Source organism: Gouania willdenowi, chromosome 6 (assembly GCF_900634775.1).
Source record: "Gouania willdenowi chromosome 6, fGouWil2.1, whole genome shotgun sequence".
Taxonomy (NCBI): Eukaryota; Metazoa; Chordata; class Actinopteri; order Blenniiformes; family Gobiesocidae; genus Gouania; species Gouania willdenowi.
In genome coordinates this window covers 11,792,716-11,864,804 of record NC_041049.1, presented here as the reverse complement: position 1 = coordinate 11,864,804, position 72,089 = coordinate 11,792,716, and the positions used below count along the sequence as shown (strand labels likewise).

The following is a 72,089-nucleotide window of genomic DNA, read 5'->3' as shown; positions in this document are numbered from 1 at the left end:
CATTACAAAGTTTTGAGATGAACTTTTGTTATTGCCTAAAATACATTTTCCACCATAATTTTCAAATTCATTAAAAATCCTACAATGTCATTTTCTGGATTTTTTTTTCATTTTGTCAGTCATATTTGAGGTATACCATGATGAAAATTACAGGCCTCTCATATTTTTAAGTGGGAGAACTTGCACAATTGGTGGCTAACAACTAAATAGTTACCGTACTTTCTTTGAGAGAAATACGCCTGATGAGCAATTCTCTGGCCTTTCTCAAACCGGTTAGTTTGCTTTACATGAGTTTTCTTAAAATCCTTACACGTACCTTCATTTCTGTTCATTTTTTGGTTCAAAATCTTCAGCTGGTGATCAATAATATAAAGTATGACTCATATCATGGTGTATGATGCAAATTACCATTGTATGCCTGTCTGTTCCAATGGGTGAGCCCAGCTATCAGTTCTTATTATAATCATTTCTTCTGTATTGATTCATGATGTATGTCCCTCGTGTTTATGGCTTCCATGATTTGTTTTTAGGAATTACGTCTGTGTGATGTTGATATATTTTGTAAGGAACATGGAGAGATTTGGACCGAGTGCATTGATGTGCTGCTCGACTCTGAAATGTATCACGGCGGCGGTTATAACAAGCACCATGTATCGTTGTTATCAACGTCACCCCATCGTGTTGAGGTTTCTGCAAATTTTGTGCTAATCCTACTGTTTGTTGTCCAAGTGTCAGACAGGGTATTGCCATCTACTAGCATTTTAAATCAGAGATGTATCCTACTGTTATAACAAGGAACCTCAGTTTACAGTATGTGTAGATAGCCAGCAGGGAAATTTTACAATAACACCATAATTAATTACATTGCTTTTGTCCAAAAGGCAGTGTTTTCAGGTTTTCCCACCTACGTGTAGGTAAATGCCCATTAAATAACCCTTTTGTTGATAAAGAGTAAGTGAATACAAATGTAAGCTGTAGGAACAGTGAGTGATGATATGAATTAGAACACACGTGTCAAACTTAAGGGCCCTTTAGACTAGAGCATCAAATTCGGCCCACTCGAGAAAGTAAAAATGATAGAAAAAAACATGACGCTTTTTATAAATTACCAATTAATTCAGTTATAGATATCTCAGAACTTCCAAATACAGAAATTCAATTAAAATGCACAGTATTTGCAGAACTCAGTTTTCCACTTTTCACGACAGTCATTTTTAATTTCAAATTGTTGAAAGAACTCTCAAGTTTTCCATAATCTGCATCTGGCAAATTTTCCTCAAATTATTCCACGAAATTTCCTGAAATTCCCCAAATCAGGGAAATTTAGGTTAAGTTCCTGCAGGGACTGATATACTCACATACTTTATCATTTACATTATTTATACATGGAAATGCAAACCAGGGCACAGTAATGAATTTGTTCTTATTCCCACCTAAAATCTGTGGCTCACTTAAGGTCAAAATGGTCCATCTTTGGCCCCTGGACTAATATAGTTTGACACCCTGAATTAGAAATAACAACAACTGAGTAAAATAAGTCCAATCCGCATCATTCAAGCTTCATTAACAAGATAGATGACAAGACAAGTGTTATATAAAGGTCACAGTGAGCATTCCTAAGGTGTGTCTCAATCATGTATTCAAACAAACACGTAATTACCTCACGTTTTCGAGAGCCTAATAAGGCCTTGATAATGCAATAGCTCAACTCTCTGAATCTGGAATCTGAGTCTCCTCACCAACCCTGGTCTGCAGGTATTGTGTCGTTGGTAGCTAAGCATCTTAGCTAGATTGTTCCTGTTCTTATAACCTGTGTTTGTGTGTAAAGAATAAAAAATATATAGTTTGTTATATACACAAATATATACAACAGCCATGAGAACAGGGTGTGAGTAAGATTTAACAGTCTAAATATCTATGGTTTGTTGTGTTATGGCCATCGTGGGTATTGATAATGACATTATGAAGATGATATGAAGCGATTTCTGCTCTGTATGCATTCATTTGAATAATAAAAAAACAAAACATATCAGACTTATGTCTGATTTTTGCATAACTATGAGGAAATCCTGCGTGTACATTTAAAACGCAACCAATGAAAGCATCTCTGTGTAAAAAAAAAGGCTGGATTGTTTCTGATTTTTGTTTATAAAACAGAGGTTATAATAAATAGCATACATGGATGGATTGGACATAGTTAGGAAAGATGTATTACTATATAAAGTAATGCTTAAACTGATCACAAAAATAAATGCACTTTATCTTCATGTTGTCCTACACCAGACATTGGTAACCTAACCACGTGCAGATCTTTATTTAATTTTGTTCAGCCCCAAAAGAAAACTCAAAAGTGACAATAAAAATGGACAATATGACTCCAAAAAATGACAAAATGGCAACAAAAACACACGAAATGAATGCTTTGAGATGACTCATCGTTGTAATTAGCACTATATAAATAAAGTAGAACTGAATTGAATAAAATGGCAACAAAAACACACGAAATGAATGCTTTGAGATGACTCATCGTTGTAATTAGCACTACATAAATAAAGTAGAACTGAATTGAATAAAATGGCAATAAAAACACACCAACTGTAGAAAAATACACAAAATGATGATACAATAAGACAAAATGACTCTAAAAAGGAAAATAGCAACAAAAACAACTAATGAGAGAAAAACACACAAAACTAATAAAAAAACTGAAATGTCTTCAAGAACGCCCCAAAAATTCACAAAACCCGGACTTTTTTATTGTGTTAATGCTAAGATTGGTTATTATTCTAAATGCTATCATGAATGTTGATATTGTGGCCCTCGAATCAGGTGATCACATTTTTGTGGCCCTCTGCTGTGATAAAATTGCCCATGTCAATCCTAAACTCTTTATCACCAGAGTATTATTTCTTTCCTTTCTTGGTGATTTATTTGCCCCCTCTATTTCTATTTTCATTCTTAAATCTTGTTCATTCTCTATCCTCTTTCCTATGTATTGATTCTTTACCACTGCCTGTCCTCTGAACAATATAGGGTCAAACCAGCATGGGTGGGGGGACATAAAACTACTACAGTGCTAGTTTGACATCGGTGCCACTGGCACTAAAAAAGCAATCATTGTCTTGGCCCTATACCAGGAGCTACTTTGAGTGGCTAATCACAGTACTGACAGCTGCAAGGTCACCAACACATACAGTACATCTATATGATCAAAAAGTGTCAATCATGTTCTTTCAACCCATCTCAATCAATGTGTGTACCTGCCATGCCAAAGAGCTGCAAAGCTAATCTGATGTTGCAGTTACTAGTCATTCAGCGTCATAAACAAAGATAGAGAGCATGATGGTCAAACTGTCATCTTACGATTTAAGGTTTGCACAATCAATCAATCATCCAAATATGGTTCTATGTCTCACAAATCCTGAGTTTGTCCTCAACATGGCTCTTTGCCTGCCTTGCATTTGCTCTATTTACAGAAAGCCCTTTCATAGCTGCCACAGAGATAAACAAGACACTGCTAAAGCACAGAACAGTATAAACAGTGATTGTAAAAAGTCACTGAGGAAGGGTTTTAGATCAGCCTCTTACATACAAAACGCTGGGCCTTTCTCAACAGAGAGGATATGAAATATAGCCTGAAATGGACTTAGAAGCTCAACACACAATACATGTATTCAGTGCACAGATAAACAGCGACACTTAGGGGTTGTAAGTTGAACTGCATCTGTTTATTTATTTATTTTTTGCATCTACTTCTGTGAAAAATTGTAACAAATTTGCAGCTTTTAAAGTTTTTTTCAGATATCTACACAGAAAGTGAAGTAGGGTAATATATATTAATGAATGTTTTACTGTAATATGTTCAGGTAATATACAGTCACTGTGTTGTACCCTTGACATATTTTCTAAGCTATCGTTGGACTGTAATTCCATTATTACTATAAGCCAGAAACAGGCAACTGGCAGCCCCCAAAATTGTATTTCAAGAAGTTGGAAGGAATAGAAAGCCCAACATAATACACAAAATAACTCCCGAAACACACAAATCGACAGGGAAATACAAAAAATGACAAAGACAGACACATTACAGAATAGCTTCAAAGACACACAAACTGTCAACAAAATAACACAGGATGACAGGAAAATAATACCCAAAAACAACATCAAAAACACTGAAAGTGACACCAAAAACTCACAAATCGACAAAAATAAATACAGAAAATGACATAAAAATACACAAAATTACAACAAAAACATCTCTAATGACTCCAAAAACACACAAAATGACTAAAAACTGACAAAACAAAAGAAAACAGAGACAAAGAAACAAACAAAAAAAGACAAATAAAATACAATAAAAATGACTCCAGAAACACACATATTAACCCAGTAACACACAAATATACACAAATATGACCCCAAAATCCTTTGTTGTTTCCTGTATTAATGCTCATATCAGTCATTAATATAAATGTTGACATTAATCTTGATAATTTGGCCCTCGGATCAGATACAATCACATTTTTGTGGGCCCCGCAGTGATAGATTTGCCCATCCCTGCTATACGCTAACATGCACATGAATAGACAGACACTTGTGTAGTCATGCCAAAGGTGAGCAGAGGTGTGTGTGTGTGTGTGTGTGTGGGCCCTGCAGGGCAGCTCTTGAATATTTGATGTTCTCATGTTCTCGTGGTAAATGCCTCTTGACAAGAAAGGCTTCCATGTACTACAGTACAAAGGGAATGTAAAGAGGAAGGATAAAAGGTAGTGATGGGATAAAACAGACCTTTAGGACAGGAAAAAAGAAACGTAAAGTGAGGAAGATGAGACCAAAAGAGCTCATTTGGTTATGTGATGAAAGACAGGTGTGTCTGTGAGAGGCTGAGTGAAGGCAGATACTGTATATGACAGGGTTTAACAGGATCAAATGTTACAGCTCGGTTAAACATACCCAAAGAGGACAACATGAGTTTAATACAGTAGAACGGGCTTTTTTATGGAATTTCGTGGGAAAATCAACTGCTGCTTTCACTTACTGAGGAAGTCTTTGAGTTCGAATCCCCAAAATGCTCTTAATACAATTGTCAGTGAAATATCAATAACTAAAGCCAATTGTATTTGTATAAGGAACATGTGTCAAACTCAAGGCCATAAGAAAAAAGTAAAAATAGAAGAGAAAACATGAATTATTGCATGAATTACCAATTATTTAAGTTGTTGCATTATTTGTCCCTTCACACAAATTTAATGAAAATGACACAATATTTGCCCCTCCAGCATTTTTGCAGTGGAAAATGTTGTTGTGTGCCCATGTCAATTGCAAACTGTGGGGAAAACTTCAATTTTCAGAATTCTAGTATTTTCCCACCAAACTTTTCTAAATTACAAAAAAATGGTGAAAAAGTGGTGAAGTGTTGATCTTGCAGGGACCGATATACACATTAGATCACAAATAAGTAAATCAACAATGATTTATGACATAGATCAGAGGTTCCCAACCTTTTTCGCGTCATGCCACCATTTTCATATCACACATTTCTGGTGAACCCAGAGACTTATCTATACTGCATTTCATTTAAAGCAGATTTAGATTTTGAGAAAGTGAAAGTACGGGACACTTTTTTTTTTAGATCTCTTATAGTAAAGATTAATGATTAAATAATAATAATAACACACGGTTAGCACGTCCGCCCCACAGCAAGACGGTCCTGGGTTCAAGCCCTGGGGTGGACTTGGGTCCTTTCTGTGTGGAGTTTGCATGTTCTCCCCGTGCTGCGTGGGTTTCCTCCGGGTACTCCGGCTTCCTCCCACAATCCAAAAACATGACTGTGAGGTTGATTGGAGTCTCTAAATTGCCCATAGGAGTGAATGAGAGAGTAAATGGTTGTCTGTGTCTGTGTTGCCCTGTGATGGACTGGCGCCCTGTCCAGGGTGTACCCCCGCCCAGCGCCCTATGAGAGCCGGAGATTGGCACCACCCCCGCGACCCTGTTAAACTGGAATAAGCGGGTATGAAAATGGATGGATGGATGGATAATAACAATAATATTCTTTATTTTTTATTTTAATTAAATTTTGTATCAATTACTAGACATTTCAGGCAACTCCATTTTAATTCCAGGCGACCCCACATGGGGTAAAAAATACTGACTTAGATAATATGTCATATATCATAATTACAATTTTTTTGTGTGTGTGTGTCTATCTGTGTTGTGGGGGTATACTATATTAATTAATTAATTATACAGTATAATGTGTGATGTTCTAAAAATAACAAAAATTGTTATTTTATGAAGCCCAATAAAATAACAATTACAAAGCTATAGAAGCCAGTTGACATTCTATTTAATAAACTATTTAAATGACAAAGAAGGACAACATCCTGCAAACAATGAACAAAACATCTCAATCACAAAGCAAAGCTTTACCGCACCATCAGCTAAACTGTATCAAAGCTTTTAGTGCTATTGCAAGTGATCAGATCCAACAACAGAGTTTAGGTCACACACACAATCATCTGTTATGTTTACTTCAAGTCCAATCTGCTAAATGAAAACATTAAAAAAAAAGAGTAATAATAGAATTAGTTTAAAGTGCTCAGCAGGTAAAAGGGAGTAAAACATCGCAAAATCCATGCATGGATCAGTTGTAAGAAGGAGACAATTAGCAGAAGAAATACAGTGTGTGTGTGTGTGTGTGTGTGTGTGTGTGTGTGTGTGTGTGTGTGTGTGTGTGTGTGTGTGTGTGTGTGTGTGTGTGTGCATTTGAACAAAACTTGTGGTCCTACCTCCAGCGACGGCTGTTTTCTTCCCCACCGTCACAGTGACTGCAGTGGTTGCGATCACTATCCTCCCTGCTGGTAGATGAGAAACACATAGTAAGTGAATGTTTACTGTGTTCAAACATATACTGTATAAACAAGGTGTACATGCGTCTGTCTACAAACATACACTCATGCATGAGGTCACTGTGGATCCATGCAGTCAAATCCCTGGAATGCAATGCAATAACATCCTTAGACATTGTAATGTATTGATAAACTAGCGGGGGAACCACCTCTCCCTCTGCTGTGCATCATTTGCCAGCCGATCATGCCAGGCAACACATGTGGACAGTCGCCAAAGTCTCAGATTGCAGACAGATTACCATTTTAGGCATTACACAATTTACCGTAGATTATTGAAGCTAGTTACATATTTCATTCACGGCGTGCTGCAGATTATGCATGTTTTCTGTGTCCTGTATCAACCCTCAAAGCAGAGTTGGGGCAGTGGTGGTGGTATAACGGTTATGAAAGCAACTCTGTAACTGGAGGGTCGCAAGTTCAAATCAATTTAAGGACATTGAGCAAGTCTGTTAAACCTAGGACTCTCTTGATAAAAATAGATTCTTATAGAGTCTTTCCTAGTTAAATAAAGGTGAAAAAATATTGCAAAATCCTTTGTTCACCTGATGAATAATCAAATATTGAGAAAATCCCTCATGACGGAGAAATACTGAAGAAATAAAGGCGCAACATGAATAAATTAAATGGATTTAAGAAGGACTGGGGTCCCTAATGATCATCCAGAGAGACAAGAGGATAATCTATTTACTTTAAAGGCATGCAGCTCATGCAATGGAGAGGAGAGGTCTAAAAATATATATTTTTGTATCTAAAAACATCCATTTCAAATACAAAAAGAAGGAAAGTGGAAGCATAGGTCAAACTGTGGCGGCATGCCAAGTACAAGTAACAGTTTGCCTCTATCCTCCTCCTCCTCCTCCACTGCCTCTCTCCTCTTCCTCCCTGCCTGCTCCACTTGTCGTCCCACCTCTTCTGCACTGAAGAAGGCGCTATAGTCAGCCTCATAGTCCCTGAATAAATCTGAAAGCAGCACAGGGTGTTTACCAAAAACCCTGAATCAGAAAGAGAATGACTTTGTATGGCAACACGTGTGTCTGAAAATGTTGCAATAAACACAACAAAAAAGTCATTGTTTTCATGAAGCAACATTTAAACTAAGCTATATAATTTCTATCTCTTCTTAGTGGAGTTTTCTTGCTCTTCTTGCATGTTTGTGACAGTTTGGTATATTGAAGACAGGCACTTGTCACACTACAGCATCTGAGCACAGGGATATTTTATTCCCGGTATTCTCTATGTATATGTCACTACACTGGCACAGCAGATATCACTCCTCATAAAGTTTAGATAACACTTCCTCAGGCAAGGTCGTAGCTATGCAATATATTAGACACAAAATATAAATTTGTTTGCAATAAAAACATGCTTTTCATTAGAAAATTAAAATACATAGTGTTAATCTGCAGCAACAAATGTAGACATTCTCAGTCATGATTGTAGATATTTTTGCACAGGTCTAGTGTACACACCGGTAGTGTAACCAGCGAAGAAATATCAAAATATGTAGAAATTGAAGGTTACATTTGTTATGCATGGTTGAAAAAAAAATGCAACTGGACAGTCTGGGACGTGATCATATATACCTCTAGTCTCCTGCTGAGGAAAGTAGTATAGAAACTGTCCTGCTGGGTTTTCAGTTGCTCTACGGTACCACACTGGGAAATGGTCCAAGGTGAACATATTCTCACTGTCTGTGGGGGTCAGGAAAGATCTGGGGAGTGACACAAAAAACCAATAACAGCTTCAATATTAGCAACCTTTGACCTAAAAAAATGAAGACAGAAGATAATCAGCACAAAATGCACCAAAGAGAGAAAGAAAGAAACAATCTGCATAATATCAAGCCTAAATGTTGCAAACGTTGATATTGTTTAAAAAAACAACATTTAATTCATTTCATTTGTATTAGTTTTATCTGATAAAGAATACACTCACTTGCCAATTCTTTTCTCTATACCCGTATACCTCTGGAATCTCATTAAACCTGAACGGGTGCCGAGGAAAGCTGTTTCAATACCATCGTCCATACTGAAAAAGATTAATTAAGAGCTAAAACAGTGTGACGAAGAAGGTAAAAAAAAAACGAGACAGACAGTGGCTATATGATTTAAATAACCAATGCACAAAAAGTAAGAGTAAGTTACCCTGATGCGTTGAGCATTAGGGCGGTCCAATAAGCTTCCATTGGAGCTGTGACCACAGCATCAAACAGAGTCTGTTGCAACAACTGCACATCACCTGCAGAGAAAATTCAGAGAGCAAAAAGCAGATTTTTTCATTATTATCATTATTGTTGAGGGAAACTTAGAAGCAGGAGTGTAACAATGAAATTTAGTGATAAAATAATACCGTCTTAGCTTAGAAATCCTAAACTTGTCTTTCCAGGGCCCACCTGACTCTAAATTCTTCAAAATGTGATGAAATGATGTCTAAAACAAATATTCCTAATAAATATGGGTTGAATTTAGGCTGAAACAGGGTTCAGAGCAATAATACATCAAGATGACAAGAATTCAATGAAGTGTGTCTACATGTGCGGATTCGGATGGCAAACCTTCAATTGGGAAACCAACTTTAAGACAGAACAAGCTGAACATCAAATCATAGATTAGACAAGAGAAAAATGCCACGCAATTTAATCACTCTGTATTATCAGATTTTACATATTTTGTTTTCGTACTTATGTCTGTGTGCATTAGTTTTTCTACTCAACTGAAAAATTTACGACTATTATCATATCCCGCCTGCAGTAGCTGTATGACACACCAGGGGGCGCACCTCTATACAGCACAACTTTTGTAAACATACACTAATTTTTTTGGGCACTACGAGATTGAAGTCCTAATATTTCGAGAATAAATTTGTAATTTTATGAGAATAAAATTGTATCTTATTTTATGAGATTGAAGTCATAATATTTCAAGATCAAAGTTGTAATATTTCAAGAATTAATTTCAATTAGAATAAAATTGAATTACAAACAGGATCTTGTCTGAACTTCTCTTTAGGTTTCACACATGGTGAAATACTGAGCCTTTTGGCCATTTATCACCACACTGTTATCAGTTTAAGGACTTTAAAGTAACTTTGCAGACATTTGCGTTTGTTCCGACCAAAGAACCAGAATGATTTGGAGGAAGTGGCTGGAAGTGGTCGACTTCAGGGCAATCGGTGTTGGTTGCGTTCAATTCAACAGGGAATTATGAGTGCAATACCATAACAAGTTTTTTAAGACACGGCTTTATTCTTGTAAAATTACAACTTTTTTTCTGAAAATATTACAACTTTAATCTTGTAGTGCTCAGATTTCTAGTGTCTATTTGTACGTTTGCCGTACGGAGGGTTAGGATTAGGGTTAGGGTTAGGTTATAAGCCTATATCGCAACATTGTTTAGGGTTAGGTTTACGGTTAGGTTTAGTCTTAGTCACGTGACCTAAACTGGCCAATGACTGACCTTATCACGTGACCTAAACTAACCAAATAGGGGAGCTGTATACGGATAGAATGTCAGTATATTGATACGGGAACTGTACGTATAGCCACTGCCTTATTTTAATGTAGCCCTAATACACTGTTGTACATTATGACTAAAGGGACATTTTTAGTTTTCTATGTGGCTTGGGAACATGTTTGGTAGCATAGCTGCCTCAGAGCTAGAAGACTGTCATTTCTGTGTCAACTTACATTCTAGATCAGGCTCTTTGCCTGTGAGGTATCGTACCACCGCTTGCAACTGGGTCAGCTTGCGATGTGCCGGATCAATGTCTGTTTCACAGTACGTCCTACAAGTAGATGCATTCGTGAAATGGATTTTCCTCAAGTCAAAGGAGTTTTTTTTTACAATGCAATATCTGTGATGTTGTGTATATCATCCTCACCATTCGCTGGCAATGGTTAGATCTGGAGCCAGTAAGTCGTGAAGACCTGAAGAAGAAAAGGAGAAAAATAGGATTCAAGTGTGAGAATGAGCGAGAAACGCCAACATAAAACAGATTATAAATAAATCAGGTAGACTCACCTTCCTCAACAGACACATTTCCTATGAAGATATATTGTCCGTATCCACGACTTAACACGATACCCAGACTGTCAACACAGAGATTTAATTTGTGTTAACCTCTCTGTGAGTAATAAATCTTAAAAGCAGTCAAACCAACCTGAAAGGTGTCTCATTGATGACGGTGTAAAAGTAGTCATTTTTCAAAAACATCACTCTCCTCTACAAACGTGAAAAAACAACTTAGTTTAGAATACAATTCAATTGAAATTTCTAGTGTGTTTCTTCTTAAAAAATGCTACTTACTCCTTTATCCACAGATGTTCTCACGTCCAGAGATAATGTACCAGTTTCCCCTTTCACCATTGCTGTCCTTAACTACAGTAAAACCATGACAAATACAGTCTGTAGGGTTATAGTGTGCTTTGAATCTAGAAGTTACATTGGAAAGAACAGAGGGGTATTCCATAAAGGCGGGTTAACAAACTCTGAGTCTATCCATAAACTCTGGGTCAAAATACCCCGCGATGGGAAACTCTGGGTATCGGATTCCATTAAAGCTGGTATGAAGTGGGTCAATCAACCCTGAGTATGTAAACCTTGGGTTACTTACGTGCACGCACGCGATAAAAAGCCATCATCAATGGATCAAAGAATACTCAAACTGCCATGACAACCAAATGGAAGATAATGATTTATTCACCCTGATGGGTGAAATAAACTGTTGTTTGATGAATATGAGCCTGTTCTAACTGTGCGTTCAGTCTTCAGTGACTATAGTTGCTTAAATCACCCATAATTAGTCACACTTTTTGGTCACTTCATCACTTTATTGCTTCAGTGACGTGACGAGCGATGAATAATATGAATAAAATGTGTCTGAGGTGACGTGTCAGCAGCATAGGATGGCTGCATAGAGAGCCCTCCTGTTACACTGGATATAAAGACAGTGGCTGCTGCTTCATATCACATCATTTATATTGATTCTTAATGTATATTGTCGCCAGAGTCATCTCAACGTCCTAAAAAATGTCATAAAAAAACAGTGAAGCGGGATGCGAACCCATGACCCATCGCTTCCAAGAGCAGTGTCACACTTCACTGCGCCATCATACCTTCAAAAATGTACAATCTACAGATTTAACTGTATAACAATATAAAACAACAATCGAGCCTTAAAAGTTGATTTATTTAAATGATCATCTCCTCCTTTATATTATCCACAGGTTTTTATCCAGAGAACTTTACTCCAGACGTCAGTAGATGTTTTAATGCAGATCAACCTCTCAGTGACTTTCACTTAATGATCTACATCTACAATGTTATAAAGAAAATTACCTTTATCACAAAAAAAAAAAAAAAGACGTAAAGCAACACAACATTAGTAATGATGTGAACACGTCTGTGGTGTGTGATGTTACTACTGTGTTTCAGAGAAAAGTGTTAAGGTTTATTAAAGGGTTCAGAAACGGTGTTCAGGTGGGCGGAGCCAGGTAGAAACCCAGGGTTTCTTTGATAAAACCTGCCAGCGACCAGGTTTAGTTCACGGACAATGTTGCCCGGGTAACATACTCAGAGATGAACATACCTCGCTTTTTGGAATGGGATACTCAGAGTTTCCCTCATTTGAGCCTGAACATACTCAGAGTTTGAACATAACCCACTTTATGGAATACCCCTAAGGTGTGTGCATTTTAATATTGCTTACTTTCTCTTCGGTATCTTCCCATTCCACCTCGGCAAGATCCACGCTATTGTAGTTGGGTTTCGGCTTCATTTTCTTTCCTTCTTTGTACTGTGACAGAAAAAAAAATACAATCAGCTAAAGTGTTTCTGCTGCACCTAATGCTGTTGTTTTTCTATTGGGGTTTTTTTTTTTTTGTCAACAAATTGTTGTGTGATGTCAGGGTTTAATGTCTGTTTGTATTTCGTTATTCCAAATGCTGTCTCTACCAGGGGTCGCAGGTCAGGATGAGACAGGATGTATCCATTATTTGTGATGAGAAAGGCGTAACCATGGACACCAAGCTTTAAAAACAAAAACATAATAGCACATTTTCAGAAATCCAGCATGTGAAGCTAGCATACTTCAATCTATTTAGGTAAAGTGTAAAACAGTCCATGCCCACCTTGTATCTCGGAGCTAATCTCATCAGTTCTCTTAGGGCAACATCAGTTCCAACAACTCCCAAAAGAATCCCATGAGATAACTAGAGAATACATTTACAGTTAGAATCAGGATGAGCAAGTGATTCGAATATTAAAAAGATGCACTGGATTGTAGAAAAATGTGTTCTATAAATAGATGAACATGAATACACAAGTGACATGTTTTGCTTTGTTTGTACTTACAGTCTCTTTCTTCTTGCTGAAAACAGGCATGGCTACAGAGGTCATGAGCAGCAGGCTTTGGGCCTGACTGTTAAACAGCTGAGACACAAACAAGACAAAAATATGGTTAAATGTCCATTTGTTGTATTTAAAAACCTAAATATGTTTAACCAAGGATGAACTGAAAGTGATTATGAATACAGGAGGTTGTACAAAAATAATGCAAGAAAGAAACAGAGCTCTTCCATTGGGATAGCGATTAGTTTAGCTTAGCTTAGCTTTGAAGAAAAAAACTCATTACCAACATCTTTAACATGCTTCATTTTATGAAACGACACATTTACAGTAAGATCAGGTTTTAAATAAATAAATAAAAATAAATTCTAGGCTATGCTAATAACTGAAGCTAGAGAGGTGAATGTTAGCATGACTGAAACCAGATGCTAAACAACGTAACAACAACTAGTGTTGACTGTAGTTTCTAACTACACAACTTTTTCAGGATACTAAAAATAATGTTTGCTAACAACTCTAATATGCTACAGTTACCTCTTGAGTTTTTGGAAACTGATGATGGAGGCAAGGTGGGGGAAATAAACATGAAATGATGAAACCAACAATGATACTGAAGTAAAAAAAAAAATGAATAACATTTTTTTTACTGGTATAAACATGCTACACATCATTAAAAATGTATATAATCTCCTAGGTGTCTCAAGTATAAGCCTACATGTAAATATTTAAAAGGTGTAAATAAATAAATAAATGAAGTTGTAACAACTTGAAAACTGTCACACAAAATAATGCCATGCAATGCAGAAATTGCAATATTATCACAGCAATTTTAAGAAAAGGAAGTCACACACACACGCACACACACAACTACACATAAGGTTAATCATTATCACTAGTATGAATATTAGATTCTCAACTAGTCATTTAGAGCTAGAATAACCTCTTAAAATAAAGATGAAAGATTGAAGCGCTGTTGCCTTAAAAACACTTCCCATTGACACTTCCTTTTACAAATCATTGAGGATTTTTTTTTTTTTTTGATTGGATAACTGTGAGTAATATTCATCATGTTATCAAGCCTTAACTGAAAACAGCCATCAAGAGCCATTTCTAGTTTTGATTAATTCAGGGCACAACCCTTGATGCAAGCAAGGGCCGTATGTCATTAAATTATTAAGGAGATTAAGTTACTGACCACACTGTCCATATAGGCCTCGGTCCAGATGATGTCATGATCATGGTTAATGACCATTGGCCGGCTGAGAACATGCAGGTACTCCATCACATTTTCCTGGACGTCAGCGAGTGTAGAGATGTGTGTGTAATAACCTGTAGGATACACAAATAAACATTTATTTAACACTTAAAATAAATATTGAAGGTTATTTAGATTCCTGGATTTAGATGTAGATTATATGTCAACTTGCTGCTAAATGATGAAACAGCATTCTAGGATTCTGGCATTTTTTCATCTTTGAGACATTGACGTCAATGCGATATACCGCGTTCATTATCTCTGCCAAGCAAGAAGACTCTCCTTATGCTACATCGCACAAAATGCTGCTAAAAATAACAATCCCTAAATCTCCTGAGTATTTATTCACATAAAACTTGCAGCGTGTGTTGAGGATTTGTAAACAAATGTGTTGGGGAAAAATCCAACCAGCATTACAACATTGGTGTTTGATGGATATTTTTATTACTGGCAGAAGCAACAGTGAGTGTGAGCAACAGAAGAACATGCAGTAAACATATTACCATTTACAGACACGGGGATGGGATCTATAGGTTAGGTTTGAACTTCCTATGAGGCTGTTGTCTTTTTGTTCCCACCGTTTTTATAATGGGATTATAATCTAAAAGAGTGGCACCTCATGACACAATACAGGCCAAGAGTTCTTCCCTTTTCCCAATGTGTGACCCTATAATAAAACATTTGGTGTTTACCTTTGTTGTTGCAGGCAATCCACTTGACATTTTCTGCAAATGTCATCTCACGTCCAATTAGATACGTAAAAACTCGAACCTGGAGAGAAAAGCATGTTCAAATGTGTCAAAACCACATTTCCAACTCAAATGTTTGCAATCATTGAAATATCTTTATTTATCTCAAATTGTGTTTCCATATTTGTTTCCTGTGTGTCTTACCCGTCGTTCTGGCCAGTTGAACTCCTCAAAAACCTCTTGGAAATCCTCCATGGCACCGTCTGTTATCAGCATGATGGCCTGGTTGCACAGGCTGCCCTGTCCCTGTGCAGTAGCCTAACAGAAACACACACAAATCATGCATCGAGATTCATGTTCGTGTCAATGCACAGAAACAAAGAGAAAATGCAGCTCAAAACTACTGACAACTGCAGGAATACAGTAATGTGTATACTTAAAAATGTTATTTTAGTTTACAGTTCATAAAGGTAATACTTAGAATATGATTGGGTATACTGAAAACCAATTAAATCTGGTTTCAATTACAACAAGCCGCACTCTAGAGGCATGGCTGCCTTACAACTCTACGATCCAGGGTTGGAACGCTGTGGCAAAATTGTTCTGTGCAGTTTGCATGTTCTCCCCAAGATTGTTTCAAGAGTTTTAAGAATGATTGGATTTCATTGACCCCATTTGACCTGGAAATTGCGTGTTGTATGAATCTTTTTGGATAAATTCTACTTTTACACATTGTGCTTCTTGAAGATTATAAGCACCTAAAAAAATAAATGAGTTTAAAGGGATCCTCCACTGTTTTTACAAAGGTGACCTAAAACCTTTGAAATGTCCTTATTAGAAGATCTATGCCTAACAAAGTGCATTATTTTGCACCATATTAATTTTATTAACTTTTAAATATGGAACTAGTTTACCATTTGAGAGCCTGTGCGCCGCCATGTTGAAATGACGTCATTGATGACGTCATTCGCCCCTTTTAGTCCATAGAGTTGATAATTGCCAAATACATTGTTCTCGTAGGAGTTCTTATTTTTCTTCCGCAGCTCCTTTGTCCTGGGTCTCCTCCTAGGCTATTAATGCAGCACTAATGACACGTATGTCATCTCATAGGGGCAATATCAAGCAAAGATGTGCAGTCAACCTTTTTTGGAGCCAAAATGTTAAGGTCAAAGTCAAGGCCACATCAATTGTCAAAAAACAAACTTTTCCATATTTCTACGAATATTTATCGTACAAGTTTGATGCTTACATTTATGAAAAGCTAATCTCAAATGGAGTATTTTTATTTCATTGGACCGGAGCTGTACGACCTACCAGCGAAAAGATTGGTAGGGTTCAAAGTTCATGAAGCCACAAAAAAAAAAAAAAATCCCTACAACTTGGCCACTGGTACCATTGAACAACATTTCAATGTGTGACCTTGACCTTCGCTCAACGTCATATTAAAGGTCAAGGTCAGTCTTCTGTTTTTCCTGCATTATTACTTTCAATTTAATTAGTAAAAAGAACAAACTTGTCAACAAATCCAGATACAGGTTGTAATTTTTACCATTTTTTAAATGATCAATTGCCAAATATGCCTTGCGAATACAGGTCTTGTCTAGTGAACATTCCATTTACAGGTGAATCTAATCAAGGTTTTTTCTTACGAACCTCATTGAGGATCTTGAAAGACTCCTTCATTGCTTTTTTAACTTTTCCTTCCCCCTTCACATGAAGATCCTCCACCAAAAGCTTGAAATGCTGAGGAGAAATACACAAATAATGCACAAAGAATTTGGAGTCATTTAAGGCTTTGGGAGGTACGTCTGGGGTTCAAACAGTCACCAGAGTAAAAGAGAGAGAGAAAGAGAGCATTGGACTTTATATAGGACTTTATCATAGACACTAAAAGCGCTTTACAGAATTAAGGCATCATTATTTCACTCCACACATAGTGGTGGTAAGCTACTATTGTAGCCACAGCTGCCCTGGGGCAGCCAGATGGAAGTGAGGCTGCCATAGTGCACCATCGGTCCCTCCGACTACCACCAGCACTCACTCACACACTACATTCATACTAGGCAATGTGGGTGAAGTGTCTTTACCCAAGGACACAATGACAGATACCACTGGAGTGACTGTTCCCCAGTGTGGTACCTGGAATTCTCTGTGGTCTCCCATCCAACTACTAACCAGGCCCAGACCTGCTTAGCTTCTGAGATAGGCTGGTATGGTCACATGAGTAGTGGGATTATCCACCAACACCAGACGGTAATCAGGATTAATGATCACAGCTAACAAACAAGAAAAGGCCACATTTTGTGCTGTAACTAGTCACTTAGCTTTGCTCTACTAGACAGAAATTACACCTTACACTTAATAAAACCACTTAATACATGTTATGCCTTTAAAAAAGTGAACTGTAGATGGTGATTTAATGAAGTGGAGACTTGTAACAAACATTCCGTTGTGTGTTTCTGTCAACTATCATCTGCAACCAAGTCTGATTGGGTAAAGCCTAACGCCAGGTCATCTGACCAATCAAATCAAGCATGAACAGGTCACATGATCTACCAGCTGCTAGTTTGCCCCAGAGCCGTTTAGAGAGAGTTGTGACAACTTCAATGTTTTTTTTTTTTTTTTTTTTTTTACAGAAATGGCAGTTCATGGAGCAGTTGACTATTGCAGCCCAATAGAGCTAGAGTGGAGTAGACACTTTGTGATGCACTTTTGAACGGTAAGACGTTTATATAATTATATTGGATATTATTATTATTATCAGCACATCTAAACCCATTAAGCTGGGCGTTAAAGCATGTTAGTGGATTATTATAATATATATACAGTATATTATCATGATATACACATGCATATGACGGTGTACTGTATAAATATTGTAAATCAATGCAGTTATTGATGACAAATTACCAAAAATCCCAGTCACTCGGAGTCGGAATCAATGGATTTGAATTTTCCGAGGAACTATTTGAGTCTACATGAATCACGTGACGGTCAAGCATTTCAAACATCCGTTGTCGCAACTCTCGCTCTAAACGGCTCTGGTTTGCCCTTTGTAGTGACAGGTGAGGGAGGCCAAATAATCCGGCAGAAAAAAGTGATGAGATAAAGGAGGGAGGGTGCAATAAACAAATAGAAGTTGCAAAATAGTTTTGATATGACACAAATAAACAGTAATAGAGAAACAAGTATAGAGGATAAACTTAACACTACTATCCTGATAGCACATGCTCCATATAATGTATTGACTAGGATTTGATGACAGACTAATCTTTGTCTTTGGGGGATTTAAGCAGATAAGTTAGCTTATATAATTAATCGGTCAACAAAAGGTTAATTGCATTAATTATCTGTAAGCTCTTGACTGTATGTGTGTGTGCATGTATGTGCACCTTTTTATGTCTGTGCTTGTATGAGCGTTACCTCTCTGTTATCCAAATCAGCTTGCACTAGAGTGCCCTTGAAGCAGGGCTCCACGTAGTGAACATAGTCACTGTACTAGAAAGAGATGGAAAAAACAAAACCATTATGTTTATGGAAAAACCAGAAAACAAGAATGTGGTGTGTACGAACGTAAGAATTATGAGATAGGACGTCATAATCATGACTTTTTCTCTCTTAATTATGGCTTTCTATCTCATAAATAGGACTTTCCTTTCATAATTATGACTTTCTATCTCAGAATTATGACTTTCTGTCTCAGAATTATGATTTTCTGTCTCATAATTAGGACTTTTATCTCAGAATTATTATTTTCTTTGTCATAATTATTACTTTCTGTCTCAGAATATTGACTTTCTTTCTCATAATTATGACTTTCCATCTCATAATTATGACTTTTTTCTCATAATTATGACTTTTCTATCTAATGATTATGACATTCTTTTTCATCATTATGACTTTCTTCTTCATAATGATGACTTTACCATCTCATAATTATGACTTTCTATCTCATAATTAGGACTTTTTATCTCTTAATTGCCTTTCTATCTCAGAATTATGACTTTCTATCTCAGAATTATGACTTTCTATTTCAGAATTATGACTTTCTATCTCAGAATTATGACTTTCTATCTCATAATTAGGACTTTGCTATCTAATAATTATGACTTTACATCTCATAATTATGACTTAACATGATGATTTAATTTTTTTTTTAGTGATGAAAACGGGTTTATAGATCACAGATACAAATGTTGTACTCCCTTTAAAATTTGTATAATAATAATAATAATAATAATAATAATAATAATAATAATAATAACAATAATAATAGGTTGAAGTCAAGGATTTACCACTCACGTAATATTTTGTATATAAAAAGATGATTTAAATATGTGATTTCGTTGTTGTTGTTGCTTAGTCATTCAGACAAAGAGTGTAGCTTTGAATTCTATGCACAGCTTAAGGACAGAGGATTTGCAGGAGGCGTATGATTACACACACGGTAATACCAGGATAAACCGAGCTTATTACACAGATTTGTACATGTAGGGTCACACAGACAACATCTAAAAACTAAATTAAACTGAGGGCTCAGATTTTTACAAATGATTAGAGGTTTTTTGTCTGAACTAGTTTTTTTTTTTTTTCAATTGTGCATCTGTGCCTAAGTTGTGTTTTGATGTGTTTTGCATGGCTCAAATGTTATTTGGGATTTGGATGACTGCCCTGTATTGTGTGCTTACTTACTGCTATAATGTTGACAAAGTCATTTTCTCCCAGTGTGTCCAGGATAGTGTTAATGGTGTGTTTGGCTATGGTCAGTCTGAGTCCTTTCATGCTGCCACTGACATCTACCACAATCACCACGTCTTTTGGGGAAGTGGCTGCTTGGATGTACCTGAATACACAGATTAGAGACAAACACAGTGAAATCTAGTAGAAGGAAGGTTCACCGTTAGCCTCGGCCATTGTTTGCCAGGAGACGAGCAGACGGTCCGAACAGAGTTCAAGCTTCATCCTTTTATTCGACTCTTTGATCTTCCGTTCATGCATCCTTTCATCTCTTTATTATCATCCCCTGTCTGTCCAAACTAATTAACATAAATTAGATTTCCTCGTCAGTAGATGTTACAGCTGGTCATCGGTGCTTCCAGGAATACAACTTTCCTGTCTGGGAGCCAGACAGAGATCTTAGAAGAACTTAATACTGAGTCTGTTATCCAACAGCATTGAGACTTTGTTTCCACCAAAGAAAAAACTAGACATTCAACATATAGAAGGAATGTAAAAACAGTCCAGGGTTTTATGATAATTTTCAAAAACTAAAATTCACAATAACAATGATAAATTGTGTTATGTGTATGATCATGCACTTTGGAATGAAGATTTCATCCAACAAATGCAGCTCACAGACAATTTTGGGAATAAAAACATGTTTCACAGATTAACCCTAAAACGCGTCGTGTTTTTGGATTGTGGGAAGAAGCGGAAGTACCGACACTGTGTAAACATGGAACCTTCTCTAAAGGTAAGACCAGCTTCCTGTCCAAAAATGAACCCAAGGCCTTCTTGCAGTGAGGCAGAATAGCTAAACACTACACAAATATTGATTTTAATTCAATCTTCATTTTAATATAAAAGCTGGCTCTCTGCCTTTGATTTGTATCCGAAAGGTTTCAAAGGGTTACAATTTCTACAGAAACCTAAGCTTGGGAATTTTGGAAATATTCAAAAATATATGCTTTTCATGGAAAACATCTATTGAAATTGACTGAAAATTGGGAGTATTTTACTGGTGCTAATATTTTAGATGATTCTTTAGTTTGGAATTTGGGAAATACCTGGAATTTTGCAACCCTATTTGAAATTTTGTGTTTTTTACCTGTATTATTTTGCATGGATGCCAAAATTAGTGTTTGGATATGAAACAAATAGGTTTGAAATACAGATACATTAACAAAAAAAAAATACTCCCAGTTTCCTGCTAATTCCAATAAATAATTCCCATGAAAAGTTTATCTTTTTGAATAAAATCCCCAAGCCAATATGCATCAGTAGTTCTTTGTTGCAATGAAAAAAAGGTCCACACAACTGCATGGTTAGCTGCCAATTTTAATTAATATACACCAAAAAACCAGACTTTTTTGGAAGCTATGAATATACACGCAGAGGTTACCACCAGTGTGATCTGATTGATTATGTGAATTCTGCAGTATGAGGTTGACTGAAAATACCTTCAAATTACAGCAAAGTAGAGAGGAACACACACACACACACACACGCTCACCAATTTCTTTTCCTGGAGTCAAACGTGACGACGCCATTTTCATCAGGGATCCACTGGATGCCTGAGGAGAAATGACACATAATGTTTGGATAAATACTTCTACAGTATATGGTTGATTATAGGAGAGCAAACAGCAGATGAATGAATGTTTGACACTGACAGACTCCTGAGATAACGTGTGATGAGGAGTGACAGTAAGGTTAATGTTGCTGTCCCACAAACACTGCTCTGCTAATGACTTTTCTCCCACACATAGATGTGAATTCAGCAGCAGCCACACACACACACTGAGTCATCACGCTGAGACACTTCTGCGCTGTCAGTCGCTGTGTATAATGACTCTCAGTAGAACACTGCTGCTGTCGTTGAGGGTCTATACGATGAAGCTGGGTAAGTATATGTGGGATATCTCTCCATTAGGGGGCTTCACCTAACCAAACATTCACCTGTACTACGAAGCAGGTTATCATGTTCACTTCAGCCAGGTGATTTCAGCCTGTTGACATGCTTGTTCACGTGAAACAGGCGAAGACCAACCACAATCATGGAGAAACTGCGTAGAGCAATTTACGTCACAATTGAGGAATAATTCTTTAAAAATATGAAGAATTAAAATTAAAAACAAGTTGCTGCAAAAAAAGCAGGAAGAAAAGAACAAAGAGAGGAAGCTGCTGACAATGGTAATGAACAAAATTGTGAGATTGTTGTATATACAGTAATATTAATCCATTGGATGATAGACAGTTTCACTTTATTAAGGCACAGACATGATTCTATTCAGGCAGCCCTCCTCTATTGATCACACACACACTGGCATTAGAGCGCATTGTTTCACTGTAGTATGTTCCTGCTGCGGCTGACTGCCTCAGCATGTATGAATGGATGAAAGAATGAATGAGTTCATCTGTCTGTGCATACGTAGAGATGAACAACACAGGCTTCATCAGCTACTGTAGATCAGTCCATCAGATGGAAATCTATGCCTTTCCTAAAGGATGTCATCAATAAATGAAAGGATTGCATTAAACCATTAATAATTGTTCTTTCCTAAACGCAGCTGTCAGATATGCACCAACCAGGATCTTCTAACAATGGGCAGCTCATTTCCCAAGAGAACTGATTGGTCAGGAGGCGGGGCTTTAGCACTCGCTCAGATCTTATCCACTTCATAAACTGGTCCCAAGCAGGTTAGGTGTTCAGCCTAAAGGTGCGTTCACACCAAATGTGACTAGATTGGCTACAGTTGCTTAAATCACCTGTGATGAGTCGCTTGAACATTGTTGCGCTTTTTGGTCGTTTCATTGCTCCAGTGATGTGACGACCGGAGAATAGTTGTGTCTGCAGAGCCAGTGGCAGCACAGAGAGGGCTGCTCACTTTTTTTCCAGTCGTACGTTTTCAGGACTTATTATAGACAGCTCCACTTGTACTTACGAAAGAATGAGTTCACTCAAATATACTTAGAATTTAAAAATCTTCTTCAAGGAGTGCGCCACTTTCATTTTGGCCCCAGTAAGTTGAAGAAGTGTACAGCCCTCCCGCTGCAGCCTTCTCGCTGTAGCAGGAGAGGTGGCTGTGGCGCTCGGCTCTACAGACAGTTTCTCTCCACGCCAGAAGACAGGCGTGGAGAGAAACTGATTGGATATCGCAACACAGTGTCTCTTGAAGTTGCTTGAAAAGTTAAACTTTTTCAACTTTGAGTGACTTCCAGCGACTCAGGGCGCACGACAAAGTTGCTGGAATCGCACGAGTCACATCGCTTGAAGGGAGGTCGCTTGAGGTTGCTTAATGTCTCGTTTTTTACATTGATTTTGAATGTAATCTAGTCGCCAGAGTTGCTGATGGCGCGTTCGGTTCCTGTTCGGTTGCGTTCAGTGTGAACGCACCTTAAACTTCATCAATTTATGGGGGCAAAATTAAAGCGATTAACTTCTTGAAAACCACAGTAACTACTGATCATAACACATTCTGAGTGAACTCAACCTTTAACATTTCCGTAAGTTGATCATTTAAACCGTAAAAGCGAAGCAAGAAGGAAAAGAAGTGATCAACCCTCTCTCTCTCTTTCTCTCTACTCTGTCACCGGCTCAACACACACACACACACACCCACACACACACACACACACACACATTGTTCCCAGGTGATCACGTCACTAGAGCGATGGAGTGACCAAAAAGCACCACTATGTGCAAGCGACTCATCAGCGGCGATTTCAGTGGCTGCAGTCGCTACAGTCGCGTTTGCTGTGAGCACACCTTAAGTTCCCACAGTGATCTAGCCCCGTAAGAAGTTAGCCAACGTTGTAGTACAGGACACACAGAATAAAGTTAGCCCGATAAGAGGAAATCCAGCTTCGTAGTACAGGCCCTGAATGTCTCTCTCTGCAGATCTGCTTTTACTGGCTAAACCTTGGGTCAAGTACCTGGGTATAGTCTGAAGAAGCCTGAAGCACTGCCAAAATACTGCCAGGTTAGCGTTGGATCTTTCTGGAAGTTATCGATGAAGACGTCATTCAGAGCCTCAGACATGTAAACTCCATTGACAATATCCGGGTCTGCAGGAAGCATAAGATATGTTAACAGACCCTCCTGTGTACTGTACTGTGTTTTACTGTGTGTGTTACCTCTGTTGTAGACATTGGTGGGGACTTGAATGTTACTCTGCTGTGTGTTGACAGGTAGTTTATTAAAATGCTCGTTCTCCTCCAGGAGGAACTCTCCTCCGAGTGGTATGGGATTCCCATCTTCATCCATCTTGTTGATCAGCATTGAGTTGAAGTACTCAAACTGGTGAGAGAATAGGCTTTATCTGTAAATGTATAATATCAGTGTGCAGGAATAGTTGTGCTTTTATTGTGAAGTCCGTACCTCCAGTGTATCATTGTATTCATGATATAAATCAGCGTCTTCTGCTGCTTCTGCTAACCTCTGCCAGGAAAATTAAGAGTTTGGAGTGTAGTTTACTATATTTAAGTATTGTTTACTTTAGACGAATGTCTCAATGGTACCTTCACAGATTTCATCTTCCTCCCCAGCATCTCCTCCATCTCCTCCGTAAACTTTTTCACCAGCTCTTCCCCGTTCACCTCCTCCAGTTTGACCACAGCCTCCACGTCCTTGTATTTCTTCAATACAGATTTACTTAAATATTTCACAAGGGGTAATTTTAAAAAAAACTTTATGCATTTACACATTTATGGGTTATTGTAAAAAGTAAAGTTTATGACTTAATTACCCTTTTTCAGCCCTAACAGCAAGTGATGATTGTCTATTCAGATTTTAATCATCGTATCCACCAAACTCAACAGCAAAGGAAATCTTTTTAGCATTTGCTGTAACAATTTGGCTTTAAAAAAAGAAAGAAAAAAGATAAAATAAAGTAAAGTAAAATCTAATAAAATAAAACAAAAGTAAAAAATATAATAGAAATATAAATATAAAAAGAATTAATTAATTTAATAATTATTATTATTATTATTATTATTATTATTATTATTATTATTATTATTATTATTATTATTATTATTATTATAATAATAATAATAATAATAATAATAATAATAATAATAATAATAATAATAATCATCTACCAGGCTCAAATTTCTATAATTTTTGTGCACAATTTTTACTGAAATATGTATGTCAATAAAAATGCTTTCCCTTCTTTTGTAATTTAAAAAAAAAATTGGATACCAATAGGACAAATATCATAAACTCTCTTCCAAACATGCATTGTGTACTCTCATGTGCAATAGCTTTGACATCTTTTTTTTAATGATTTCTCAAACCAAAACTTAATATTCAATCCAGTTTATTCAGCCATAAAGGCACAGCCACTAAATATTTCACAGAAAACAAGAAAGGCATTGATTAGACTGAGGCCTGTAATTAACGGCTTGTTGCTACATGCAATATTATTATCAGTTTTCAGGGTCACGGGATATTAAAACAAATGTCAAAGGTATTTCTTTCATTGAATTGTTTCAGTCCTTTATGTTTAAAAAAAATATCTTTGTAATGATATCATAAAAATAACTACAAGAAACTCAATACTTAATTAGCATATGTTCATGATGACACCCCCATCATCTTCTATCCCTCTTCCCTTTGGACGGTGAAGTCATGATGTGTGGCTGTAACTAAAAACAGGATGTGTTTGTGTTTTGTACATTACAGCAGGAATTTGCTTTGTCTATGGTAATACACACAGTTGGTGGTGGAGCCAGATGGTAAACGGGCCTGCCAGGGATTCTGCTGGGTGGCACGCAGAAGAAGACAGAGCTACCTAATTACCAAAAGACTTATCTGACATTTGAGTAAAGTGTGTCATCAGATTGCTCTCTGGGCCATGTGCAGATGTTGTACAGCAAATGTGTGCCAGTCAGTAGTGGATGATGGAGCAAATGGGAGAAGAGAGGAAAGGGATGAAGGCCGTCTCTGTCTTACGGGAAAACATTAGAAGCATATTTAAAGATTTTTCCTCACTGCTTTACTTTTTTTTTCTTATTTTACATCTAAAATGTTCTAAATGTCTAAAGGTCTAAAAAACACATTGTTGCTATCAATGCACAATGAAAGTAAAGAACACAAACCAAACATTTAATTTTCATACACATAATGCATGTATATATGTATTATGTTTGAATGTGGTGTAAAATCAATGAATGAATTGATAGGTGAATGAATATCATGTGTTTACCTTCTGCAGAAGCTTTGATCCTGAGTATCGGGTGGAAACTGCAGCTATTTCTTTGCCAAATGACACAGCCCACTGTTGCACCCTGGACACAAACAAGCCCTGATCAATACATTTGAATTTTTTGGTGACAAAGATAACATCACAATTTACAATGCACTGAAACAATATCATTACTTATTTTAAATAATGTTGGTCTGCTTTTATCAAGGCAGTTGATGCCTGAAATAACAAGGCAATTCATAAACACGGCAACTTCATGTAATTAAGCAATTGGAATTATTATTTATTTATTTATTTTCAAACTGATCCAGAATCAGTATATTAATCTGAATCCCCTCCAAAATATTATGGAATCTTCCATGGTGTAAGGTCTATCTTTGGTTAAAATATTTTCAAAAGCCATAAGGCCATAATCCTGCTAACAAACAAACAAATAAATAAATAACTAACCACCAGTGAACATGCTGTATTTGTAGAAAATTGTCAGAAGAAAGACACATAATGCACAATAAAACCAAAATGTACTGCAGTTCAATCAGATCAGAGCGGAAGGATATTCAAGAGAAAAATTGACCTAATCTATTATTTCCTAACATTTTATAATTTTAACATATTATCTATTTGCTGAACACCACTGTGTGACTGTAAAACATGAAGCATGTTGGGTGTTGGTTGCATGTTTGGATTTCACCTGAAGGAGTTTAAGATTTGGATTATTGGTGTCGTCACGGCTTGAGTAGATACTTAACCATCATGCAATAACACCTCGAAGGTTATTGGCTCCAGTATTTTCCACAGCAGTTGACACACACTCAATGTGTCCAAAGTGTCTCAACTTATTTGAACCTGACAGGATTTACACAAGTAAAAGAATGACACAATAATCTGTGGCTTATTCTTCAGGATGTTTAGAACTCCTGATCAGCAAAGCTTCTATATTGATGGGTGCTCAAGACTCTGTTTTAGAACGATCCTTTAAAAAAATTCATCTGTTAAGTCAAAAAAAAAAAAAGGGACTGGAATGAGTCAGGGAAAGGTTGTGTTAAAAGCTCCCTGTGAATTTACTAAAAAGGGTTTAAAATAGATTACTGTGAAGGTAACGGACGGTCAACTCTGAGGCTCCGCCGGGTCATGAGGTCATTTTGTACTCAATGGTTCAAATCCCTCATGCAAATGCAGGCAAGAGTATGTACAGGATGTGACAGATGGTTCAACCCAAGGGGAGTCGACCAGATCACTGCTAGCTACCAAACGTCCAGCCAGCAGGACAACCTGGCTACGCACAGCTATCTGCATATCACTGTAAATACTGGCATTGACTGTAAAATCTAATGGAATCACCCATTTCTTTGATACCATACTTGGTTGGTTTGTTTAAAGCTCAGATGTAACAGATGCAACATTGCCATTAAGCCAGCTTTTTTTTTTTTTTATTATTAGCACCATACAAAAAAAAAAAAAAAAAAAACTGTGCAGCTGGTGAGCAAGTGCTTCACACCACAGGTCAGACATGGTCGGATTAAAACAGGGCTTTAAAATGCAAGGCAGCATCGACCTGAACTAACCTGCAATTTAACATGAAAGATGATACTGCAATGTACCTTACATATAAACCACTTTTTTGTCACTGTAAATACATTTATGTTCAAAACTGCCTGAGTCATAGAGTAGCTATAGCAATTAGTGAGTAGCAAATTATTAATGAAAACATTTTATTCAGAGTTATTTAGTTGAATAATTGTGGTGGTATTTTCCACTTCTTAGATTATTAAGATATTTTATGGTAGTTTATAACAGTAAACAGAAGTTTATCTCAGTTGTGTGATAGGGATAATGTATTTTTATCCAGGGACTTTATTTTGAAAGGATAGACATAGGCTGTGTTCAAAATCGCATACTAAATTCTCTTGAAACACTTCTTGTTTTAGTTTGTTCCCAGTATTCCCTGTGATATCAGAATGAAGTAAAAACATTTCTAATCGTCTTTGGTACGCCACATCCCACAATGCAATGCTCGAAAATTTCAACAAACGGAGGCTGTGTTCGAAAACACATACTAACGTACAACTCATACGAAGTCTGACGTCAAAATGAGTATGTACTAGTACGTTCACATTAGATCGTATGGAAAGATTAAGTACGCAAGAAATACCTGGATGTACGTATACTACATTGGGACATTTTTAAGTATGCACGGTGGGCACACTAGTTAAACTCAACCGCTCCATGATGCATTGCGAGCGGAACATAAAATCGGCTTCAAGCTAAAAGTCAAATATCCTCGTTTCAAAACAAAAGCTTGTCTTCTTGTCTTCCATTAGTTTTTAATGATTTTGTAAATAGGGCTCTTGTTTTGAAGTTAACCTGAAGTTTAGTCAGGAGCACAATGGCGGATCTGCAAAAATCTCAGAAATGTCGGCATGAAATGTGTTTCCATGAGTTTTATGGATCAAATGACCACATGTTGATATTGTGCTTGGTCACTTTCTCGGTTAAAATGTTTTCAGAACTTTCAAAGGTGGAGAATCAATGGAGATATTTAGCCTCAGCGTGAATTAAGTTTTTGTCGTTGTAGGTTCGAAATGCATCTTGGGAAACTTGGAAGTACTGTATACTTCAGTGGGAACGCTCATCATCCTAATCATCCAAACCATACTAATAGTATATACACAGTATATAGTATGTAGTATATTAGTATGCGATTTCAAACACAGCCATAGATTTGAATATCACACAGGAAGTTGCACCCATAATATTTAGAATTTAAGATCATAAATATCTACAGGACAAAAAGCACATTTTGAATGTGGATTGCAAATGTGTTTGTACATGAACTACAATGTACTTGTTGATATCGGATGTGTAGGTTTTTTTGTTATTTTTCTTCCTTTCAGGAATAGATTGAACTTCTCCAGCCTAAACTCTAAACGGGTTCCAAGGAAAGCACTGCCAAATTTCCTCCGGGCAGTGGAACCTTGTGAGCTCAGTGACCTGTGCTGGCCAGCTGAACTCTGCAGTCTCTGGAGCTTTAATCGTTCTCAGCATCACCAACATGCCGACTCGCAGCACAGATGCTGTCTAAGCTGTAAACAGAACTCAAACGCTTCCTTCGCAAATCGAGCTGCCCAAGCAAACAGTCCCTGAAGACACAGGGGATCGACTCAACTGTAACAACCTATATACATAAAGAAAGACTTCAGCAGTATTTTATGAAGATACAAATAAAAAAAAGCTGTGATTGTGACACAACGCTTTTGTCTCTGCACCGACTCTCCCAAAGGGCTCCTGAGGACTGACAGTAAATCAATCTGTGTTTGCGAGTAAAAAAAAAGAGGTTTTTTCCAGATTTTACTGAATAAATAAACAGAAAATGTTGCTTAATAAGAAGAAAATCCTCTTTGTAGCGTGCACTTAATGCATTACTTTTAAACCGAGCATGAGAATGGGATTTCAGTAGCTTGAAACATGGTAATGAACATGAAGTTAATGCTTGACCCCCACCGTTTTATTCATTTTGGTCATTTCAAAATGTTGTTTGTCCTTTTTTGCATTAGTTAAAAAAGCACACCTGTTTATCATAGTCTCAAATTGTTTCTTCAGAACATTCACACTGATGTTAAACCAACCCAATTTCAAACTCATACCAAAATTGCTTTTATAGAATTCAATTCTGTTCATCATGTTTCATGTTACTCTAACATTACCTATGGGGTCCCACAGGGCTCAGTGTTGGGTCCTATATGTAAATGACATATGCAGAGTATCGGATAAATAAAGACTTGTGGTTTTTGCAGATGACACAAATATAATATCTATCGGTGAGGATTTGCAGCAACTGTTGGATGTGGTCATGGAAGTAGTGAGTAAATTAAAATCATGGTTTGACGAAAACAAACTCTCTCGGAATTTGGACAAAACAAAATGAATTTTATTTGGTAGCCGTAATACAAGCGTAGACGTGAGAATGATAATTAATCATGTAGATATTTAGAACACAAATGAATACAAATTTCTTTAAGTTATATTGGACCATGAACTTTGCTGGAAAGCCCATGTTGGACAAATTGGCTCTAAAGTGTTGGGTCGAACCAAATACCTTTGCCATACCTGCTATATTGTGTTGAGGTGTGGGGGAACACCTAAAAAACCACCCTACAGACATTATGTTTATTGAAAAAAAAAAAAAGGAATGAGGATTGTACAAAAAGTGGGTAACAGAGACCACAGCAATCAACTGTTCTTAAAGACAAGAGCATTAAAATGTATGGATCTGGTCAACTTTGAAACAGCGCAAGTAGTTTTCAAAACCAGAAATAAATGATTACCTGATAACTTAAATAAATTGTTTATGGTCAGAGAGCGAGGGTATAAACTGAGGGGAGAGCAAAATTTAAAACAACCCAGTGTAAGAACGACTCTCAAAAGTAATGGCATTACTGTCTGTGGGATGACTTTGTGCAACGCTTTACAAAAAAACATCAAAATGAATAATAATGTCATAAAACTGGAGATATGTTGTTAAAAAAAAAGTCATTCTTGAGATGTATAGTACTGCTGCAATTGCTCCATAACATTCTAAGAATCCATTATAAAGACATAGAAGCGTTATAAAAACAGATGAAAGTATATGATTAAAGCTTGAAACATTACTTCATACCATATAGATTATTTTTTTATTGCCCATCCATAAAGTCAGCAGAATGATGGTCCATTGTTCTATGAATCTGTGAAAACATTTATTTAATATCCACTGTTATCCAGGAAGTTTATTATTATTATTATTATTATTATTATTATTATTATTATTATTATTATTATTATTATTGTTATTATTATTATTATTATTATTATTATTATTATTATTATTATTATTATTTGTGTCATAGTATATAGTCATCTTAAAGATGTAAATCCTTGTTTTAATCAGAAATAAAAATGGGTTGATAGTGACCAAAAATGGTGGAAAAAGATGGTGAAATGGGATTTTATTTTTAAAAACCACAGAAATTGGTTGAAAGTTGCAAATTAGAGTGGCCAAAAACAAATAGAAAAGTGGTGAAAAGGGTTCAAAGTGTCAATAATGGAACAATTAGTTTAAACTGGTAAATGACGGGAATGCCAATTTGTGAATGTGGTTAAATTGGCCAAAATAGGCATGAATTATGGTGAAAAGAGATTTAGAGTGATAATAATGGGGCAATAATGTGACATTTGGTGGGAGAAGTGATGGAAAGGGTTTATAAGTGCCTAAAATATCTTGAAAGTGGAAAAAAGCCAAAAAGGCATTAAAATTTGATGGAGAAGTGGCAGAAATGGGAGTAATGTAGCAAAAATGCACTAAAAGGAGCCAAAAAAGTTTGGTGTAGTTGCAGTAAAAGGATAACATTTTTTTTTTTACTCAAATTGTTAAAAAGAAATTTTTACTGTCTTGAAGGCAAGGTTGATAAGTTGAACCCCTGGCCTACAGGTACCTGAATGGGGTATTTGTGACCTAAATTTGAAATAACTGTATTGACTTGTCTATCTCAGAAGCTTAAAGAAAGGATCGAGGATGCTCTTTCATGGCCCTCGTTTTCAAATGCTTCTCCTGTGTTAAAAAAGTTTTTCCTCTTTTTTCTCCCACTGTTATGTCCTGATTGTTTGTCTGTAACCACACTCACGTTTCTGGTGAGATCTTCATCTGGCCATCGACCATCAGGCACAGTGAACTGGAGAGGATAATCCACATCAGCATCATCAACCTCCTTCTGTGTGGCCCACTTCTGCCAGATTTACTGGCATTCCCGGCATTCCCCAGACTCCAGCAGTTCATCCCTGCAGCTGCTGCGATCTGAGTCAGTCCAGTGACTGTTGCACACTGGACCCAAGACAAAAAAAAAAAGAAGAAGTATTAAAATAGGTGAAAAAGTAGCTTGAAATGTATTCATCAGAAATCTAAGCAGAAATAATATATATCTAAATTTATTTAACCTAAAATATCATTACTTAGCTAGATACTGTATCTATGCACAGTGTACTACTTTCACTTTTAATGGAACGTTATACACTTTCTCACTGTTTAAATTCTTAATTTCAGAATATAACTGTAATAGGGACAGACTAGCGCTACTACGTTACAACAAAGGCACATCTACAGAAGACAGTGAAATCTAACCTGCTGCTCACCGGTCTCATTTTAGTTTAGTTTATTTCAAACCTTCAGCACAACAAAAAAAAAGTTTACAAATGCAGACAGACACAAACAGCAAAAAAGGAACATTTGCAAGGTTTGATTTTAAAATAAAATAAAAAATAACAAAAAAATATAACACCAAAATGATTTCTTTCTGCATAAAGTATATCATTACAATATTCAGGAAACTTTTACTTTACTTCTTTACTTTACTTCTTCTGGCCTCCAATGCAACATTTTTCTGGTGTATTCCTAATGTCTATTATCTGTAGTAAACAAAGAACACTATGCTATCTGCACATGCCAAAACCACTACGATTTTATTCTATTAATTTACTATTTTTGTTCATAAATTGTTTTAGGTATCCTACTTTCTTGGGTTAGCCTTGGGCCCTGTAAGTAACTTAACCATGTTATGTGCGTCTGCTTTTTGTCATATCATGTCACACTGTGATGGAAATGTGTAAGATAAAGGACGTTTGTCCTTCAACTGCACAAAAAATTTAAGTGTAAATGAAAGTAACCAGCAGCTGAAATGAAAAGTGACTCAAACATTACAACTGTGTTAGATTTGTGTGGAAAAGCAGACGTGAGTTTTGTCTCAAGCTCAAAACTATAGCTGACAATGTTAGGCTACTTTAGCTATTTCAAAAGTTAGCTTTTAACATTGGCCGTGACTATCTTTACGTAATACGTGTCAATAGACTGGCAGTCTATCCGTACACAGCCAGTTTAGGTCATATGATCGGTGCACCACATGACTTAAAGTTCCGTCAGTTGTATTTTAGCTCATATTTATTTTTAGCTATTCCGCTAACCCTTTTATTTTAGCCCTAACCCTAATCCTAACCCAGGAAATACCCTAATATATATATTTTTTTGTATATGTATGGCGGTATGAGGTATAAGGTGGAATTTGCCGTGTTAAATATGTTAAAATGTAAAAATATTTATGTCAAGAGTGGGATTCAAACCCACAACAGCTGTCGTACCCATTGTCCCAGGGGCTATGGCCACGTATAACGTATCTATAGACACTTTTGTTAACATTTAGCTTACAATAAAATGTACATACCTCAGTATCACCATGAATAGCTCCAGAATTGGCTGTTTTAGCGAAATGATGCTGTTAGAGCCATATCATTATTATGTCATTATTAAAACTTCGTTTTTTGTGTGTTGCCACTACAGATACAACATTAGTTAATAAAACTAAACATTATGCCAACAGTGTGACTTCCATTGCTTAATAGTTGCCTACCAATTTAAAAGGTAACTAGCATTACATGCTACTGTGGTAGCCTACTATTAATAGGCTACCATAGTAGCATGAAATGCTAGTTATCTTTTTAAATATTTTTAAATTACATTTGTATAAACACAACCTGTTATTACCCAACCATTACTATCATAAATATCACTGTTAGAATTACTAACTACAATATTTTTGTTGGAATCCCTGCTATTAGCCACATGCTAAAGCTAGCTAGCATGGACCCCAATGTACCCATGTGGTACCATACATACATTATACATGGCACCTCAAAAATGTCGTTTTTCACAAAAAAATAAATAAAAATAAAACTTGTGGTAGCTTATTAACATGACAAGCTAATTTTCTCTCAAGATGCTAAATAAATATGTGCTAATGCAATGCTACTGCTGGATAGTTTCCTAAGAAACTTTAAAACTGTAAGAAATATTCAAACTTTAAATAAAAGCACCTGGGGGAACCATCAACTTGAAGGCACTAAAATTCAAGGATTTGGTCGAGTTAAAAACAATTAAAATCATGCACAAATTAAATCACAATCAGTCACCAAAGGGCATTCAAAAGTTGTTCCAAATAAGAGAAAACAGTCTTAGGTAAATATAGTTGGGAAAAAAAAAAGAAAAATATAAAAAAAAAAGATAATACAGCTTGTACGAATCAACACAAAAACACACTTTATATATCAGTCAAATGGTTTCATCTACGTAACAGTTGCAGCGAAGAAATAATTTTCTTTTTTTTTTTTTCTTTTTTTTTAAAGGATACGAGAGAGAATCAGAAAGATTAACAAAGTGCCATATTTTCTTTTACTGTTTTGTTTTCCTACATTTGATTAAATTATGAAAAAAAAAAGAGTACAAGCAACAAAATAGACTAAATAAGATTCATTAACTTCGTCCTACACCCTTTTGTACAACGTATGATTATCTACATTGTTATTCAGTCTCTATTTTTTGCCTGAGCACTTTTTTTTTCCTATTTTGTATTTTTTATTTATTTTTATTTCAACCTGTTTAAATAAATAAAAAAAATAAACAGACTATAACATTTTTAAAAAGCAACTACATGGGTAAATATTTTTTAATATTTGAAGACTAATTGATTTTAAAACTTGAATTATAATCATGCCTCCGAGAGATAATTTATTCATTATATGGAAACGTATCAACTGCATCCGGGACTTATGGGTACGTTTTTCGCATTTTCCGGACATTTTCTACGTAAGCGTAAAGTACCTGTGTTTTCACTCAAGGTTCTTCCGATAACGTGGGTTTGAATCCCACTTTTGTCATGTACCGTATAATTTTTAATTTTAACATATTTAACACGGCAAATTCCACCTTTGAAAATACACATACGAAAAAAAAAAATTATATTTCAGGGTATTTCCTGGGTTAAGGTTAGTGATAGCGCTAAAATAAAAGGGTTAGCGGGGTAGCTAAAAATAAATATGAGCTAAAATAAAACTGACAGAACTTTAAGTCACGTGGTGCACCTATCATGTGACCTAAACTGGCCAATGAGGAGCACTCTGTATGAATAGCCACAGCCTAATTTATTAATTAATACTAATGTAAAAATATAAAAGCTTTTAAGAGTGAAATTTAGTCAATTATTCCCCTTGCTCAGCAAATGATGATCTGAAGAGCAAAACTGTGATTTTGACAACGGATAAAGATCATTATCCTAAAACCAGTCACAGGATTAACAGTGGACGTGGCCTCTAGGAATGATGCTGAGAAGTTAGAAAGTCATAAAGTGGAAAGGCTTAAAGCTCGACCTAGTTGCAAGTCAAAGGTGAAACAATCCCCTGATTTAGAGGAGTATAGTATAGTATAGTACTCACTGTGTCATGTTGTCTGATGTCAGAGTTCAAAGGTCACCAGCTGAGAGTTGATAGTGGACAGTTGATGAGTGATTTTGTGTCAGCTGAGTTGTTGACGAGGCTTTCTTCCAAAAGAGTCCAGAAAGTCTCCATTGTCAGATGTGGTTTTAGAGCTCAGTGTGTGACAGTGGAGTGTCACCATGGTCCTACACCTCCCTGTCTACCAGGCTTTTTCCCTCCCATCATCCACACTTTCCTCTGAGTGGATCTGTGGAGCGTCTGGACACAAAAGGAAAAGACTTGAGTTTCCTTTCCTTAATGATTGCTGCTCAGTATTCCCAGGAGAAATATTCCCCAACAAAATCCTGGTGAGTATTTTGGAATGTCCTGTTCAGATCCAACATAGCAAAGGGAGAATCCACTATCAGATCAGATGGAGCGTGTCGTAATGGATGGATGTCCCTCGTAGTATCTCTTCCTACTCTCCTACAGTTTATAACATAATCCAAGCAGGATTAAACCCCTCCTCCCTTCATCCGTCCTCTTCACTCTCTGTACTGCTTCCTCACACACACACACACACACACACACACACACACACACACACACACACACACACACACACACACACACACACACACACACACACACACACACACACACACACACACACACACACACACACACACACACACACACACACACACACACACACACACACACACACACACACACACACACACACACACACACACCTTCCAACTCTCTCTCTCGCCCTCGTCTTATATGGAATACTCTTTGACTCACTGTCTCTCTGCTCTTCTTTTTTTTTTTATCTCATTTATTTTTCTCTTCATAATCTTAAACTTTAGATTTTCCTTTTGACCTACTTTACTTTGGTTTTGATGGTTTGTTTGTTCTTAAGATGAGCATAGATGACCTGCACTGCCATGATTAGGAATTGCATAAAGTCAAGTGCTACAGACTTGAAAAAGGAGGAGAAACTTACAAAGTGATGAGAAGAAAAAAAATAGAAAAGCATTTTTATTAGTTTTTTTTTTTTTTTTTTAATGGAATAAGCATCATCAAATAATATCAAAGGGATCCTGGTGGTTGGTTATCCTGCTATGGAAGAGTAAGAGTGTGTGAACCTGACTGACACAGATTTTAATGCAAACACAATGAGACACCTAGTGGATTCTCACTGCCTAACACCCAATTGCTTTTATAGAAAGCAACATAATGTACCACTGTTAACACTTTACTTCAGATCAACAGAACTGAATACGTTGTGAAATATAAACATGCATTCTATACCCAGGGCTGATACTTTTGGAGCACAGATTGTAAAGTTGGACCTGCTAAAATAAACAGAAACAGTTTAGATTTAACATTTAGATTTAGATTTAACATTAAGATTTAGATTTAACATTTAGATTTAGATTTAACATTAAGATTTAGATTTAACATTTAGATTTAACATTTAGATTACATATTAAGATTTAGATTTAACATTAAGATTTAATATTAATATTTAGATTGAACATTAAGATTTAGCTTTAACATTTACATTTAAATTTGGATTTTACATTTAAATTTGGATTTAACATTTAAATTTATTATTTAACATTAAGATTTAGATTTAACATTTACATTTAAATTTTGATTTAACATTTAGTTTTAGATGTAACATTTAGATTTAACATTTAGATTTAACATTAAGATTTAATATTAAGATTTAGATTGAACATTAAGATTTAGATTTAACATTTACATTTAAATTTGGATTTAACATTTAGATTTATTATTTAACATCAAGATTTAGATTTAACATTTACATTTACATTTGGATTCAACATTTAGATTTAACATTAAGATTTAGATTTAATATTAAGATTTAAATTTAACATTTACATTTAAATTTGAATTTAACATTTAGATTTAACATTTACATCTAAATTTGGATTTAACATTTAGATTTACATTAACATTTACATTTAATTTTTAAAATTTAGATTAAATTAAAAACACCCACACATTTTACAAATATTGCTGTAAATCTGGTCAAAAATCACATACATTTTTTAAGGGTTTGTTGCAAAAAGCTTCTGTTTATTTTAGCATGTGCAACTTTACAATCGCCGCCCCATAGATACGTTCTTATTTTAGATGGAAAATCCTATTAAAAAAGTTAAAAATAAATCTTTAAAATTCAAATTTACTGACTCGCCAAAAAATGCACACAGAACACTCACTTCTGCTTTTAACAGGACTCACAGATGTACTTGTTATCACAAATAACTTTGAATTATGTTTCATTTTTTAACTTTTAAACAATAAGCCAAAATAAATAAAAAAAACAATGAAAATTGCTGCTAACAAACTAATATTGTCCTGAAAAAGCATCCGAACACAAATACCACAAATATAATATAATCTTAATTAATTAAAATTATTTATAGGAAGAATGAATACCCAACAGTCTCAACATTACTCTTGTTTAAAGTTTTTAAACTGACACACAAAGCAGGTCTAATAATAATAATAATAATACAGATAAGAAAAGTGCATCAGATGCACATTTTATACATACTGTATAAAAAATGCTTAAATTTTCTAATTTAATGTTGTAAATTCTATAAATAAATGAGGGTGAAAACCTTCAAACAGCTGGATAATCTACCTTTTTTTTAAAAAAAAGTCTTCTCTCTTAATATCTTAAAACACAAACAGGTCCAAACTCACATACACACAATAGAAGGTTCGCTCATGTTATTATGAAAATGAAAAAGCATTAGATGTGAGTGACAGGACAGGAGAAACAATAATGCCACTGTGAGTGTACAAAAGGATTAGATTAGTCCAAAGCAGCTCACACACTGTCACACAAACATACATGTACATAATACATATGTGTACACACACACTCACACACACGTTTATACACACCAGCAGTGTGTAACAGCTGTGGGACTCCTCCCCCACTGACCCAGATCACTAACAGTCAGGATGGACTCCTCTCAAGTCCTGGTTCCTTTTTATTATACCATATTATTATGTGAGAGAAGGAAAAAACCAAATATGATCTCAGCTTCAGCACAAAAACATCTGTCACTAAAATTCAAAAGGACACGACAGTCGTCAGCTGATGTCTGATAAAAAAAAAGCAGGAGATTAAAAACAGATGATTTGAGTTCCTATACTGTCAGGGGAGATCAAGAAACACAAATATCAATGCTAGGATATGAAATATCAAATATGATCACATGCAGGGGCGTAGCACCACATTTTGGGCCCTGGGTACAATAAACTATCTTGTTGGGTCCCTACTGTAAGCTATGTACACTTTTTTTTTTTTGCCCGGAAACTATAGAGGATTTTCACAGAGCGTCATCAACCCGGAAGTCGCCATTTTGGAGATAAAGCAGCAGGTTTACAACAGCTCCAACATAAATAATCTAAAAATACATATACATACATAAATATCGTACATATATACTGTATATATATATAAAACAGACTTCTGAGGGCCCCCCTTTCTTTGGGCCCTGGTTCTCAGTACCCTTTACCCCCCCCCCCAGTCCGACGCCCCTGATCTCATGTAACAAAGCTACAAAAACCCACTGACAAGCTTGTTTCCACATTAAAATCTTCAGTCTCGTACCTTTTATTAGAGAAAATCAAATATTTTAGTCAAAGCCTTGTTATGACCAAAGTTTAGTCTTTTCAGGTTACATTATTTTGTACACATTTATTCAGGATCTGAAGTCTAGTTTTGCTTTCCTAGAGAGCCACAGTACTGCGTGTTTGTCATGATAATGTAGTAACTATGCATGAACGTCATGTAAACAGTTTATCGTAGGGATAGAGGTGCATTCACAAACTCCCAGGTTTAATCACTCGGACAATTCTGAGCTTTGAAATATTCTCTAACGCAGTGGTTCTCGTTCTTTTCAGCCCGTGACCGCCAAAATAAAATACGTTGAACACAGACATAAACATTGAAGAACAGTCAGGTGGAGACAGGGCTATATAATGTCATTTCAATTGTGAACAATTCATTTAAACTGGCAAATAATGGGCATGACAAATCGTGAATGTAGACAAATTGGCAAAAAATAAAAGCATGAATTATGGTGAAATGAGGTGAAAAGTGACAATAATGGGTGAACATATGTGAGATTAGGTGGGAAAAGTGGCGAGAAGGGTTTAAAATAGGGATGTAACGATTAATCGTAAGGCAGTTAAAAATTGATTCATAGGTATCACGATTGATATCGATTTTCTGAAAATTTAATCGCAGTATTTTTTTTAACCAGCAGAGGGCGCTATCCACAAGTGTAGGCGGCGGGCGGAGTCTGCTAATACTTTCTTTCTGGCTGCCTTCTACTCTTAAACATGTTCATAAATGATTCCTTACCCCTTTAGCACCGAAAGAATATCTGTAATAATACTTGAATATCTGTAAAAGTCACGTTTTTATATTAGCTCTGTCTGCTAGCATAGCTTCTCTTCTTCACTGCAAGATATCTGCATGCCAACCGACCACTGTGTTACCAGCGCCCTCTGCTGGTCCAAACAAATATGACGTAAATCAGTGTAATCACTGTTTTGTTTTTTTTAAAGTCCAATTGTTAAGGCACAAAATACATTTTCAGTTGCACTTTTAAAAGAAAAAGAAATATTATGCAGTTTTGCATTGTTTATTATAGAACCAGAATTGAAATTAATAGGCTTCATTTTCATTTGTATTATTTCTTTATGTATTTCATTCAAGATTTATTTTTAGTTAAATTGCATTGTTTTGAATAGTTTATCAAAGAATTCTTTTGACAATGAAAAATAAAAGGAAAATAATACAGTATTTTCTAGTTTTTTTCCCCAAAAAAAAATTTGTCTACAGTCCCATTTTGTAAAATAAATCGTGAGAGAATCGTATCGTGAACCCAGTATCATGAATCGAATCGTATCGGGAGTTGAGTGAATCGTTACATCCCTAGTTTAAAACTGTGGAAAATGTCTTGAAAGTGGAAAAAATCTGCAGAAAAGGCAGTGAAACTTGATAGAGAAGTGGCAGAAATGGGAATAATGTAGCAAATATGCATTAAAAGGAGCAAAAATATGGCAAGAAAAGGTTATGAAAATATGTCAAGTTTGGTGTAGGTGCAAAAAAAGGATAAAAATAAGCAAAAATTGGCTCATTTTGTAAAAAAAAAATTATATTCTTGGTTTCCTGAAGGCATCTGGTGACCCCCTTCCAGTGTCTTGTGACCCCATGTGAGAACCACTGCTCTAACTAGAGCAGGGATGTCAAACTCATTTTAGTTCAGGGGCTAAACACAGAGCAGTTTCATCTCTAGAGAGCCACAAATCAGTCATTTCAACATTATTGTCCCCTCGTTTGCACTTCTACTTATACATAAAACACAAAATAAGGATGAAACTGACCATATCCAAGCAATAAGTGACAGATATCAGTCCCAACAGGTTCTACACTTTAAATTTCCTGGATTTTTGAGCAAATTCTGTTCAATTAAGGGAAATGTTATGTCATAATTTGAGGAAAATTAAAGGATTTTGTAAGAATTCAGACTTCTTTTTCAACTGTTTAACATTAAAAACATCCTGGAAAACAGTTTCATTTACACACTGATTCACCTTTTCTCTGTCATTTTTACTTTCTACCTCGAGCCGAATTGGATGCTCCAAAGGGCCGGATTTGGCCCCTGGGACATAAGTTTGACATATTGAACTAGAGGTTTCCACATCATTGTCTTGTCAGCCTGGACTGAAACAGAACTGTTAAGACCTTTTTGCGTTGGGTCAATGTTTTTTTAAAAACCCTTAAAACCTACATTTTTTTTTTCATCAATCATTTATACTTTTACTATAAATTTTTTATTTTTATTTTTAAAGTAAACACGAATAGAATGAAACACAGCAATAAGTTTTACTCACCTTTGTCTCTGCAGAGCCTGATGAAGTTTCCGGTCTCTAAAGGGAATAAAGTGTGACATATGCTCGTAAAGACATTTGACTATAGAGGACAAATATATCTTAAATTAAAACAAAAATATTACCTCAACCAACAAATATCAACGATAATGACAACAACTGCTCCGATCCTCTGACTTTCAGTCAAACAAGTGAACATGCAGGTCTAGGGGAACCCACATGTTTTAACGCCCACCTGAAGTTATTGATTACTGTTGATTGATTACTAATAGTCAGCTCCATCAGCTGAACCAGTGGTCTGTAACACCCACATCTCTGACTGAGCAAACTGTGTGTGTGATTTAGTTCTAATCAATATCATAGATTCCACAGGGCAAGTGTTTTTCAACCTTTGGGGTCGTGACCCCATGTGGGCTCGCCTGAAATCAAAATGTCGAGTATGTGATAATAAAAAATGTAACAAATTAAATTAAACAGCACACAGAAATACATATTTCCAATCATGTATGTGTTTACAAAAATGATTTAAATGAAATGTATGTTTTTTTTCTGGACCACACAAGTAACTTCAATTGTTACAATAAAGTTAAGTTATTTCAGGTTCACAAATGCTTTTTGTTTGGTTTGGAGTACATTTCTTCACCAAAATAATAATAATAATAAAAATCATTGACTTGAATTTATAGATTTGTTTATAATTCAGGTTTTAACATCTTGTGGACTCTCATAATGTTAGTCCCACCTGTGGTGGAGCTGGAAACATTATTTATTCTTTTTGATAAATATCAGTGACTCAAGTATTCATAAAAAAAAAAAAAACCCCAAAAAAAACACACGACAACATCGGAGACAGTTTACCTTTATTTTCATTTTTTTTAAATTTTTTATTATGCAGTCAAAATACTTTCCAATTTGGTTTGACAAGAAAATCCACATCACAAGATCTAAAACTAGTGCATAGACGTTCAAATGTCACGTGTCATCCTCTGGTAGATCCCCATAGCCGTTAGCTCACTGATATACAGTAAAGGATTGCTGTAATGTGATCTGTAACATGCCGATTGTTTTCCTCTTCAGTACAAAAATAGAAGCAACTCCTTTTTCAAAAATACATGTTTTATCTTTCTAACTATCAGCTGTTGACAGCAGTTTAGAAAAGAGACATTTATTATTACAGTGAATATTATGGTACACTAATAACAGGTCCACAAACTACACCTAGATAAGACCAGACACCATGTTTGGTACATTTTGCTGTTAAATGTGACGATGTAAACCTTTCTAGGTGCTGATTCATTTTAAGCCTCAGACAACATGGAATGTAGTTTAGTCTCAAACAAACTTGTGCCGAATATAAAACCACACAACTTTAAGAAGATCCCCCTCCTTTATGTAACTATACAATATGTAATAATTCCACTTTAGACTAGAGCTAAAGTTTATCTCTAATGTTCGCATATCTAAATATACGCTCTGTGAGGTAGGATGTGTTAACAGCTTCCAAAAGTCTGTTTTACCCTCATCTAAATTATTGATATTAAGTCAAATTATTAATCGACTGGTAGAAGGAAGAACTGCATCGCTACAGTGTAGATTAAAGCTGCTGGAGAAGATTCTTTTTAAAAATCAGATAGACATAGTGTAGGCCTCATACAGTAGATCAGTAAATCAATTATTTACACTTTGAGGAAAATATTCAAAACCTTGAAACCTTGAAATTGCTGCTTGAATGTGAAATGCCAATGTTTCTTTTGGGGTTTACAAGGAAAGATACGAATTTGGCCGAAATTGAATCAAATTAAAATAAAAATTGTGTCAAGCGAATCACTGTCCTCCTTGTCTGGCAAAGAAACACAGTAACAATCAAGTAAAAACCCATGACCGCCCTAAATAAAGGTGCCAGAGACTGGGGACCCCCACTGTACATGAAGGTGGTTGAACAGACATGAACAGTCATGTAAAAGTGGCAAATAATGGGCATGACACATCAGGAATGTGGTTAAATTAACAAAAAAAAAAAAATTGATGGAGAAGTGGCAGAAAAGGAAATAATGTAGCAAAATACATTAAAAGGAGCAAAATTATGGCAAAAAAAATGATGAAAATAGGTTGAAATATGATGTTTGGTGTCGTTGCAGAACAAGGGTAACCTTGTCTGAAAGATGGATTCTCCTGGTGTTCACAAACATCAGAACTCATCTTGTAATGTTCCCGCCTTTGCCTTTCGAATCCAAACTGATTAGAACCAATCATGAGGCAGTGTTGTGGTTTAGGGCGGGATATCCGGGTGTGACGAAGCCAGAAGCACCGAAGCAAAACTGGCACATGCACAGTTGCGGGGAGAGGAACTAGTTGGGCTACCGCTATTAGCATAGCTCCAAATCAAAATAGAAAGATGTCGATGCAGGAGGATGGTTAACGTGCACTTAACTCACATACTTGTGTTGCAAAAATGACAAAAGCCACTCAACAACATACTGACCGCAGCATTATTATCGCAAAAGAACGTTTTCATCAGTGGAGCCTTGTTGTTGTAGCAGCATCTTTGCATCATGATTAGCTAAAATAAATCATGGTAGAAAGGTGCTTCGCCCAATCAGCTTCAAGCATTCTGTTCCGGTTCCGAAAGGATTCGCAGACACAGACCCAGATCTATGTAGAGAACTGGAGTTAGAGGGAGGGGCTACACATCAATCTGGCTCTTGCCAGGTTAAAAAAAAGTAAGAATAAGTAAAATTGGGCTCAAGTTGTTCAGAAAATATTCTTAGTTTCCAAGTGTTTCGCGACCCCAAATGGAGTCCTGATCCCAAGGTTGAGAACCCCTGGTCTACTGGACTCATCATCCCACAATGCACTGCAAAAAAAATTTCAGAAAAGTTCAATAAAAGTGTTTACAGTGGAAATAAAACAAAAAAAACATTCAAAGGTCAATTTCAACTTTGATATATTTTTCTCAGTCTTCACTTTATAAAACATTGAGTCTTAAAGTCTATGTCTTTATCTGATAAAAATAATCATGTCCAGCATCTTTAAATAGAACATTTCTCTATTCAAAGTCACGTCAATGTTACATTTGCCTTTAACAACAGCTCAGTTTAAACTGTATTTGAATTCACTCACGTCTAAAACTCTTTCAGACAAAGAACATTTTGTGGTACAAAACAAATGTGGAGTTGAATGTTCTGAGATAGAAAAATAATTTCTTGTTTCTGATATGTTTGTCGTAGTAGCGAGGGACTCCAGAGTTTAATGGACTGAAACGTGTCCACATGGTCTCTGGTAGAAGGATGTGACGAGTCATCAGTACTTGCTGTGGGACTTGTTAGCAAAGCGACTGATGTAAGCTTCATAGAGCGTGTCCAGGAAGGAGCTGTCGGTCTGAAACACACGAGCAGGCCACTTTAGTGATGAGCTACGAGCTGAGGTTAGCGTTGCAAACATGTCTGATAATTGGAATAGTTCCAATCCAACCTGGATCAGATGCAGCAGTGAGGCTTGAAGTTGGCTTCTGGAGAGAACGTGGACCTCCGGCTGCAGCGGCAGGGGGTGTGACTGCGTCTCACTGCTGGACCTCTGGGTGAACACGTTGGGGGACAGCAGCAGGGTGGGGGCCACAGTGGCTGGTATCTTCTGAGGAGAGATTACCTGAACAAAGGCACAGGAAGTCCTTTAAACGCACTTCCCCCCAACATTGGTACAACAGTGTATATTTTAGACCACTGGTCTCACCCTGGGACCCACATTTTGCCACAGCCATTAAATCACGACCCACTTTTTTTTAGATTCCAACCCATCAAATTTAGTTTTTTAAAAATAGCTGTTGAAAACACACATATATAACCTTTTTTTAAAAAAAACTTAAACGTATATATTTTCCTGTGCAACGTGCATTTCACAGCATGTCTGTCAAAAGAAAAGTTTCTTTCAAAATAAAGGTCCAATATGAGATATACTGTATTAAGTATTTATTTATCTTTGACCAGCTGTCCGAGACCCACCCAGTATAGTTCCGCGATCCACTTTTGGGCCCCGACCCACCAGTTGAAAATCACTTTCAGGACATCCTCAGGTTTCAGAGTGAGTTACCAGGTATCAGGAAATTAATCAGACCAAACTGAATCATGACTCAGCAAAACCTTCGACAGATGAAACGCCTTAATAAATATCTTAAGTTTTTAAAAGTTTGTTTGATTAATAAATACATAGTGAAATTAAACGTTGATATATCTTAAAATTTTAAAATAAATAGAAAATAACAGCTTTAAACTTACTCTCGTATTTGAAATAGTGCATATTAATGATGATTAATGATGATGCAGATTAATGTCATGTGTATTTCCGGTTTCTACAAAACACGTCATCTCATATTTTACGTCCTGAGGCCATTAAGTCTGACGACTTTTATTTTGAAGCCTGAGGCCATGTAATTTGCTGAGTCATGAGTCCATTTGGTCTGATAAATAACAGAAGTTTTCCTGATACCTCACTCTGTGACCTGAGGATGTCCTGAAACCTACACCGTAGCAATGGAAATCTCCACCTCCGTGTTCCTCACCTGAAACTGCGGACCAGCTTTTTGTCCCACTGTGGGCAGGTTTGGAACCGTCCCTGGCGCCTGATTCTGTGAGGCCCCCAGGAATCGTGGAGCCAGACCTGGACAGAGCCGTGGGGCCTCATGAGCAGCCATGCTCTGCTCCTGCTGAACCAGCTGCAGCTTCTGAAGGAGCTCGTGGGGGGACAACACACCTGGTACTGGCAGACCTAAGCAGAGAACATTGGAAACCAAACATCAGAGTGAGGTTTGCTTCACACACACAAAACATGCTTCGCAAATTTTGATCAATTGTTTTGTGAATAATTAAATGAACTTTAAGACAGAAATTTGTCCCAATTATTAAAAAGCTTTTTTTTATTGTAATTAACTTTTTAGTTCATAAATGCGGCGTTGTAAACGAGATATTGCCAAAAACAGTGAAGTTTGGAAGAGGTGGAGCATTCAGTCCGTCTGTGGATATTGAGGAGCTACGGAAACAGATTAGGGCCAGTTTTGATGGAGACTGTCGTATATGGTAAATTGGTCCTAGTCAGCTTCCATAGATTTCCATAAAGCTGATATCCAGAGTTTCTGAGAAACGTCTCGATGTCCCGCCCTAAGCCCTAAACAGCCTCACTTCCTCCCACTTCCTCTGCCAATCTACCACAAGCCACGCCTCTACTTTTCTGAACGCACAACGCAGAACATAACAAGGTTGAATCGGGTCACATTGATATAGGTCTGTGGGTCAGATAAGAGCCAAAATCATATTGACCTGTTTGCTGCCTTGATTCTGTGCACAGTTCCACATTCACTTTGATTGACAAACTCAAAAACAGGAAGTTGAAGCCTATTGGCTGGGCAATCGCGGCGATTGTTTCCATTTGTATAAGGGTCTATAGGACGAAGGAGGGACTTATATACATTAATGTATATGAATGACCACCGGCAGTAGACCATAGTAAAAGACTAGTTAGGTATTTTTTCACATTTCAAAAGAATGACACATTAACATAGATTTCTCAAAAACTCCAGATATCAGCTTTAATAGCAAACCTTCAACTTTCATCACAATATTGTATTTTGAGGTCATTTTCGATATTTCGACTCTCGACATTTTGACTTTATTCTTAATTTGCCAAAATTATTTTCTCCATTAAAATTGGCCCTAATCATGTTTCCGTATTAATAAATATTTGTATCATTCGGACACATTTTTACAATCCTTGAAAATACTGCATTAAATTATCATTATTAGCACCTTTGGAAATATTTGTAAAATGTGTTTCTTTCACACTATTCATAATTCAGGCATTTTTCCCCCCTTATTTAGTACAAAAATGACAAAATACTCAAAACGTTACCGGTAATTAATTATTTTGTCTCCAATTGTGTGTCTTTAACACATTCCAACCCATATTTCTTGATAAAGTTTGTGTATATAATGATGTCTTACCGATTCCCTGAGCAGCAGACATAATCTGGCTGCTCAGTTGTGGATCACATTTCGGGACACTGAAAAACAGTGGTTGGCTTGACTGTCCTTGCATGTGGGGGGCACACGACCCAGAATCCACCGCTGCAGGCTGAGAGGGGAGGTAAGGGTTCTGCTGCACAGGGAGAGGAAGAGGAGGAGGAGGAGCCTTGGGACAGCACGAGGTAGCAGTGGGAGAGACGGGGATGTTGGATGGAGGAGGAGGAGGATGATGGGTCTGGAAAAGTCTCTTGATGGGGTCTGAGTGAAGCTGCTGCTGATGATGTTGCTGCTGCTGTTGTTGTTGCAGATGATGATGATGCTGCTGCTGGTGGTGGAGATGATGTAAAAGGTGTTGGTGGTGGTCCAGGGTAACTCCATTGTCACACAGCCTGTTCTCTGGGGACTCAGATAAAGTCTGCAGCATCATTCCAGCAGCCCCTCCCGCACTTCTCTGTCCCTGCATGAGTTTGGCGATGGCTGCACAGGGCTGGGGGGTCTGCTGAGCTGTGGTGGGACTCAGCAGCAAACCAGCACCGACTGTCCCACCATCTTCCTTCACTAAAGCTCTTCTAGCTTCATCTGAACTGGCTGCAGGAGCATCTTTACCTCCCCGTCTGTTGGGGGCGTCATCATAGGTCAGCGTACGGGCGACAGGTGGGCGAGCAGTTTTATCTGCTGATGACACCATGACGGGGGGCACAGGGTCAGCTTTGGGAGGGGGGTGATGCTGAAGCTGATGCTGGGAGCCGAACAGTGCAGCTAAGGAGAGGGGCTTGTGCTCATGACCTTCATTATCCTGAATGAGGTTCAGACAATAATCATTAGATAATGGAATGTTTCTTATTCAGCAGCACAGGTGAGCACACAATCAACTCTTAAACAAAAAAACAACAAACAGACTGAGTTGAAAGTTAAAATTAATATATTGTTCAGTTAATCTCAGCGACTCTTCAGGAGCTGTCATTCAAATATTAAAAACCTCACCTTTTATTGGTCTAAGTGGGAAATTTAAGTTACCATATGATGGGCATCTTTTTTCACAGTGGGGGCCACAAAAAATGTGATTGTCTAATGCAATATCAACAACATTCAATTCAGCATCAAGAATAATGACCAATCTGAGCATTAATAAGTGAAAGAACAAGAGGTTTGTGTTTTTATGGACTAATTTTTTAATATTTCTCTTTCATTTTGTATATTGTTGTTGGTGGATTTTTACTGTTGTCTGGTATATTTTTCTGTTAATTACCTCCACCTAAGAGGTAATAAATTCACCAGCTTTTATTTACTTGTTTGTCTAATAGCAAAATTATGTCAAAAGTACTAAACAGATTTTGACTAAATCTTAGCCATAGATAAATAGACTTCACACAATGGATGTATCATTACAATTTGGAGGGAATCAGGATCAATATACTGATTCTGGAATAGTTTGAAAGAAAATCACAACCTCTCATCATTGGTGAAATTTAAAAAAAAACCTATCTTGGTTTTTGATTGACTGAGCTTTATTACTTTTTACTCAGAAATGTTGGGTTGGTTCTAGGGATGTAACGATTAATCGCATAATTGCAAGGCAGTTAAAAATCAATTCATAGGTATCACGGTTCACATCGATACTGGGAAAATTGAATCGCAGTACTTTTTTTAAACAGCAGTGGGCGCTCTCTATTTATCCTTCTCTTGTCCAGAAGTGTTGGCGGCGGGAGGAATCTGGTACTTCTTTCTTTCTGGCCGCCTTCTACTCTTAAACATGTTCATAAAAGATTCCTTACCCCTTTAGCACCGAAAGAATATCTGTAATATTACGTGAATATCTGTAAATGTCAGGTTTTTCTATTAGCTCTGTCTGCAGGCGCGTAGCATCTCTTCTTCACTGCAAGAATATCTGCATGCCAACCGACCACTGGGTTACCAGCGCCCCCTGCTGGTCCAAACAAATATCTGACGTAAATACGGTGCAATGACTGTTTTTTTTTTAAAGTCCAATTGTTAAGGCACAAAATACATTTTCAGTTGCACTTTAAAAAAAAAAAAAAAGAACTATTATGCGGTTTTGCATTGTTTACTATAAAACCAGAATTTAAAGTTTTATTTTTAGGTAAATTACATTGTTTTGAATAGTTTATCAAGGGATTCTTTTGACAATGAAAAATAAAAAATAAAATAGTACAGTATTTTCTAGTTTTTTTCCCCCAAAAAAATAAAGGAATATTTTTGTCATCATTTGTCTACAGTCCCATTTTGTAAAATAAATCGTGAGAGAATCGTATCCAACCCTAGTTGGTTATTCTGTTAACCCACTGAGTTTCATCCAGATCAGATACACAATTCACATTTCATTGCAATTTTTTGATAAAATGGTGAAATCAATACATTTGATTCTTCTGTATCGTTATTAATGGAGATAGAAATGTATTCCAAGCCTTTAAAATGTGAATGATCATGGTACAATCTTGGTACAATCTGCCTCGAATTTAACTTACTCAAATGTCAGCGTGCTTGTGCGCACTGACGTCTCCACATTAAACGAGCAAAACGCTCATTTAAATAGGGACGGTCTGCACCAGTTCTGCTCATGCACTAATAATTGCTGCAATCTTAGTGAATTCCACACTGCAAGTGAAGAAACTGCGTCACTAAAGGATTTAATGAAGCAACTGGATTACCACCCTTTATTTCAGATCTTTGTGAATCCGCCCCCCAAAATATTGCAGTGTGAGGGTCTGCCTCAATTTTCTCTCTTTTTCCCCTCATACTAACGACAGAATAACGTTTGTTTGTGATTTTATTAACTTCTTACATTCAGAAATGATCAGCGCACAATAGTCTCTCAATGTATTATGTATCACCCGTTAATGTGAAGCACACTTCGTCATCACCATCTGTCATCAATGTTACACTTGGACACAGTGTTAAAATAGTTGACCAGCGTGGACATCATTCTGACGTCTGTCAGAGTTTCATTTCACAAGCTGCAGCTGACGTGCGCACCGCGGCGGAGCAGAGTTTAATACAGCTTTGGTCATGTCTAAATCAGTTCGCCATGGAATGGATCAAAAGTATGTCTATATTTTTTATTTAAATTCTACAGGTGCAGGTTTCATCATGGTTGTTGGTTTGCATGCTCGCAACTCTTCCTCATGCTGCAAGTCTTCCTCGTGTTTGCACTCACTTCTTGGTACATTACTGCCACCCAGTGGTCGCCCACGAAAAAAAGGGAAAAATCCAAAAAAAAATTTAAAAAAATCGATACTTGGAAGCAGAATCGATCAGAAAAATCAGCACCCAAAAAATTGTGATAAATCGTAAAAAAATATAAATTTTTTTCCCCACTCTTAGTATTTTGGTGTAATTTTGTGTGATTTTATTGCCATTGTGTGCATTTTTCTGTAATTTTGTGGTTTTAAAATGTATTTTGCACACTTGCACACTTTTAGCGCTGCACAAAATTAGATGAAGGACCAGCTGTCCATGTCTGGTTAAGACAAGAACATGAACTGGATGTGTTACCTTATTGTGTGGTTTCACAGGTATTGGTTTGACAAGGTTTGGATTCCCACACAGAACGCTGCTGCCACCGATCTCCTTAGGCTCAGTGGTCGACTGTTTCATAAAGATGTGAAAAAAAAAAACCCCATAACAAAACAAAACATGAATCAAATGACTCTGACAGTTACATTTAGTAGACACAAAATAAGCTGTGAATGAAATGATTCAAGTGAAAAATGATTGATGTTTGGAAAGCCCACCTTGTCGTACTCTGTGCGTGCTTTGTTTAACATCTGGATGATGTCCACTCCCTGTGCGTCTCTGCCTCCTCCTGGTGACTGAACCAAGGCCTGCTCCAGCTGGGTCAGTCTGCACAACATGTAAAACAAAATACGTCAGATTCTTCAAGTTAAAAAACAACAACGTATCTTGACGCTGAAGCAAAGGTCATCTAAACAAGCTACTGCCATTTGCTGGCGTATGTTTGTATGTGGTGGCCCCTGAGGTGGAGCCACACATTTATCAGCCTGTCAAACTCTAACTGCCTCATTACTTGGCAAAATCCAGTTTTTAGTGTAAAGCTATTTTTCATTTTGATGTTGTGCTACTTACATCTTCATCCTCTGGGCTATGCGTTGACAATCCTCCTTATCGTAGAACCAAATTCCATGAATAACCACTGAAAAAGAAGGAAAAAACTCATTTGAGCGGCTGTCGAGAGTTGGAACACATTACATAAAGTTCTGGTGCTCACATCACTCCAGTTTGAAAATGGCTGCATTGGCTCCCAATTAGCTTCAGGATTGATTTTAAGATTATTTTATTGGTTTTTAATTATCTCAATAACTCAGCTCTGTTACTTTTGTCTGTTTTGAAGGCTGTGGGTGGTGGGTTGTTTTTTTTTACTCTTTCATTTCATTTGTTGGGCACTTTGTGTTGTTTTTTACTGTATGTATGTAACAAAGAGTTATGTAAATAAAGTTTTTATTTAATGATTGATGGTGCATCTTGTACTCGTCATTAAGGTCAGCAGACGACAAAATGAGCTCCGTGAGCAGCACAGTCACAAGATTAAATTAATACACAGACAGACTGCATTAGAACATCAGAACAAGCATAGCATTAATAAAATAAAAAAAACACTCATTATAGCAATGTCCTTATTGAATCTGAGCACAGAGTTTACGCTGAGTCATTTCCCAGCACAATCCAATGATAGCAGCAGCCAGTGGGTGAAATATACAGGGAAATATTGGCCCCTGGAGTCACATTAACTTTAAAAAACATGGTCCACAAGGCCAGAAAAACTCTCGTCACCACATTTACAGAAAAATGAAGTGGAAGGCATTAGTGTGCTTGTTTTGGAAAGCATAAGAAGCCGAAGACCTCGTGAAAAAGCTTAAAAAGTTGAACATTTTCTTTACATCAGAGGTTTCAAACTCATTTTAGTTCAGGGGCCAAAAACTGAGCAGTTTATCTTAAGTGGGCCACAGCTTTTAGGCGGGAAAATGACTAATTTAATCATTATTGTGCTCTAGTTTGCACTTCCACGTATAAATAAACTATAAAATATGTACGGCACTGATGATATCAAAGCAACAAGTGACAAATTTTAGTCCCTGCAGGATTTTAAATTTTTATTTTGATTTTGTGACCCATTTTTATGCAATTTGGGGAACTTTTTTGGAATCATTTGAAGAAAAAAGAGAGTTCTTGTAACAACTTGAGAAATAAAAAGATTGCAAACATGACTTAAACATGGGGAAAATGTGAGCCTTGCTAATATTGTAGAGTTTCATTAAATTTGTGTATTTTTTTTGGAGATATCTACAACTGAATAAGTTGGTAATTCACACAATGATTCATGGATTCATTGACGGTTTTGCATTCTGCTGCGGGCGGAATAAGATGCTCTAAAGCAGTTCTTCTCAAACATTTTGGCTCTCGTACCCCTTTATCATACTTTTGAATGCAAGTACCCCAATTATGTCCAACTACAACATTTTGCTCAGAATTCTGTGAAAAAACAACTTTAGAGCATAATAATGGAATAAATGATTGAAAACACACATTTTGAAGAAGCTCATTTTGTAAATAAGTGTTTAGATTTATTTCTATAGTTTTGATAATTTCCTGGCAATTTCCCTCCAGATGTGGGATATTTTCAGTTCATGTTCTAATCAAGATCATTTTGTGTGTTTTGTTATTGTTTGTTCTAATTATTCAGTAAATTCTTCTCTCACTTTGTGTGTTTTTGTTCTTGTTTTTGTGTGTGTGTGTTGCTGGTAATAGGAGAAAGTATTTTTCTCACTTAGTTTGTGTGTTTTTAGTGCCGTTTTGTGTATTTTTTTGTTGTTGTTTGTCTGTTGTTTTTATTATTTAGTAATATTCAGTGTGAAGATAATAAAATCTCATATTTTTAATGCTTTCATTTGCTAATTTCCCTCTCTCTTTTGAGCACCCCCAGTAGTGCCAGTACCCCCATTTGAGAAACCCTGTTCTAAAAGGCTGGATTCGGCCCCTTAACCTTGAGTTTGACAAGTGTGCGTCACATTAACGGGTGATACATAATACATTGAGAGAAATTTACAACCCAGACAGTCAAATCTCTGACATCAGCATTAAATCAGACTGAATTAAACATACACGATTCAATGTTTCCCTGTATTTGGTGCACGCTCTGTGCGCAGCTTGAAAAATAGCCAGGGTGAGCCACAGAGGTCACTGAGAGGCACAGACATATAAACGCACACACAGAAAGATCAGACGAGCCTGGGAAAATATCAGCCCAGCACTAAAAAGGAAAGTGTAGTGGTGGGAGCCATGGCTGCTTTGTACTCACTGGGAATACGAGTGCTGGACAGTCAAACACACAGCTGAAAATTTAAGGCAAAAATCTGTTAACGGATTTGATATGATTAAAGGGTTGGGAAAAAAGTAGGAAAAAATAAAAGACTTCTCCACAATTCTCAAAGGAACAGGATACAAAGATTTTCAGACCATCATGTTGAACACTATGTACGCTTGACTCAGAGAGAAAAAAGAAGCAGCAAAGCTACGCTACGGTTTCTAAATAAAGGTTTCAAAGGAGCAAAGAATGCAACGGGTCTTCAAGCAATCAAGTGCTTATCTATAGAGACTCATGATACGCAGTGTGGCTCTTTTTCAACAGGGGAAGTGTAAGAGTGACTGAGACTGAGAGGGCGGGATAAGAAGAACTAACCATAAACTACGGCACCACTGTTAGTGGACAGTCCAGTCCAGTAAAGGGTGGACGGCAGGACATCATACAGGTGGAGGGACGCGAGGAAAGGATGGAAACAAATATTTTACTTTGAGCAAACACGTGGGAAACTGAGCCAAGCAGGACGGGTAGAAGAACTGTCATATCACCATCAAATATCAGCTGCACCATTTGAGTCTAAATCTAGCAGATAATCCACGTGCAATACTCTTACGAGGCCGTCAGACGATGCTGAGGGGCCTGTTTCAGAGGAAGCCTAAACACGAGAGGCTGGAAGAAGAACCTGAGGTCAGGTTTAAGGGCTCGCTGGTGTCAGAGAGAGACTTAGGGATACCGTATGTTCCACCTGGAGGTAGGAACACATCATATACTGGGCAATTTGTGCTATAGGATAAGTCATTAAAGCAGTGGTTTCCAGCCTTTTTCACCCCATTTAAATATATCACTAATTTATGGCGACCCTAGAGACACTTTTCCTCTAGAATGAGTGTTTGGTTATGTTGGCTTTACTGTTATAAATTCAGAGTTATAAATTCAGAGATGCACTAGCTTAGATTTTTTTATAGTTAATTTTATTTGAACTAGATTTACTGTATATTTGAGAAGTGAAGTATAAAATAAAATTAATTGTGTTTGGTGTTTTAATTTAAAAAGGATAATAATTAGAAAAAAAAAAGGTTAAATATAACTTTAATCAGTAATTTTGCAATTTAAAGGGACCCGACTTTAATTCCAGGCGACCCCACATAGGGTCACGTCCCCAACGTTAAAAAACACTGCATTAGAGTTTAGGAATTAATCACATCCAAATGTGTAACTTGTAGGTTATACTCAAAATTTAACCGAGTAGCTGTAACAATTAGGACAATTATGCATTAAAAATTTAAAAAAAAATTAAAAAACAACAGTAAAACTCTTTTAAATAACAAAAGCATAACCTGAATTTTGAATATATGTATTTCTTGTTTTTTTCTCTCTTCAAATTCAACACTTGATAAAAATAAATAGTGATTCCTGCACAAAAATAAATAACTAATGATTATGTTACCTGGAGCGTATAAGAACAGATCAATTACATTAATCAATGACACTGTAAACAAAGCCACCATCATACCCAAAATTAGGGGTTTAAATGTCTTTATGTAGCCAAAGCTGACTGTAATAAAGTATTATTAATGATCCTTTTCTAAATTTCCCATCACTCCCACTTAGTTCTGTGGTATATCGTCATAGTTTATTTATAAGTCAGGCTGCCACTCAGTGCCAACGTCCATTCCAGGAAGTTACAGCAGCACTAAGAGTTACATGTTTGTTTAAGATTGATAAGATTCCACGACCTCGCTACGCAGAGATCACAGCGCACTGGACTGGTAGCACCAAATGTTCCCCAGTTGACAGCATTTACTGGTAGGTGAGCTGTGGTCAACACTGAAACCGTGATGATCATTTTAAAATCAGGCTGTCATAAATATTTCAGTTCAGGAGCAACACATGGCCTGTTGTGACCTTAAGGGGTCAAACATCACGTTGAAACATCAGGACGTGGTTGTAAAACCTGGTGTGGTTAATCTCTTAATACATCTAATAATGGCCAAAAGTTTTAATGTATTCATCATAAGCAGGATTCTTTTACACATTAGAAATATCTAAATTCCATACTTTTCCTAGGTCCTAATTTCCAGACGTCTTGGTAAGAAAAAAAAGATTAAAAAAAAGTGAGACATTTGAGTAAATAGACGTGTATCATGTAAATAAATTATGTAATTAAATGTTTTTTTATTATTAATTTATTATTATTAATATATGTCATAATGTCACCAACTAATTTCAAACAATGTCCGGCAAAGTGAACAATGAACTTGTCAAGTTGCCCAATGTTTCTAGCACATGTAGCCTACAGTGTGCTCTCACACAAAACTTTACAGCCACGCTAGCAAGCACTTAAAAAAAGAACCCAGATTAATCCATTTGTGGAACAGTCTTAGAAACATGAATATTTACCATACATACCACACTTTTCCAAAGCTGGAAATGTAGAAAGTCAAATGACATACTTTTCCATACTTGTGTAGGAACCCTGTATATAGTAATGGTTTTGTGGGTTTTTTCCTTCCAATGTCAATAGTAAAAGAGACAATTTAATGAATCCACTGGTAACAATAAAAAAAAAACCTTAATTGGGCTCCAAACCAGTCTAATAGAGAGTGTGAGACCAAAACAGACAAACAGGGAGCAGTGTGTGTGGTGTGTGTGTGTGCAAGCAGGTTCTGAGATTGTGTGTGTGTGTGTGCAAGTAGGTTCTGAGATTGTGTGTGTGTGTGTAAGCAGGTTCTGAGATTGTGTGTTCATGTGTGTGTGTGTGTGTGCTTGCGTGTGCGTGCGTAGCAGGGTTCTGAGATTGTGTGTGTGTGTTTACGTGTGCGCGTGTGTGCGTAAGCAGGTTCTGAGATTGTGTGTCTCTTATCAGTGACTGTTGCTGTGTATCTAATCTCAACTGGATGGGTTTGTAGTCCCGTCAGGCTCTTGTCACACTCAACTTGTGTGTGTGGGGTGTGTGTGTGGGGGGTGTGTGTGTAGGTTCACGGGGGAGTCGGGGGACTCGGGAAGATAAAACTCACTGAAATACCTAGAATGAGACCCTTATATGGAGCTGCTGGTCCCTGGTGTTATCACACTATGTAGTTTTATTTCAAATTTTGCCAGTGGACAGATTGATGCGTCTGATATTTGAACGCAGGGCGACTACATTTCAAAGTCATAACGGCTTATTGGTAAGATCAGAATACCAAACAGTTTGTAGCTACACCATGAAATATAAACACTATGGTGTGGTACAGTGTGGGTGATTATTAATTTGCCCTGGTTTCTAATTAGCCTTCTTAATGCAGTTAATTCAGGAATTAATCTGAATATAAAAAAATGTCCTAAAGAATGAGATATGATATGTCCAGCTTTGGAGATTCATGCAAACACAGGACACGTATCATGTGTTTTTTGCTCTTACGTCGTGCATTGCGATAAAGCAGGAACGGGTCCTGGAGCTGGAAATCCAAGTCTTTGGTGATTGGTTCTGTCAGGTTTTCCATGCTGAGTCGGTTCATGATAGTAAAACCATGCCTGGGAGACGCCAACCTAAAATGCAATGATACATTTAGATCTGTCAAAAACAAAACGCAAGGCTGGGTACAATGCATTTAATAACAAACGTGTTCTGTCATCCTCTCTATTATAAACCATGTGTGTAAGACAATTACAATGAAAATATAACAAATAATTAAAAATTATGACAGACTCATGGAAGGTCTCTAATATTACGACACAAAGGTTATATTCAATATATTTGAGTAAAAGTGTGAAAATAAATTAACTACATGAATTTTGCAATCTTTATTACCTTGTGTAGATAAAAAGAGTGCCTTCCACATCTGTTTTCTCCTGGAAATGGGGAAGAGACCAAAAATTAAATCAAGGAAACAATGAGACAAGTTTATTTCTAATAAACACATTCCAACCGAACTGTTGGACCCACACATTGATACTGAGCACTAACAATGTAAAGATTAATCGTAAGGCAGTTATAAATCGATTCATAGGTGTCACGGTTCATATCGATACTCTAAAAATTGAATCACAGTATTTTTTTTAAACAGCAGAGGGCGCTATCTATTTATCCTTCTCTTGTTTGAACTACATCACTCACACGTGACGTGAGCGTAGCCGCCAGGCATGGCCCGGCCCAGCCTATACGCAGACTCAGTGGCTGTTTAGGAGGGTTCCCAATCTAGCAACCCCAATTGCATGTTACTGGTATTGCTGTGCATTGCGCACATCAAAACTGCAGGGCACATTTCCAGTAATCTTCCCAGCCATGCATTTGTTTGTAATTACAAACTGGCAACCTAGAGAGTGATGTTGTACCTGACCTTGCCACGACTGGTCAGCTCATTGTAAGCATGTAACGTAGAAGAAAATGCCTGATACAAACAACAGCACTCGTCATGTCAAAGATAATTTATCCATCCAGAAGCGTAGGCGACAGGCGGAAATGCCTACTACTCTTAAACGTGTTCATAAATGATTCCTTACCCCTTTAGCACTGAAATAATATCTGTAATATTACATGAATATCTGTAAAAGTCAAGTTTTTCTATTAGCTGTCTGCTAGCATAGCATCTTTTCTTCACTGCTAGAATAGCTGCAAGCCAACCGACCACTGGGTTACCAGCGCCCTCTGCTGGTCGAAACAAATATCTGATGTAAATACAGTACAATGACTGTTTTTTTTTTAAGTCCAATTGTTAAGGCACAAAATACATTTTCAGTTGCACTTTAAAAATAAAAAGGAACTATTTTGCAGTTTCGCATTGTTTACTATAGAACCAGAATTTAAATTAATAGGCTTCTTCTTCATTTGTATTATTTCTTTATTTCATTCAGGATTATTTTTAGTTAAATTGCATCGTTTTGAATAGTTTATCAAGGGATTCTTTTGACAATGAAAGACAAAGAATATAGTACAAATATTCTATTTTTTTTTTCCGAAAAAAAAATAAAAAATTTTCAGTCATCTTTTGTCTACAGTCTCATTTTGTATAATACATCGTGAAAGAATCGTATCATGAACCCAGTATTGTGAATCGGATCGCATCAGGAGTTGAGTGAATCATTACAATCGCTACTGAGCAAGTGAATAGACTAAGTAGTTGAAGTGATTAATAGCACAAGCTTTTGGAGCTTCTGTTAAATCAATGGGATATGACTTTTCAATTTACTGTATGATATGCTTATAATCCAATTATTTTAATTTCTAACTTCTGAACAACTCTTAAATGGGATCAACTTTACAATTGAATTATTACAACCATCATTTTACTTTAAGATAAATCATTGTGTCCCTGCTTTTTGGATTTAGAGCACTCCTTTGTATTATGTTAATTAGTAATGAATGAATATCACTTTAACATGTAAATGGTATGACAATTATTTTTCTAGTTTTACGTTTAACAGTTAGCTAAGATGTATTTTTTTTTTTTTTCTCAAGTCCCTTGAACTGATATGAAGTCTAAACAGGTTGCTCTAAATGTGGAGTCAAAACTAAAATGTTTGCTGTAACTTCTATTTATTTAAACTGACTAAATATGTCTAGGTTAGCTGCACGTGTTTTCAACCAGGTCCTGGAGGGGTGTCCAATGTAGGAGTGTGACGATACGGCAACATATCGTGATATTTTTCCGTATGATCGATTATCGATATGCTCCCGCTAAGTATGGATTTCTTTTTTTTTCAAAACCTTTTCTGCTTTTTCACTAAAATGTGGTAGGTTTTCACAGAAATTTTTGTCACTGTTTGTTGAAGGAACCAATATATTGTTTACTGGAATATTGCACTATAATGGTGTCACTGGTAAGAAAGACCCTATTGTTTGTTTACAGAAAGCACTATTGGAGATACTTATGCGTTTACATTGGTATGGTGACACTTATTTACAGAAATTTTGCACTAAAATAGTGTCACTGTTCATAAGACACTTTTTCAATTTATTGTCTTTCAGAGATATAAAACAAAAATTGTATTTTTTCACTTACTCTTTTTTTTTCTTGTTATGTCATAGATTGTCGTAGATTGATTTCTGACCAATATATCAATAATCGCAGTATCGTCATATCGTGAGATAATCGTTACCGTGAGCTTTGTATTGCGTATTGTGAGGTACCCAGAGGTTCCCACCCCTAGTCCAATGCAGCAGCTTTAAGATGTGTCCCTGATTAAACAAAGCTGAGACTGATAGGCTCATTATTAGCAGACATTCTGCAGAGTGATGGAACAGGGAGACATGGAAAACCACCTGGATTATTGGCCCTCCAGGACCACGTTTGGACAGCCTAGGTTAGCAAGTAACACACACGTACACACACAACTGTATGCCTACATATGTAATATCATAGTTTTTTGTTTTTTTTTTGTCTCCTTTTCTGGTATTTATGCTGCTGCAACAACATTTCCCCATTGTGGAACCAATAAACCACTATCATATCCGTTATGTAACTATAACCTCAAATATTCTAAATATCACATAACAATATAAACATAGCACTTCTCGAAAAAGGTGGGATAAAAATAGATAAATAGATTAAAAAAAGAGAAAGGGCTGTGGATATTTTCTAAATGTCAACAAAAACTATTGGATTACACTGAAGATGAGTGTATATCTTATTTCTTTCTTACGAAAAGTTTATATACATAATTATAATATTGGAATTCATTACAATGAGTGAAAAGGATGGAATTGAGTGTTTAATCGTTTGAAACACTTGTGTCAAACTCGGCTCCTCAGAGCACCCAATCCAGCATGGAAAATGCATTTTGAACAAAATAAAAATGACAAAGATAGTTATTATTTGCAGAACCATATATTAAATTTTTATTATTTTGTAGCTAAATACTTTATTTAAAAAAAATGCCAGAGATGCATAAGTAGCTTGTTTTTCTGTTATTTGTTTATTTTTATGAAAAGCACTTAGCGCCGAAAAGTGTTTTTTCTTTTTCCATTGCAACTATTTATATTTCGATTCGTAATGGAAATACACATTGTATATGCGCTAAATTAAAACACTAATGTTAAAAAAATTGCCCTCCTGTTTAGAAAAATAGCGAGCATAATTCTGATTGAATTCACTTAAGACCAGACTAAACCCTACGTGACCCCAAAGATAAAATTAATCAACCACACTTGGTTTAAAAGCAGTTTGGTTCAGGTTTTCGTAAAGCGCGCCTGCCACAGAATGACGATGCTAAGCTAATGTAGCTACACAGCGGCTCCCGTTCATCTCAGACTTACCACTCGTTGTCCTGTTGTTAACGTGTACAGAGCTACTTGGCTGGCCACATCTACAATGGTATTGATGTAAGGGTCTTGTCGCTGCAGAGCAGCCAGACTTATGTCCAGTCCTTTAGCAGTGAGACAGCTGCCGACAGAAGTAGCTGTCATTGTTCCCAAACTCAGAAAAACTAGCTAGGCAGCTAGCTTCAGCAGCTAACGACTAAAAAATTAATAAGAACAAAGTGTAACCGTAAGAAAAAAAATGTCTACTTGATCTTCAGCTAGACAGTTTTCTCTCAGGCGGGTTAAGACATTCCAATATAATAAAAACACGCGTTATTAAGGGTTAAAATCTCCAAGACAGTAAAACAACGGCCATGTTTAATCACAGGGAATGTAAACAACTCAGACATGACTAGCTGCTCACAGAACTGCAGACCCCAGCATCATTAATCGACCTAGAAATATCGATAGGTACCCCTGCCTGTTAGGTTGAAACTTATAACTTATGTGATATTAAATTAAAATGTACCATTATTAGGTTTGTCCAGCACATCCTTTTATTCTAAGAAATGAATTATAATACGATATATAAAGTTAAATAAAGCGTAAATAATGACTGCATGACAGATTCCATATTATTTTTGTTAGAAATGTTTGATAATATTCTGATAAGCTTCATTAAAAATAATCATCCGTTTTCAATAACAACAATCACACTCAACAATTTTGCTTCTACAGACTGTTTGATAAAGTTGAGATGTTGAGTTTCTTTCCTTATTATGATATACTATTTTATTTCGAACAAATGCAATAATACAAAAAAACTGACAAAACAAAAACATTGATTCAGATGGCTTTCCTCCAGAAAAAAAACTAAACAAAAACAAAATATTAACATACTGCATGCATTTTTTTTTTCTCTTCATTCTTACATTCTTTCTTTATTTCATCCAGGTTGTATTTATCATCCAGGTATTGGATGGGCTTGGATTCTACCTACTTTTCACACATCTACACTAAGATTAGAGATTCCAACAATCTCCTCATTCCCCCCAATTTTTATACAATCCTTTAAATCGTTACATAATTTCTAATATGACTTTGTGAACACTAGAGGGCGTCAAAGAAACGTTTAAATCAATGTAATGCCTCATTATTACCCCGTTACTATATATGCAGGGCTAAAGCTGACCTTATGTTGTGCTTCATTTATTTTATTCCAAATAGTTTAGAGAGAGAGACAACACACAACACTAACTTAATTATGTATAATAAAGAACAATAATAATAATAATAATAATAATAATAATAATAATAATAATAATAATAATAATAATAATAATAATAATAATCCACAAACACTGGCTGGGAACAGGATAGTCACTGGTACAGTAGCAACACATTCTTGTTTTTAAAGTTGATCAAGTTAGTTTATTTCATTGGATATGTATCAGAAAGTTGAAAAAAAAAAAACTTGTTTTATTTCCGGTAAAAATACACTTTATAAACGGGGTTAATTCTGGAAAATACAATTATATATGAAATGCTAACACATTAATCTTTGGAGATAAAGGTTAAAAACCCATTTTTTTTTATTCTTTTAAGGGGATTCCCATTTTTTCTGAGCAGGTTGTGGTTGTTAGTTTCCCACAGGCAACACCAACATGCCAATGTTTGTCCCTTTATAACTTCCCAGAGATCTACTGAGCTTGGAATATCACATGCTCCAACACACAAAGGGGTCTAGAACCACATATATAGACCAGTCCTAAATAGAACTGATATCCAGTGTGTGGCCGTGAACCCACAGGACGTGTACAGTATGTGTGTGTGTGCCTTAGAGTCTCCCCTGGGTAAGAGTGTCTGTTCCCACGGTCAACCCCCATCCCCTCTTCCTCCTTGCTGTCGTACTCTTCCTTCTATCAACTGGTGTGTGGAATATTACTGGGGACAGTTTGGCAGGAAAATCAAGGGAATATTCTGACTGAAATATCCATCTGTTTCCGTAACCACATCATTAGTGAAAATACACTTAGCTATTATGGCACCACAGTATAATATGTGATAAAAACCATTTCCCTTCAAGTTACCAATAGTTTTAAACTCACTTTGAAAAGAAACAAAATATTCTTGTTCACAACATACTATAAGTGTTGTTTTCCCAAAGAGGGAAATGAGAGGAAGTTTTCGGTAATTTGAGGAATAATAATAGGAATAATAATAGGAATAATAACGTTCAGCTTTTAACCCTGCAGTCCTCAATTATGTCAAGAATTTGGACATAATGTCAAATAATTTTTTCATCTATAAACAGTGACACTAAAGCCTTACAGCCAGTCTTACACAATCTATGATATATTAAAACACACATTAACAGATGAATACCAAGGCTTTTATAAATATCGTCAAGGAAAAATCTCTTTGAGTCATCCTGAATGCCTGCATTACATTCCGAATATTCTGTTGTTAACCAATGTTAACTAAAAATGTGGAGATGCTTCACTAAATGTTTGATGTAACAAAAAGGTATACATTTTGTGGTTAAGATGACACAAATATGAGCATGTTAAAACTATCCTGTCTTTACAACAGCGATGATTAAAGAATTCACTTATTTAAAATATTTTTTTTAATGAACTTGTGATTGTCTAATACATATCTGTCAAAGTCAAGGCCCGGGGCCAAATCCAAATCCAGCCCTTTGGAGCGTCCAATTTGGTCCACAGGAGAAAGTCAAAATGACAGAGATTAAAAACATGAATCATTCATTGTGTAAATGAAACTCAACAATTTTTGCAAGGACTCACAGTTTTCCCAGTGCTTTCAGTGCATGATTGCAGTCATTTTTTTATGTCATACTGTTGAAAAAAAAAAACTCAACATTTTTACAAAATCCTTAAATTTTCCTTTGTTAATCCATAATATTTTCCTTTATTTAATAGAAATTGGGGTTAGGGTCCTGTTGGGACTGACATCTGTCACTTATTACTTGAATATTGTCGGTTTCTTACATATTTTGTGTTTTATATATACGGAGAAGTGCAAACTAGGGCACAATAGTGTTGAAATGACTTATTTTCCAGCATAAAATCTGTGGCCCACTTGAGATCAAACTGCTCCGTGTTTGGCCCCTGAAATAAAATGACTTTGACACCCCTAGTCCAGGGGTCTGCAACCTTTACTCTCAAAAGAGCCATTTTGCCTAATCTCGCCTGGATTAAAGTCCTCCTGGAGCCAAAAAAAAAAAAAAAAAACATTCTCAATAAAGACAATACAGTGTTAAGATTCTATACAGTTAAAAAATATAAAATAATTTAATGAGTTAATGGATTTGAAGGGCTACAAAAAATAACTTGAATTTGATGACATGTGAGTGATCATGTCGGTCAACACATGCTAATAGCTAATTTCTTGCAACAAATCAAGCATGCATTATGCATATTAAGCCGACATGTTGGCAATTAAATAAATCTTTTCCCACACAATTAAAATCTCTATTTTCTTCCAAAATAGTGTTTTTGTTGGTTTAGTTATCTTAGCAGGGATTTAAAACTTAAGGTTAGCCACAGGTGCAGGAAAGTTGATGGTCTGAAGATGTTGCAGGAGGTGAAGTAGGATGGTGGCAAAGTTATTACACAATGTGATTCATTTTTAGGGTAACCAATTCTTTTATCATAATTTTATTTTAAGTTATTGTCATTAATCATCAATACCATATATTTTTAAACTCTACAAGGAGCCATTGCAAAAGAGTCAAAGAGCCACATGTGGCTCCAGAGCCGCAGGTTGCAGACCCCTGCCCTAGTCTAATACATGCATTTTACTGGTTACATATATTTCATGAAGAATAATCCATATCTCTAGACTAGGACAATAAATCAATCAATCAACATCAATGTTAGGTTTAGGCACAATTACAAGTCTTTATGAATTTGTGATGGATGGATTAATTTCTTTTGTAAGCCCTTAAATTGGATTAGCCTTTAACCCTGCTGCTCTCCCTTTGATCTAATATTAAGCCTCAGCTTCCCCGATCAAAGTCAGGTTTAAGTTGATGCAGAAAAGAAAGTCTGAGAGGAAGTTTTCACTATATGAAAGACAAAAGAACTAATAATGTACAAGAAGGAGGAGTTATAATGCTTTCTATGACAGTTGGGCTGTCAGAGGAAGTAATATTTAGCTTTTTCTTTTGGATACATGCATTGAACACTCCTCACTTTCTTTCCAAACACAATGCCTTAACATAACATTTTCATGAGTAACAATTGTCTAACTTTTGAAAGAGATCCTCTAACTGTCACATGCCATCAGTATAATCATTTATTAGTTGCTTCTCTTTGACACATGTCGACAAAAAGCTTTATTGTCTAACAGGATGGGAGGGCGGTAATTTAGTGTTACGCAGCTTAACAAGTGAATACAGCATGAGTTGAGTCACCATTGACATCAGACGTCTACATTGTGAGGTTTCTAGTTGGTGTCAAAGACGTTTCTATAGGTTGATAAGTGCAATTGTTAAAATTTGGAAAAGCTACATTCCAGGCACATTGTGAGAGGTCAAAAATGTTGTAATTAAAAGCTAATTCAGTTGTTTTCTTAAGTTAGCTCAGCGGTACATTTTATTTAGCGAGCTGGTTAGCTAGTTAGCCATCTTGTTGGCAAAAGTGTCTTTGGGTTTGGATCAAATAATCTGCAGATTAAAGTTTTTGCCTGAAAACTCATCAATCAATCAGATTAGTGAATGACTTGTAGTTCCAAATGTTTCAAATAATGATTTCTTTTTCACGCTATATAAGCCACATTTTTAGAATTCATTTCAGCGATCTGAGCATAAATACAGTAAAGCGCAATGGTTTCTGTTTTCTTTTTGTTTTGTACATTTTCACACCATTTTAGTACCGGTATATTTTTGTTGTTTTGTGTGTTTTAGTTTTGCGTATTTTGATAGTTTGATGTGTTTTTGGAATCATTTTATTGTATCGTGTGTTTGGAGTCTTTTAGTTTGGTTTTGTCCCTGTTTTGTGCATTTCTTGAAGTTATTTTGTGTGCTTTTGTGACCATTTTGTGCTTTTTTTTATGCCGTTTTGTGGGTTTTAGTTGTTTTGTGTATTTGTGCAGTCATTTTGTGTCTTTGTTGATTTTTTTTTTTGGATATTTTTGGTCTCATTTTGTGTATTTGGTTAATTCTTCTGTCATTTTTTGTGTTTTGGAGTCATTGTGTTGTGTTTTTGTTGTTGTGTGTTTGAAGTCTTTTTGTTCGTCAGTGTTTTGTGCATTTTTTGGAGTTATTTTGTTCGTTTTTGTGGCAGTTTTGTGCTTTTTCAATGCCGTTCTGTGGGTTTTTGTGGTTGTTTTGTGCATTTGTGGAGTCATTTTGTGTGTTGTGTTATTTGTGTGTGCGTGTTTTTGGTCTCATTTTGTGTATTTGGTTAATTCTTTTGTAATTCTGTGTGTCTTTGAAGTCATCTTGTTGTGTCGTGTGTGTTTGGAGTCTTTTGGTGTGTTTTTGTTGCAGTTTTGTGCATTTTTGAAGTCATTTTTTTGTGTTTTTGGTGTCGTTTTGTGCATTTGGTTCATTTTCTGCCACATTTGGCCCCTAAACCTCCAGCTGCTCATGTCTATTTTAGCGGAAATGCTCCACTGCAACACTGTTAAGTTATTTGTTAAAGCAGCTTTCTCCAAACTACTCAAATGGCTTCACAGCCGAGCAGAATCAGTTTCATCAAAGCATGGTTGAGGGCTATTTAGTGAAGTTTTAACACTGTTGACTTTGTTTGACATTTTGCTCTAAAATGAGCTTCGGTTCATTGCAATGTTAGTTAAATGGGGGGGAAAAAATCCCTCCTGTTGGCTGAAAACGACTGTATTCCCAGAGGTCAGGACAAATTTGTAATTGGCCATGCAGGACAACTCAGAAGAGAGAAAAATCAGAAGGCATAATTGGATTTCCCATTATTAATTTCCACTGTCCACTAGCCAAGGAACATTTTGTGTTTGGAAGTTTATTTTATTAGATTTGAGAGTATGTTTATACACCACACAAGCCCGAGCCTATTCAACTTCCTTCAGGGGATTTTGTGCTTAAAAAAGAAAAGAAAAGAAAAAAAAAAAAAAACAACTCAGAAAAGCCTTTAAAAACAAATATTTAGCTCAGGTATAAAAACAAAGCAGTAGTGATCCTATGAAATAATGAAGCCAAAAAAAAAAAAAAAAAAAAAAACCTGCCCAGATGTGCAACAACTGCCTGAACAGAACACATTTTTTTTTTTTTTCTTTCCAGAAATGAGAGTCTTGGATCTTTATGATGGAACATTTTCTTTCCATATTTCCCTCTCATTTCACACACATACATTTTGACATATGGGGACCCTCATTATCATCATCATCATCTGGATACCATACTATACACCCCTTCCTTTTTGCTCTGGCACACACATACACATCTGGAAACAGTCAGAGTGTCTACATGCGCTGAAAGGGAGGGAGGGGGTACCTCTCTCTCTCTATCTCTCTCTCTCTCTCTCTCTCTCTCTGTCTGTATTACTGCAGAGCTGGGCTGCAGGGGTGGCAGAGAGGATCGCGCTCCAAGTCCAGATCAGTGAGACAGACAGACAGACACAGACAGACAGACTGATTGGCAGACAGACACATAGCCGGACCATCATGGACTGGATCAGGACCGACAGACCCGTCTCCGGATGAGACGGCCCTGGCTTCTGTGATATTTTTTTTGTTTGTTGGTGGACTCTGTGATAGATATACGTGGAATAACCGACAACCCATTGGGAGATTTAACCCTCTGCTAACCGTCATGGAATATTTACACTCTTCTCGTTTCCTAATTTCTCTCCTCTTTCCTTCCTCCCTCGTTCCTTCCTCCCTTCATCACCTCCACCTCCTCCTCTTCTTCATCCTCTCACATTTTGACACGCTGCTGAAGATGCGCACGAATGCGTCTTTTGCGCACCAACACTACTGAGAGCGCCCGTGCTTTGGTAACATTTTGAAACCTCATTTTTGTGGAGGGGAAGGAAGAGAGAAAGACGAAAGGAAGAGAAGAAGAAGAAGAGAGGGAGAGGTGTGAATTGAATTGAACGCGGTGCTGGTCTCATGTTTCTCGCCTAGGGCCCGGATGTACCGAGGGATGCACCGGTGCGTTTTCCTCACCGGTTCCGCCGAAAGATTCCTCTTTTTTCTCGCATTCACCTCCATCATGGGGATTAGGTAATATTCACTCCATCCGAAGAAATCCTCCCTATAAACAAAACCAACGGATTACCCCCCAAACTGTCCCTGTCAGACAGTTCCTCCTCTTTCCCTCCTTCTTTAATTTCTTTATTTTTGGGGGGTTCCCCCCCTCTTGTTATCCCCCTTTTTCCTCTCCAGTTTCCCCCTTTTTATATCTTCCATTCACCTATAGGGATAACTCCGGACTACATTTATGGTAAATGAAAGCAAAAACATGTACATCCCGGAGGACACCCTTGAGAACCATCAAGGTAATTGTTGCTTTCTTTCTTTCTTTAATTCCTAAACACACACTTAATGTTTAGGGGGTGTGAGAGATATGATAGTGATGCTATCGGGGTATCACCTGTCATTGGCTTCAACAGATGGTATACACTCCACTTTTCCCTTTGTATGATATTTTTAGTTTCAACAATTGAATCTTTTTTTGTAGCTGCAAGTTTATTTGCAAAAATCACCCAAACAGAGGTGGACGAGGCCTGCAGGTCTCGTCTCCACACTGATGGGTCTTCCAGGCCCTGGCCCTGGACTAGCTGGGGCATCATGGGTGGCCAATGAGCAGATTTAGCCAACAGGCTGTTGTAGACACGGAGTCTAACTTACTAAACCAATTCCAAATATGAAAAAGACAACAAACGTGTGCACAACTGTGTTGGTTTCAACTTCAATAAGGCTTTTTCTTATAGGAATCCACAAACCTGCAGCTATAGGATGTTGAAAATACTGGCAGGGTCAAAGAAAAATAGACTTCCTATCATCTCCTATTAGGAAAACAATCTAAATGACGATAACAGTCCACTCATAACTTATCTGATGTGGTGTTTTTAAGAATGTGAGGACAGTGTAGAGTAGTAGACATAGTAAAAGTTGAATGTTTTGACTTAAAAAAAAAAAAGGTTTCTCAAAGCTCCACATGTAGAAAAAGCCTGTGAAGGCAGCAGCTGTGGAGTGGAGTGCAGAGGCTGTGTTTGCATTGCGCAGTATTACACGCATCTCCTTCCACCCACGATGCAGAGAGAGAACCCAGCAACATTTATCGTTGCATTACAGCATGCGCTCATTTCCTGTGATCATCACAGCCATCATACTCATAACAACCATCATCATCATCATCATCATCATCATCATCATCATCACAGGCTTTGACCAACATCTCCATCACAAGCATATACCTCTGCCTTGGCGACAGGTTCCATAGCAACAGGGGATGAGGAGAGGGGTGGTTGTGTGTGTGTGTGTGTGTGCGCGCGTTGTGTGTGCATGTGTGCATCTGTGTCGCAGCGAGGCTCTGTCACCAACAGTTTGTTGCAAAGATCAACTCATCACAGAGAGTGTCAGCTGAACAAGACGCCACCATGTTTCATCCAAATGTAAGAGTCGGCAGTTTGAACAGAACGCAATCATCATAAAGGGCAGGTGTGCCACAGACTGACAAGTAAATCACAGCTGCTTTTATTACTATGATGTCATCTTAACCTCATGTTAAAATTAGACAATACTCCCTTGCTGCACACTGTCTTTTTTGGGGGGATGATTGGTAATCACAATTATCAAATAGATCTATTCAATCTAGTATTGTGTATTGCTACATTATGCCATTCTATTCTCAGCCGTCTAATTCAGTTTGACCATAAATCTTAGTCCCATACAGTTTTTATTATATTCACTTTAGTCCTACCACTGCTCTCCCATCAGATGCTGTTGATCTTGTTTAAATACGTGTACATTGGCCCTCCTGTCCTGATAGCCAATCACAAATGCTCAATCTTAGAGTTTCTATCTATTCTAGGTGGTGTCCTGATACAACTTTTACTTTTTACTTACCATATTGATTTTGCATCATTGGATATTGACTTGTATTGATTTGATGTGATGCCATATTGGTGTAGAATGTTAGATAACAATAGGTATGAGAAAAACTGACTTATCTATAATTAACTAGTGGGTTTTACATACATTTTAGCCTTAAACATAAGAATATTCTACAATTGAATAACGTAAATAAAAAAAATAAAACACCCTAAATATAACCTTTAATAAATCCAATAAAAACAAGAAAATAAAGTTTCCTGTTACACTTGTGTCATAGAAAACTGTTATAATTATGTTTTCTATAAACTAAGGGATAAACCTGTATTTTATTTTATTTTTTGATTGACATGTCATACTTTACGCATTGGAAAAGTTCAGCAGCATACAGTACTATCGATGTTGACAGGCTAATTATGTTACTTACTGCCACCTATTGACAGGGATCAGTATTTAATAACTGTGTATGAGTGATGACTGAACTGACAGTGCTAGAGTATATAGCAAAACAGTTGCAGTGATAATTGCAAGCTAATGCAAGTCTACACCCAATTTGAAACGACTCATTTAAACATACAAGGTCATCATCATCAATTTTCCCCTTCCACTGCTTTAGCGGGTTGGGTGCCAAGGATTCGCTCCACCAGAGGCAGGAACCTTGACTTATCTTGCATTTCACGTTGTAGTTGGAAAGAAGAAAGGCCTGTAAGTTTATTGTAGTTTTTTCATATGTCACGAGTATACGGTTTATTATTAGAGCGGAAAAGAATTTGTTTTTGCAGGGCTGAGTTAGGACGTCTAGTTATATGAACAATGTGCCTAAGGTGTTGGACAAGACAGAAGTTACGGATCAGTGTAGAATGGGTGAGGTAGAGTATGTCGAGATTGGTATATTTGAAGTGCCAGTCTACATTGTCTTCTTCTAACGATGGTGTTTTATCTCTTTGTCTTGGTGGTGCATTGGCACATTTGAACTCATTTCAGACAAGTTTTCTAAGAAAATTAATCCATGTGGAGTCCAATTTCACCAGCTGTGAGGCGTTAAGATGACAGGCTTGGGTACTGTACGTAAGATGGCTGCGCACACGCCGTTAGAAACTTTACCCGGGTTGACAGATTTATCCGACGATCCGTGAGCACGGTTTTTTATCTTATTCCATTTCTGATGAGCTGAAGCAATACGCTGGACAGTAAATGCAGAACAACCTTCCACATTTGATATGACATGGCCAAGGTTTGTGATGCTGGTAACATTTTCAACAAGTGTCTCCTTTATTGTAAAGCTGGGCTACTTGATTTATTTTCTTTAATAAAAAAAATCTTATTAGCATCATATAGTATATCGTAAAAGTAATACATTCTGAAAGAAATTGTATGTCTGTGTGCTTTCTGTGCCTTATAATTAATTATTTTAGTTAATAAAACCCCGGAAGACAAAGTTTTGGCGGTCACCCCCTCCAGCTCCAATCACAGGATGTAGAGAAAGGAAGGGTGAGCAGAGCCCACGAAGGAGCCTCTTCATTGGCTGCAGCAATATATAGTGAAGTGCGTGCACGGTGCAAACTGGTTTTCAGTTTTGGACTAACTTTGGATGCTCAAGGGGCTGTTTTTCTTCTAGCAGTAATCTATTGTACCATTTTCCTATATTTTGTGTGCATCTTTTTGCGTGGCGACGTGTTGTACCTGTAGTGCAACTCCGGCTCTCGTGCGCGATTTTGTGTACTTCCATGAGAGGAGACTGGGAGAGATTATCAGAGTGAGGGATGGGATTTACGGTTCGAATTCAGCCATGCCCCTCTGTCATGGTTCAAGAATCAGGTAGTGCAGCTTTAACAATGGACCTCAGATCTTTTTCCTCTTGTGTAGCATTAAAACACATTGTTTTTGCTACGGGAATTGTTAGCCCAAACCGAGTAAACTCTTCATCAAATGTCCTCAGTCAGCATGTTTCCTCGTTCAGTCGTGCTCTTACGAAACATGACAATGTCATCTGCATAGCTGACTTGGATAAGGCATGTATCTCCATTACAACGGTCATTCCCTTCGTTGGCTTCTATTAGTGCAGGTAATTGGGATTGCATACTTTATGAGGACATCGGGATCAGGGAGT

General features: G+C 36.7%; 2 protein-coding genes across 4 annotated transcripts in view; both read right to left on the bottom strand.

Annotated features, from left to right (window-relative positions):
- The window catches only part of cacna2d4a (calcium channel, voltage-dependent, alpha 2/delta subunit 4a), a 101,228-nt gene extending 65,301 nt beyond the window's left edge, over window positions 1-35,927 (bottom strand). For both annotated transcript variants that reach the window (XM_028448373.1, XM_028448374.1), the window contains exons 1-27: window positions 35,419-35,927; window positions 31,788-31,984; window positions 26,128-26,209; window positions 24,437-24,553; window positions 24,297-24,356; window positions 24,053-24,215; window positions 23,852-23,983; window positions 21,429-21,489; window positions 19,889-20,039; window positions 18,620-18,694; window positions 16,850-16,939; window positions 15,401-15,514; window positions 15,200-15,278; window positions 14,448-14,581; window positions 13,259-13,336; window positions 13,036-13,116; window positions 12,860-12,934; window positions 12,615-12,701; window positions 11,213-11,284; window positions 11,067-11,128; window positions 10,928-10,995; window positions 10,788-10,833; window positions 10,594-10,691; window positions 9,053-9,146; window positions 8,844-8,936; window positions 8,492-8,619; window positions 6,789-6,857 (exon numbers count right to left, since the gene is read on the bottom strand). In XM_028448373.1, the coding sequence (XP_028304174.1) occupies window positions 6,789-6,857; window positions 8,492-8,619; window positions 8,844-8,936; window positions 9,053-9,146; window positions 10,594-10,691; window positions 10,788-10,833; window positions 10,928-10,995; window positions 11,067-11,128; window positions 11,213-11,284; window positions 12,615-12,701; window positions 12,860-12,934; window positions 13,036-13,116; window positions 13,259-13,336; window positions 14,448-14,581; window positions 15,200-15,278; window positions 15,401-15,514; window positions 16,850-16,939; window positions 18,620-18,694; window positions 19,889-20,039; window positions 21,429-21,489; window positions 23,852-23,983; window positions 24,053-24,215; window positions 24,297-24,356; window positions 24,437-24,553; window positions 26,128-26,209; window positions 31,788-31,939 (2,461 nt within the window). In that variant the 5' untranslated portion in view covers window positions 31,940-31,984; window positions 35,419-35,927. The remainder of the gene's footprint in view (window positions 1-6,788; window positions 6,858-8,491; window positions 8,620-8,843; window positions 8,937-9,052; window positions 9,147-10,593; window positions 10,692-10,787; window positions 10,834-10,927; window positions 10,996-11,066; window positions 11,129-11,212; window positions 11,285-12,614; window positions 12,702-12,859; window positions 12,935-13,035; window positions 13,117-13,258; window positions 13,337-14,447; window positions 14,582-15,199; window positions 15,279-15,400; window positions 15,515-16,849; window positions 16,940-18,619; window positions 18,695-19,888; window positions 20,040-21,428; window positions 21,490-23,851; window positions 23,984-24,052; window positions 24,216-24,296; window positions 24,357-24,436; window positions 24,554-26,127; window positions 26,210-31,787; window positions 31,985-35,418) is intronic.
- Window positions 35,928-44,279: 8,352 nt separating this feature from the next.
- On the bottom strand, window positions 44,280-61,306 carry dcp1b (decapping mRNA 1B). Of its 2 annotated transcripts, none has more exons than XM_028448379.1 (10): window positions 60,941-61,306; window positions 57,494-57,534; window positions 57,104-57,231; window positions 51,468-51,534; window positions 51,116-51,224; window positions 50,877-50,969; window positions 47,343-48,159; window positions 45,908-46,113; window positions 44,824-44,997; window positions 44,280-44,730 (listed from the first exon to the last, which is right to left on the bottom strand). In XM_028448379.1, exons 1-10 carry the CDS (start codon window positions 61,085-61,087, stop codon window positions 44,653-44,655), a joined length of 1,860 nt encoding a protein of 619 aa, XP_028304180.1. In that variant the 5' UTR covers window positions 61,088-61,306; the 3' UTR covers window positions 44,280-44,652. The 2 variants fall into 2 exon arrangements, with proteins under 2 accessions (XP_028304180.1, XP_028304179.1); XM_028448378.1 differs by having other exon boundaries at window positions 57,494-57,535; window positions 60,938-61,035.
- Between the last annotated feature and the right edge of the window lie 10,783 nt (window positions 61,307-72,089).

What these genes read in the sequence shown, in the direction of transcription:
- dcp1b (XM_028448379.1), bottom strand. Translation starts at nt 61,087, where the DNA reads ATGACAGCTACTTCTGTCGGCAGCTGTCTCACTGCTAAAGGACTGGAC. An exon ending in CTGTGAAACCACACAATAAG is followed by an intron (nt 48,160 to 50,876) that starts GTAACACATCCA and finishes AACCTCATTCAG; the next exon opens with GATAATGAAGGTCATGAGCA. An exon ending in AAGCTGGTCCGCAGTTTCAG is followed by an intron (nt 44,998 to 45,907) that starts GTGAGGAACACG and finishes GCCTTTGTTCAG; the next exon opens with GTAATCTCTCCTCAGAAGAT.